This window comes from Lactuca sativa, chromosome 4 (assembly GCF_002870075.4).
Source record: "Lactuca sativa cultivar Salinas chromosome 4, Lsat_Salinas_v11, whole genome shotgun sequence".
NCBI lineage: Eukaryota > Viridiplantae > Streptophyta > Magnoliopsida > Asterales > Asteraceae > Lactuca > Lactuca sativa.
In genome coordinates this window covers 45,170,441-45,241,285 of record NC_056626.2, presented here as the reverse complement: position 1 = coordinate 45,241,285, position 70,845 = coordinate 45,170,441, and the positions used below count along the sequence as shown (strand labels likewise).

At 34.7% G+C, this 70,845-nt stretch overlaps 8 protein-coding genes and 1 non-coding gene across 16 annotated transcripts; 2 read left to right on the top strand and 7 right to left on the bottom strand.

The window, feature by feature from the left end:
• The first annotated feature begins 23,420 nt into the window (after positions 1–23,420).
• LOC111914688 (myosin-1) lies at positions 23,421–29,703 on the top strand. Its single transcript, XM_023910389.3, has 22 exons — positions 23,421–24,463; positions 24,569–24,670; positions 24,757–24,900; positions 24,981–25,131; positions 25,242–25,269; positions 25,364–25,529; positions 25,621–25,684; positions 25,791–25,889; positions 25,971–26,074; positions 26,170–26,308; positions 26,389–26,507; positions 26,580–26,732; positions 26,817–26,906; positions 26,988–27,065; positions 27,167–27,325; positions 27,413–27,619; positions 27,698–27,903; positions 27,988–28,123; positions 28,199–28,328; positions 28,410–28,556; positions 28,651–28,718; positions 28,808–29,703. The coding sequence occupies exons 1-22, from the start codon at positions 24,152–24,154 to the stop codon at positions 29,495–29,497; spliced, it is 3,492 nt and encodes a 1,163-aa protein (XP_023766157.1). The 5' UTR covers positions 23,421–24,151; the 3' UTR covers positions 29,498–29,703.
• A 917-nt stretch (positions 29,704–30,620) lies between these two features.
• Positions 30,621–32,171, top strand: LOC111914689 (uncharacterized). Its single transcript, XM_023910390.3, has one exon. The coding sequence runs from the start codon at positions 30,679–30,681 to the stop codon at positions 31,972–31,974; it is 1,296 nt and encodes a 431-aa protein (XP_023766158.1). The 5' UTR covers positions 30,621–30,678; the 3' UTR covers positions 31,975–32,171.
• Positions 32,172–36,325: 4,154 nt separating this feature from the next.
• On the bottom strand, positions 36,326–38,194 carry LOC111914687 (uncharacterized). The gene is made up of 3 exons (XM_023910388.3): positions 37,834–38,194; positions 37,093–37,232; positions 36,326–37,012 (listed from the first exon to the last, which is right to left on the bottom strand). The coding sequence occupies exons 1-3, from the start codon at positions 37,955–37,957 to the stop codon at positions 36,461–36,463; spliced, it is 816 nt and encodes a 271-aa protein (XP_023766156.1). The 5' UTR covers positions 37,958–38,194; the 3' UTR covers positions 36,326–36,460.
• A 54-nt stretch (positions 38,195–38,248) lies between these two features.
• TRNAG-UCC (transfer RNA glycine (anticodon UCC)) lies at positions 38,249–38,320 on the bottom strand. The gene has a single exon. It is a non-coding gene; the product is annotated as a tRNA-Gly (tRNA).
• A 441-nt stretch (positions 38,321–38,761) lies between these two features.
• LOC111914686 (cytochrome P450 CYP72A219) lies at positions 38,762–41,229 on the bottom strand. Its single transcript, XM_023910385.3, has 5 exons — positions 40,800–41,229; positions 40,461–40,681; positions 40,112–40,356; positions 39,656–40,019; positions 38,762–39,546 (listed from the first exon to the last, which is right to left on the bottom strand). Exons 1-5 carry the CDS (start codon positions 41,077–41,079, stop codon positions 39,112–39,114), a joined length of 1,545 nt encoding a protein of 514 aa, XP_023766153.1. The 5' UTR covers positions 41,080–41,229; the 3' UTR covers positions 38,762–39,111.
• Positions 41,230–42,364: 1,135 nt separating this feature from the next.
• On the bottom strand, positions 42,365–42,917 carry LOC111914685 (signaling peptide TAXIMIN 1). Its single transcript, XM_023910384.3, has 2 exons — positions 42,732–42,917; positions 42,365–42,612 (listed from the first exon to the last, which is right to left on the bottom strand). Exons 1-2 carry the CDS (start codon positions 42,839–42,841, stop codon positions 42,489–42,491), a joined length of 234 nt encoding a protein of 77 aa, XP_023766152.1. The 5' UTR covers positions 42,842–42,917; the 3' UTR covers positions 42,365–42,488.
• A 1,998-nt stretch (positions 42,918–44,915) lies between these two features.
• On the bottom strand, positions 44,916–47,586 carry LOC111914683 (transcription factor GTE4). Of its 3 annotated transcripts, none has more exons than XM_023910382.3 (5): positions 47,277–47,586; positions 45,798–47,121; positions 45,563–45,713; positions 45,271–45,345; positions 44,916–45,166 (listed from the first exon to the last, which is right to left on the bottom strand). In XM_023910382.3, exons 2-4 carry the CDS (start codon positions 47,091–47,093, stop codon positions 45,284–45,286), a joined length of 1,509 nt encoding a protein of 502 aa, XP_023766150.1. In that variant the 5' UTR covers positions 47,094–47,121; positions 47,277–47,586; the 3' UTR covers positions 44,916–45,166; positions 45,271–45,283. The 3 variants fall into 3 exon arrangements, with proteins under 3 accessions (XP_023766150.1, XP_023766149.1, XP_023766151.1); XM_023910381.3 differs by having other exon boundaries at positions 45,798–47,152; positions 47,277–47,584; XM_023910383.3 differs by having other exon boundaries at positions 45,798–47,070; positions 47,277–47,575.
• A 3,183-nt stretch (positions 47,587–50,769) lies between these two features.
• On the bottom strand, positions 50,770–52,837 carry LOC128133189 (transcription factor GTE4-like). 3 transcript variants are annotated; one of them, XM_052770210.1, is made up of 3 exons: positions 52,513–52,837; positions 51,034–52,357; positions 50,770–50,949 (listed from the first exon to the last, which is right to left on the bottom strand). In XM_052770210.1, the coding sequence occupies exons 2-3, from the start codon at positions 52,327–52,329 to the stop codon at positions 50,788–50,790; spliced, it is 1,458 nt and encodes a 485-aa protein (XP_052626170.1). In that variant the 5' UTR covers positions 52,330–52,357; positions 52,513–52,837; the 3' UTR covers positions 50,770–50,787. The 3 variants fall into 3 exon arrangements, with proteins under 3 accessions (XP_052626170.1, XP_052626169.1, XP_052626171.1); XM_052770209.1 differs by having other exon boundaries at positions 51,034–52,388; positions 52,513–52,836; XM_052770211.1 differs by having other exon boundaries at positions 51,034–52,306; positions 52,513–52,834.
• A 3,153-nt stretch (positions 52,838–55,990) lies between these two features.
• Positions 55,991–58,058, bottom strand: LOC128133188 (transcription factor GTE4-like). 4 transcript variants are annotated; one of them, XM_052770207.1, is made up of 3 exons: positions 57,734–58,058; positions 56,255–57,578; positions 55,991–56,170 (listed from the first exon to the last, which is right to left on the bottom strand). In XM_052770207.1, exons 2-3 carry the CDS (start codon positions 57,548–57,550, stop codon positions 56,009–56,011), a joined length of 1,458 nt encoding a protein of 485 aa, XP_052626167.1. In that variant the 5' UTR covers positions 57,551–57,578; positions 57,734–58,058; the 3' UTR covers positions 55,991–56,008. The 4 variants fall into 4 exon arrangements, with proteins under 4 accessions (XP_052626167.1, XP_052626166.1, XP_052626168.1 ...); XM_052770206.1 differs by having other exon boundaries at positions 56,255–57,609; positions 57,734–58,057; XM_052770208.1 differs by having other exon boundaries at positions 56,255–57,527; positions 57,734–58,055.
• Positions 58,059–70,845: the final 12,787 nt, after the last annotated feature.

Genomic DNA, 70,845 nt, shown 5'->3' with positions numbered 1-70,845 from the left:
CTTAACGGTGTTCCGTTAATGATTGTGTCAGATCGTGATAGCCGTTTCACCTCGCGATTTTGGAGAAGTCTGCAAGAAGAATTGGGTACCAAGTTGTGTTTGAGTACAACTTACCATCCACAGACTGATGGTCAGAGCGAACGAACGATACAAATGCTTGAAGATATGCTGAGAGCATGTACCTTGGAATTCCAAGGTAACTAGGATGAACATTTACCTTTGGTAGAATTTTCCTATAATAATAGTTTCCACTCGAGCATAAAGATGGCACCTTATCAAGCTTTGTACGGACAGAAGTGTCGTACGCCATCTTGTTGGCTTGAGGCTGGGGAAAAGTAGTTTATGGTCCCCGAGATAGTCCATCAAACCGCTGAAAAGTTGAAAATAATTAGAGAAATAATATTAGCAGCTCAGGATCGTCAAAAGAGCTATGTTGACAAAAAGCGAAGACCGATGACTTTTGAAGTTTGAGATTCGTTTTTGCTTAAAGTCTCGCCATGGAAGGGACTTATAAGATTTGGAAAAAAGGGAAAGTTGAGTCCAAGGTTTATAGGACCGTTTAAAGTTCTTCAGAGGATTGGGAACCAAGCTTACAAGCTCGAACTACCAGAAGAACTGGATGGTATTCATAAAACTTTTCATGCGTGTTATTTGAGGAAGTTCATGGGAGAAGTTCCCGATATAATTGCCATTTATGAATTGAGAATTGATGAAAACAAGAGGTTAATTAAAGAACCAGAGGCAATTGTTGACCGAAAGACTAAGAATATTCAACGCAAGATGGTCGAATTAGTGCCTATCCATTGGAAACATTCGAACGGGCCAAATCTCATATAGGAGACGGAGAGTGACATGTTGAGTCGCTATCCGCATTTGTTTTTTGATGTGTGATTCCGGGGACGGAATCATCCTAAGGGGGAGAGAATTGTAACGTTCGCGTTTCCAGACTAGGCCTTATTGTTGATGTAATAGTCTATGTTAACCCTTTTAACTCTTTTTGAAGTATTAATGATGAAATATTTGAGTATTATGTGAATTATGTGTTTATTTCCTTAATTATTATAATTTAATGAATTAAGAATAAAATGAGCGTCAAAATTAAAGTGTGAGATAAGTCCAATATCTTTACATAAAGTTGTAGTGGTCGAAACAAGGATTCTGAAGATATAAAGAACGCCGAAATCCGAGTTATAACAAAGAAGTTATGACATGTTCAAGTTTCGCGACAGAACCGGCACGACGATGAATGACGTAAAATGTGAATTTGAAATAGAGTGATATTTAGCCTTAGTGATCTAAACGAATGTTGTAGAGTTTGTTAAACCAAGAGCGTGCATAAAAAGATCGTCCAAATCTAACTTCGTATGAGGAAGTTATGATTTTCCGAATTTTCGACTTAGCAGTATGCAACCCGATTACTCAATCTGAGATCGAGCGGATTTTAGCCGAAACAATCTATACGATAATCGAAGATCTCGTCATTAGTAGTGCATTGATAAAAAGACAGTCGAAAATGGACATCAGACGAAGAAGTTACGAATTTATAACAAAGTTTTCTTGTCCCGACCTACTAAAAATAAATAATAAAAATAAAGTCAAAATCAGCCGACGAAGTCTAAACGAATGTTGTAGAGCTTAGTCTCACCTACGCGTGGATATAAAGAACATCAAACACGGAACTCGTATGCGAAAGTTACGCAAGTTTGAAGTCTGCTTAATCGAGTACGCCCAACGTAATTTTGGAGTACGCCCAGCGTACCCGGAACTGCCTCAACTACGCATGCAATGACGTCACTCGAGTACATACGCCTGCAATGACGTCGCGTACGCCCAGCGTACCTAGATTTATGCCCAGCGTAATCCAATTTTCAGCACCCTATAAATAGAATGTGAGGGCAGTCGGTTTCTTTTGCCAAAATCTCTTCCCTCTATCCCGTTTTACCTCGATTTTCGTGCAAGAAATATCCCGAAGTCCCGATATCATTCCCGAGTCCCGAAGCAAGTCCCGAAGCCCCGAAGATCCCGAGAAGTGCAATTCCCGAGCCGAAGCTCTGCCCGCGAGGAGCCCGGTTTTTGTGAAGATCTTCCAGATCTGCCGAAGAATACTACTTCTATAAGCCGTAGTGTTGTCCGATCATCTTCTGATCAAGTGAGTGTGTGATTACTTTCTTCTAACGCATAATTGTGAAGTATTTTATACGAAATACGTGTTATGTGTATATTTTGTTATTATATGTGTGAATGTATATTCACTTTCTTCTACCTCATAGATATAATTTATTCTCTATGAGATACATGTTATGTGTATGTGTCTCATCTGTTGCTTGGAATATGTATTGATGAGAATGCTATACAGGTTTTAAACTATGTATAAATATATATATTTTTATCTACTAATATGTTGGGTAGAACATGGGTAGATAGTTGATGTGTGATAAACAGATGAGAGGCCTCAATGTTGTTTTTGATTCAGTCATCTAGCAGAGTTTAGATGACGACCACAAACTTTTCGAGACAGTCCCGTGGACCGCTAGTAGGCTCGCCACCTGTAGGTGTTAATGAACTTGGGTGTTCATTCGATGTACTCCATCCCCTCATGGTTGCCTTATTTGACATATATTGTTGGGAAACCCCCGAATGCATGTGTTGTCGCCCCGATGAAATATTATAAGACTAGGTCCCTTGTGTTAGTTGTTTTAGGGACGTAAAGTGAGAATAACAGGAATGGGTAATTTGGTTATTGTTGGTTGATGAAAATAAATTTAATTACTTATTATGGGTTGAAAACCCTATATGCTCACCAGGCTCCCAAGCCTGACCCACTCAGTTTTCTTTGTATTACAGGTAGTGACGCCAAAGCATAAGTTGGATGACTTGTCAAGTTATTTTTGGATTATAGACCTATTGTTGTAAATAACTTTTGTAAGGTCTGTATTGAAATGTTTATGCTTTTGGTCTGTTTATCGGAACATGACATCCCGAGTATTGTAATATATTGAAAAATACATTTCTTTAAGAAATGCTTTGGTAAATCTTATTTTTATCATATTTTGATTTTGGAACAAATTCCGCAACTCTTTTAATCAAAGGATTACTTTGAAATCATTTTAAAAGCATAAATTAAACCGGTCTTTTCTGACCGTGATTTTTGGGATGTCACATATGAGATATGGGACCTTGCTCACACTCACCTCCCTACCAGGCACATACAACTATCACAAAGACAACAAGTATAATCTAACATGCACATACAACTCTTCCTCTGGCTGTTATCTTAAGATCCCCGAGCTGCCGATCCGCCGACTCTCCCAGCTACCAATACCAAAATATTACATAGACTGAATCAATAATCCTTCTTAGGGAAGAATGACCATTCTACCCCCTAGTCCAACTTGGTCCATCTCAAATGCCCAAGACTTAATATAAAAGGCCCAACACTAGGTAGGCTTCCTAAGCCCACTAGTGGCCCACTAATGGCCCGATTTGCCAAATTGGGCCCAATCCCTCTAAAGGGCCTTACCCTAAGCCAAAACATCTTCTTGGCCCACATTATCTGACTTCTGATGGCCCATCAAGGCCCAAAGAACCAAATTCCCTTGCATTGCCCAAACCGAGGCCCAAACCTATATCTAATAAGTACACTGGGCGTACTCCTATGTACGCTAAGCGTACTGGCCAAATGGTGTGTACGTTGGGTGTACCTGCATGTACACTCAGCGTACTCCCCATGTTAATTCACTTTCCCATTAAATGCTTAATACTCTACTCCAGAAGCTACAAACACAAATCTAAGTCCTTTTCAATGCCTTAATCCATAAAAGTCACTGACTTGGTGACTTTGCATGCCCCAAACGAGTCCAATCTCCAAAAGTGATATTCCATTCTCATATAAACACTCTTAAATCAAGCATGGACCCAATAAGACATTCAAGATGGCAACTTTCTGACTTAAGGAGCCATTTAGCACTAAGGGTGGCAACCCTTAGCCTAGAAATCAGATTTGGACTATAAAGCTTCATCCTTTGGACCAAAAGGACTTCAAAACCAAACTACACTAGATCTAAGCATTCTCATGAAAAGTTATGAACTTTATACCTCCAAAGAGTCCTAAATGATGATGTTATCCTTGATCTATGAGCTCAAACTTCCAAAGTCCATCATTGCCAACTTCTTCTTTCCTCTTCCAAGCTTAAAAACCACCAAAATGAGCTTTTCAAGATCAATATTATACAAGAATGAAGGGATGAGGCACTCTAGGGTTTCTATGAGGTTGGGGAGGCTGATAAGGGGCTAGGGTTTGAGCCATAATGTTCCTTATATAGTGGCATGCCTTAAAATTAGGGTTTGGGGTCTATGAGAGTACGTTGGGCGTACTCCTCCCACACCTGCGCTCATTTACCTCACTACGCTGAGTGTACTCCCAGCTAACGTTGTGCGTACCCCAACCAGACACGTGCATGTTTCTCTTTCATGCATGGGACTTTCTTGCCAAACATTTCCATTAGGGACCATTACTGCCAATGACTTCAAAGTGTTATAACTCCTTCGTTCTAAGTCCGTTTCCGAAGAACTTGATATTCATGAAAAGGTGGCGAGAAGCCCTATGCGTCTAACTACACACCCAAGCCTTAAAACCTTTAGAATAAAACCCGGAACCCATAAAAGACCGAATAACTTATACCCTAGGCCTCCGAATCCACAACCGAAGTACTTTTCAAAATGGGGTGTTACAATTCATGGTTCTTTTTGCCAAAAATCGATTATATATGTCAGTTTTACTACTTATTTGTAGTGTACTTTATTATTTGTAACGATATTCACAAAAAAGTTCAAATCCAATCAGTCGTTATTTTTGAATTGGAAGTTAAAGACACTTAATTTGTTCTTAATTCACTCTCATCTCAAAACTCATTTTGTTGTTTCCATCATAAATTTGGAATCAAAGGTTAAAGAGACCTCACTTTTGAATTCTAATATGTGGTGGTTTGTATCTAGACTCCCACTAGCTCTTAAAGACAATGGATCTTTGCCTCAATGAGCCTCCCAATGTCAAATATCGAGTAATTCCTATTTTTATTATACCGATTTCATTTTTAATTGTTCATTTTGGCCCAATTCCATAGTTTACGATTAAATTAATTTATATTAATTTCAATCAATTCATCCTTCTACCACATAGAATCCTGATACGATTTCTATCCCATTATGGTTCAGGTCAATTTCATTTTCTTAGCCATAAGTTGTGGTCTTTATTGATTACATCATTTTTAAACTCTTTTGGATTTTACATTTTTATCATTTGTTTAGTGATATGAGCTCTCAAGATAATTTAATTTTATTCTCTAATTGTTTTGAGTTTTACATTCCTTGTATATGCAGTTTTTACAGAGTATGTTTCATTACAGATATCCCCACAGCTGGCAGTGGGAAAGTCTCCAAGTTCAAGACCTGGATGTCAAGTGGTTTGTGGAAGAGTAGAAATTAATGGATTGTCAAGGTTCATAAACCTCACAAGTTTCTTTTCTTCAGTAAATATGAAGGTTATAATCATAAATTCCACTCACCTTCCTCCAAACTTTACCATATGTTTTCACAGGTGAGCTGTCAGAAATTAAATATCACAACATTTTATGCCAACAAAATCACCATTATGTATTGATTTCATTTCATGACTAGCATGATTTAAAGATACAGTAAAGGAAGTGATCATATCGGTGCTTGAAGCTGAGATACCTTCCTTGCCTCGCACCCACAACCCAAGCTGATAGAAATCCCAAGCTATTACCAGTAGTTTTAATTTTAATTTTACATAATCTAATAATTGTTTTTAGGTCATATATGTGATGAGATTACTGTGGATAAAATATATAAATCTCAACGTGGGGTTCTGATTTGATGTGATGTGACGGGTATATTTCTACTTGGATAACCAAAATAATTATTTTCCCCTTCCAGCCAGAAAGCATGTAACACTCGTTTTCCAGATTATATCAATATAAGGCATAAAGGAGTCAAATGCATGGTTTTTGGGAAAAATTATGTGCCACGACGTGGTCATAAGGTGGTCACGAAATGACGAGCCAAAATAAGAACGCGTACCCGTAAGAATACCACGACGTGACATGAGTGTGGCCATGACGTGGCACGGGTTGCGTGATCTTTTAGGATTTTCCTTCGTATTTAAACACCTAATCTTAGATTTAGGTGTTTCATTTTTAGCATCCATCACACTTAAACCTCTGAAACCCTTACCCTAATCCTCTTGGTGTTCTAGTGTGTTGATCTAGCAAGGAAACCTCATCACCATCATCATTTTGTGTATATTCTAGACCTTTGTAAGTGTCTAAGATTCAAGCTTTTTGGATGCATACTTCTATATCTAAGTTCGTTGTCCTTTTTTTCATGTGATAGATGTTTGTGTTGGGTTTTGAGCAATCTAACACTTCCTAAGTGTGCATGCAACCCTAAAAAACCTTGGATCCATGTTTGTCTAAATACATGCAAAATAATAATTTTCCAAGGTTCATAACCTATCTAACATGGCATGGGGTACTTTTAAACATAAAAGAATTAGATGAGATTACATACCTTTTGATGATGAGTTTGATTCCTAAGGAGTTTGAGGGCCAAGCATCAATAGTGTGAATGCCTCAAATGGAATCACAAATTACCACAAACACTTGGAAAACTTTGAGAGAGTGTACACACACTTGTAATTTTCGGCCACACACAAGCACACACACTAGTGGCTATTTCATGCAACATAAGCATGCTTATATAGTGTACATGATTAGGGTGAAACCCTAATAACCCATGACCTTTCCTTTTCCAAGGATCCATGGGTTAAAAGCTCCATGGATCATCCATGGACTTCCTTACAAGCCTAGCCCATTATCAAATGAGTGTTAGCCCACACTATATAAAACCAATAGCCCACAATCTAATTAGTCTTCCTTTAAATCTCTAAATTAATTCATAATTAATTTAAGACTAAGACTAATTAAATAACATGACTTCATATTAATATATTATAACTTATAATATATTAATAAACATATGTGTATAACTCTCATAAAATTATCCATAAATAGTTCGGGTGAAGTGCAACCCAAATGGACCATGCCGGGTCGGGTCAAGTATATACCAAATAAGTTATGGACTTAGACACCTTATCCAAAAGACTCCCACTTGGATAAGTCTAATAACTATATTTGCGTATGTTACTTCAGGAACCAACCAGCAATCGTAGCTCTCGAAAACTCTGTTGAACTATGAAGCGCCATTTTAGATAAGTGATCATATAATCCTCTGTTCTCATGATATCAGTCGGACAAATACATGGAACAACGTCGTACTTATTGTCCAGCAGTTTGTTTCCCGATTTTCGATTTGTTTGACAAAGAACTTAATCGAACACATCAATTTTAGTTCTGACCGGCCGGTACATAGGTCACAACAAAATCATCGAGGGGCCCAAATATCGCTTCTATTTCTAGAAGGAACAGATAAACTTCGACTCATATGCTTGTTCTACTACTTGTTGAATTGCACACAAAGGCACGTTTTATAACATCAAGTTACTGATGCGTTTACGTGCAATCAATGCACAACCAACTCATAGGTAACAACTCATATCTCTAGGTTTGAAGATTTATATGATATTATCGTCTCACGATCACTCGAGATAAATTCCATAAGTGATACAAGTGAGCGTGGGTTTATTCCAATACTCATAACTTATGAGCACTCATGAATGTTGTAGCAACCATTGCTATGACTAAACCCATTTAGCCATGTACAAACTCGATTCATGACAGTCTTGATTCATACCTACTTCCAACATATGAACGACTTTGGAGTGTTTAAATAACTTAGTCATTCGGAAAGAATAACCTAGCTATTTTGGAAGTCAAAACATGCAAAGTGAAACACAATAATAATCGAATCCAATATGGTCTCAGAACCCTTTTGAATATAAATAGAATCACCTTTTATTTATCACCATATTGATTACACATTATTCATTGTATAATGTTTCAATCAATCAACTTAAGACTTGAATAAAAACAACAGTCGTCCTATGCTCCTGGCATGTACACTTTGTTTTTCTAAAACAATAGTTATGCCATACTCCAAGTATGCACACTATGTTTGTCTATGATCCTTACATTGTGATGTAGATCAATTGAACATGATTCCAATGATACTTATTTCACAATCCCAAATCCTTATTGTAAATGTGAGAATCCCCGATTCCTATCATTTACCAAAAAATCTGTTAGATTTTAAACTTTTATGCAATGTTCCTCTTGTAATGATTATTCACAAAGTCACCAAAACCTTGTCACCAGTCATTACAGAGTATTCCAAAGGAGATCAACTCTATAGAAACGAAGTCTCATATTCAAAGTACATTGCTTTGAACATCCTTCTTGCATTAAGGTTTTGTAATCTTACATAGATTGAATAACTTCCACCTATGGAGACATTTCCATAGTCCCATTTTGACTATCACTTCCGAACAAGAGTTACTTCTTTTCAGAACATGTCAATACGGTCCTTTCCGACAACTTACATCATACTTCCAACTTTCCCTGAGCAACCAATCTTTGGCGAAACTCAGATTTGTCCTCGACAATTGCTTAATCACTTTAGTCATATCCAGTTCTAGACTTTTCCCTTCTCAATGCCTTAAGCATTTGGAAAATTTAGAAAAGATGAATATTATAACACATGCAATCGATCCTATATCCGAAACATATGGGACACGATTCATGATGTTTGATATAAAGACATGATACTAGACAAGTCTTTTGCTACAATATTTTTTATTTGCCATATTTTTCAAAATTTAACTATGAAGAGGGATGTCGTAATCATAATCAAATTTTGAAAACGCAATATATATAGAATTTTTTCAATTTGAACCATTCCAACATAAAATTCATATATATATTCTAGACTAAAGATGATTAAAATCTCAATCTAAGCTTTAGAATTGAAATGAAGTATAATTTCCTCTCCCTTAATTATAGCAAAACAACTTTTCAACCCCTGCAACTTCACGAATTGAAACTTTGTTTTCTATAATTAACATTGCTAACTTGCAACACTAAACGTAATAATCATGCTCCCACTAACATGATGATTATCAGCATAACACTTATGCTCCCACTAGCTCTGACATATTTCCAGAAATTTGCTGGACTTCTGAAATTTAGATTCATACACCCTTTCTTAGATAGCTCACATGTGTGTCTAAACAATTTTCAGGACTATGAAAAGGGATGTCGTAATCATAGTCTCAATTGCTTAGGCATTTGCCATTTCTCATAAGTCCATGTTAGTGTGTCGGTTAACCACACGCGCTCCACTAACGACTTTTGAAAATGCAAATAACACAATTGATATCTACGTAAAATCTACTTAGTGAAAGCGTTTCCTCACCATCATTTTCATGAATCGGAGAGGAAACCTTATGACACTTAGATTTTATAGTGTATGAGTTCCTATCCATGTGAATTTGTCAAAACCATAATCACAAGATAAAATTAGTGACAAATTCAGCCTTACATGGATTAAACTTGTTCAGTCTTAGTTTCTTGTCACCTTGGTAGCACAAGGCCCACCAATGCTTCCAAGTTGAACTCTGATAACTCACATGCAAATTCAACTTATTTGAAGTATGTACATAAATAAGAATTATGTCAACACGATAGGTTGCAAACCCTAAGTCGTGTGCTAGTGATAAATTACAGGTTTTACTCTTGATTAAATCTTGAAACTCTTTCAGGATCTTTAAGGCTCCCACTGTCCCCTTGACATATAAGTTTCCCCAGTCAAGAACCATTCCTTTACAAAACAAATATTCAAGGGACAATGCGGATTCTTATCAAGAGTAACACTTCACACAATTGGTCTTAGTTGGTCTTTGTCTCATCCAAGACATCACAACTTACCAATCTCAATTGTACAAGAGTAGAAAACATTTTACTCTTACATTTGACTAGTGTTAATAAATCTTCCTTTATGTCACTCAAAGTTACAATCTTGGAGTATGACTCTAAGAATTGTTTTGGAACGAAGTATGACTCATCTTCTCGATCTTAACCAATCCAACAATTCATGACCTCTCTTCTTAGCCATAACAATGCACTAAGACGTCCTTTGAGTATGAATTTGTGATATGGTTTCATAATCATTAAGATGATCATGAAATACGATACTAAAGTACTCTCCCATCCTTTCAGATTTGAGAAACTTTTATCTTTCTGCCTAATTTGATTCTTCTCATTTGTTTTGTCATACATTGTAACCTTTCCAATGTTATAGAATTATACTTAACCTTATAAGTATAATCATATTTACTAATCTTTAGTAAATCATGACAAATCAATCTTTGTGGTGGACCTTGACCAGCGCACACCCAGTGTACCTAATTCCTTAGTCCTTCAATTGACTCACATATACATGTGATCAAAGATTAGTCTTAATTTTCAAAGATGAAAATTCTCATTCATCATACAATACAACTTGTATGATTCCAAGTTTCTGTCCAATTGAAACTTGGGTGATGAAAAACTTTCTTCATTTGGTAAATTCAGACACTACCACAAATGAAAGAATCAAATCCACTTTCCAATATTGCTATTACTGGAAACATATAAGCAACAATTTTCCACGGATGTCATTGTAAGGATATTTTTAAAATAAATAAAATTAAAACCCTTTTTTTTTCTTTTTTTTAAAACTTTGCGGAAAAACTTATCCTTACAATCCACATGAAAACCTTGTTGTTATCTATTCATAAGCAATATATTATAACTCTTAAGCAACAGCTCAAAATTCTGATTACCGAACCATGCGATCGAAACCCACCTTCGCAATCAGAATCAACATATACTTACTTTAAGCTTCCTATCTTTTTTTTGATTCTTAAAACATCAGCATGTGACCCATTCACATTATGTAATAAGAATCTCCAAATAGGAACTTAATAGAGTTAGTCAGTGGACTTTAACTGAAGTAGAGTCAAACCTCTTGACTTGATCAACCTTATGACCTTTCAGGTGAATAGGGCAGCTTCGCAACCAATGCCCCTTCCTTTGGCAACAAAACACATGGACCCTTTGGTAATGGCACATGAGACTATCTCAAACTTAGCCTTTCTCTTTACCATTTGGTCCACCGAGTTGACTATGGCCGATCCCTTTCCATTGGGAAGAGAAATCCTTTTCTAGATATCCAATGCTACCATGTCAATGTCCATGTAGACTTGGTAAGTTGTTCTTTTAATCAAACTTGCTTTACTGGTGTTCCAAATCATTGTTGATTCCACAACACCAAGCAAATAGATAACATCATTAAGGGGCATGTCATAGTCTGCCTCATAGTAGTCCCAAAGAGACTCACTATGTTACTAAGAAAGTGATTTGAACATCCAACTTTCACGAGACTTTGACACCCAACTCTCCCGGCTTGTCAATATGTGACTTTATCTCCAAGATGTGAGCACACATAGACTATGCTTGCCAATAGGGATTGAGTGACTTTAAACTTTTCAAGAACTTGTGGGTGAGGGAGAATAATTGGAGGAGGTGGAGGAAGTGAAGCATGATGTTGAGGGACACCATCTTCAAGAGATTTGGGAAGATCATAGTTGTCTGAACCAGACATCTATAATGGGAGAAAATCAAGTTAGTTGATTCAAAATCCTTAATATAACACCCAATATGAAATATTAAGGCTAGGACCCAACACAATATTTTATAATTTGGAAGAGGGATGCCGTAATACAAACTATAAAATATTTGAAGGTAGGCGAATGACGATTCACCAATTTCCACCATGAAAACGAAATAATTTATTAGGTTTTAATTGGATTTGAAATTCCTAGATCTTTTGAGATTCATTGAACTTTTCAATGGCATGTTTCAATCTCGAGTGTGCCCTCTCAAATTTTGTGACTGGGATGCCGAGGATCACAAAACAAGGTGTGAATAACCATACCAATTCACTTGGTACCCTTAATATTATCACCCAATCAATGTGCCGGTTAACCACACACGCTCCATTGATCTATGACAAACATTAAGTCACCCTTCGTGATCCTTACTAGTCCAAGTTAGTGTGCCGGTTAACCACACACGCTCCACCAACGACTTGGTAAGGTACAAAGTGTGAATTCCATGGGCTAGCACCAAATTCACATTTTTCCTAAAGTAACTAAGATTGGGAATTAAATAAAACATTTAGTTACTTTATAATAATCATTATACTTTTAATGAGAATTTAAAGTCATTGTCCTACCCGTTCGGCTAACGACCCTCCACCAGTCAAGCAAGCGGTGGGTGAGAGTGGACACCCATTAAGTTGCCATTTTATAGGCAACAACCTTATACCCACCTTATAGACCGGCTTCGTGAATGAGGCCTACTAACGGTAAAACGACTTGTTCTTATACATATATATAATAATTAACCATTAATCTTATAATAGTATAAGGGTAGAATTTTAACTTTTAAAACTTCTAGGGTGTGGAATTAAAGTTTGTGTGAGACTTTACAAATTCCAAAACTTGAGGGCAAGTTTTGAACAATTCAAAAACTTTTGGATGTTCATAACTTATGAATTAAAGTTTCATAAAAATGAAGACACTTCATTTTCATGTAACTTATGTGTTTAAATGTGTGTTAAATAAAAGCGACCTTTGGATATCCATAACTTGAGGACAAATTGTGGACTCCATTAAAACACATAAATGATCAAGAATTAATTCTAAACAATTCAACAAATAATTCCTATCATCTTCTAAATTCATAAGAACATGAACATGATCATCAAAACTTCAAGAATTATATGAACACATAAAATCATGGAATTTTGATATATGCTATTGTAAATGGATTAGAACAACCATTACACCAACTAAAACAAGTTTTAAAACACCAAAACAGTTTAGGGTAATGTTTCTAGTCCATTTCCAGCAGCAAAAGTCGAAATTCTGCATTCTGATCATTCTACTCGCTGAGTGCACGAACCTACTCGCCGAGTAGGATGAATTTTGCCTTGAACTCGGCGAGTCCCCCCATGGAATCGGCGAGTCCATCAGCCAGACAGCAACAATTTCAACTTTTTTTTCACTATTTTGCATCAAGTATCAAACAAGCAAGCCTAGGCTCTGATACCACTGTTGGGTTTTGAGCAATCTAACACTTCCTAAGTGTGCATGCAACCCTAATAAACCTTGGATCTATGTTTGTCTAAATACATGCAAAATAATAATTTTCCAAGGTTCATAACCTATCTAACATGGCATGGGGTACTTTTAAACATAAAAGAATTAGATGATATTACATACCTTTTGATGATGAGTTTGATTCCTAAGGAGTTTGAGGGCCAAGCACCAATAGTGTGAATGCCTCAAATGGAATCACAAATCACCAACACTTGGAAAACTTTGAGAGAGTGTACACACACTTGTAATTTTCGGCCACACACAAGCACACACACTAGTGGCTATTTCATGCAACATAAGCATGCTTATATAGTGTACATGATTAGGGTGAAACCCTAATAACCCATGACCTTTCCTTTTCCAAGGATCCATGGGTTAAAAGCTCCATGGATCATCCATGGACTTCCTTACAAGCCTAGCCCATTAACAAATGAGTGTTAGCCCACACTATATAAAACCAATAGCCCACAATCTAATTAATCTTCCTTTTAATCTCTAAATTAATTCATAATTAATTTAAGACTAAGACTAATTAAATAACATGACTTCATATTAATATATTATAACTTATAATATATTAATAAACATATGTGTATAACTCTCATAAAATTATCCATAAATAGTTCGGGTGAAGTGCAACCCAAATGGACCATGCCGGGTCGGGTCAAGTATATACCAAATAAGTTATGGACTTAGACACCTTATCCAACAGTTTGGAGGAATGGATCTCATAAAGTTGGCAACTTTGTGGATCCTTGAGATCCTTTTGGTGTTATACGTTGTAGATCTAGAGTTTATTGGTCCCATGAATAAGTTTGAGCTCATTTCTTCATGATTTTGACCTAGTTTGGGAATAGACATGCATTGGACATGCATGTCCATAAAACACTGATTTTTATGGTGGTTTTGGAGTAGGAAACCATTTTGGAAATTGTGGTATTGAGATTTTAAGGATTAAGTGTTTAATGGTTGACTATATGCCTTAAGTTGCCATTAAGGACCTAGGTTTAAGGATCTTAGCTTATTGGGATGTATTAGTGGATAAAGTTGGAAACTTTATCCATCAAGACCTTGAGGAGAATCAGATTTGAGCTTTGGAGATCTTAATGATGAAGAAAAATAACTTAATCCATTAAGTTATTTAGGCCCAATACCCACAACGTGGCCTTCTGGATGCCACGACGTGGCAACAGGGGATCAACTCGACTATTTTGGCATTTTGTGACCGCGACGTGACCACAAGGAGGCCACGTCGTGGAGACTTGTTGATGATGATTATTGACCTTGACTTGACTTTGACCGTCGACTTTTGGCATGGTTTGACTTTTGGTCAAATTTATATTTTTAGATTGTGACTTAGGGTTTACATTGTGTGGTTTATTAAGAGGTGTTTAGCATTCATTCGTTGATTGTAAGAATTGTTAGCTATGGACTGCGTCGACGATGTGAGTCTTCTCACTATATTATGTAGGATGCTACGTGTCTTTTTGACTCTTGCATTTGTATGTTTAAGGTGGTCCCATTTGTATATTGAGTTGTGCCCATTTGGGTATTGGGTTGGGCCCCTTGATATGCTGGGTTGGACCCATTGATATATTGAGCTGGGCCCATTGTATGTTGGACTGGGCCCCTTGCTTTTTCCCTCCAGAAACCACGCTAATTTCATCATTTCATGTGCAAATGTAATAGGTTACCATAATCCACAAGTAAAAAGTCAAAACACTACTAGAAAAACAGCCTTTCACGACGCTCATTGCGCGTCGTAAAAGGCTCAGACGACGCGCAAATGCGCGTCAAGGAAGGCCCTGTCACAAAGAGAGACGACGCACATTTACGACGCTCATTTACGATGCTCATTTACGACGCGCAATTACGACGCGTGTTTACGACACGCAATGCGTATCAAGGAAGGTCCTATGATAAAGGAAGACGACATGCATTCGCGTGTCATAACCTTACGACGCGCGTGTTAATGACATGCAATGCGTATCAAGAAAGCCTCTGTCAAGAAAGGCCATGTCATAAATGAAGATGACACACATTTTTGTGTATCATAATTTTAAATGTTAAAAAAAAATATTATTTATAGATTTACTAATTTTCAAATTAAATTTGTATTTAATGTCTCATAATAGAAAATAAAAATCATATATAAAAAATACAATCTATTGCATAAAATTTAACGTCATACAAATAATCGTTCCATGGAAAGATAAAACAAATCAATAGTTGTAACAAAAATTTACAAACTAATTAGATACAAGAAATATAAAAAATATACCCTCAAATGCTTTTCAAAGTCTAATCTCCATGTCAGCTCTTCAACTCACTTCTCCAGTTTGTCCTTAGGTTCTCTAAGGGCTCCAACATCTCTTGTAGTTTCAAAGGCACAAAGAAGAACATAACATGCAACATCTCTTGCAGTTTCAAAGGCACAAAGAAGAACAGAACTCCTCTTACCATTCTCTAATCAAATTTCGGTTTTATGTTATGGGATTGGGAGTCGTGTTAGTGTTAGTGTTGTTGTTGCTGTTAGGAGCACCATCAGATGTGTTGCTATTGCTGTTGGCTCCTTGTACCCATGCTTGGATTGGAGTGCTTGTTATAGAACTTGCACTGCCATTTTGAGCAGCTGAAAAATGAAACAAAGTAAATGAATATCTCACCACTTTCCCATAGTATAAATAACTAATTATAGGGCTAAACACAACAAAGTACAAGGATTTAATAGAATGAGATGAAATAGGATGATATAATACACGTGTAAAAGAAAATATGTTGTTGTTTCTTGCATTCAACAATAAATAATAAGTGTAGTAAATTATCGACCATGGAGATTGTTTTGCCAGCATGACCAAAATGCCCTCGAGCTGTTTCCTAACATCTTCTTTATAGTGAGAGCTTAACCGAGCAAATAGTTGAGGAGTTACTTCCTGTAGAAAGGAAAAAAAGTTACTAGTTAGAACAGAACTGATTAGGTTACTGTGATAGAAAACTGGCGAGAGGGGTCCTACCCACCTGCCATGGCAACAAAGGAACTGTTGAAAGTGCAGGTTCAAGTAGCAAAGTCGTAAATGTTTCATTAAGCATTAATTTCGCCTTCTGTAGTTCATGTTGCACTTTATCCAAAGTTCCTTCAATATTGTAAAGCATTGCTCGTAAAAGCATCTGCTCACTCCTGACCCCTCACTTTTGGTTCCCTATCAGATGCAACATCAAGAACAGAGAACACGATCTCTCCAAACATAATCAATAATCAGATTGAAGTATATATTATGAGTAAGTAATAAAGTACATGTAACACAATAAAGTATTGTTAAGGAACTTATGTCTTTAATGATAGAAAGATGTATATTTAAATGAGAAGACAGCTCACCAACATTCCAGGAGGTTTATTTTGATAATAATTGTCAAATCTTGAACAGTAACAAACAAATGATATATGTTTACATATTAAGAATATAATGAGCAAAAAATAAAGTGAATACCACATTTTAGGAAACCATTGCTCCCCCATAGCAACTATACAAGGAATATGGGACAAAAATGGTTGGACTTCATGTATGACTTCAAGTATAAACCATCATCTTAATGAAATCTAAGATAGATCGTATCTTAGCTTTATATTTTCTTCAATCAATGACACTTGGCAGTTACAAATTTCAGAAAAAGTTTTATCCAAAATTCCAATTAAAAAAAGTTTCACTAATAAGAAAGGAGACCTATCTTACTTTCTCAGCAGCTTCAATGGTTCTGAGATGTGAAGACTCTGGTTTGTTTTGGACATCATCTTCTTCAGAGATGGAAGTGAATTAACCTTCAAAGTACCTACTATAAGAACTTACTATAATTAACTACTATGTGATCAAAGGGGTAGATATGGAAATACCAAAATATAAACATGTTGATTTAAAGTAAGTACCTTGACAACAATTCTATGGCAGTTGAACCATATCCACGCTGCAAGTAACAAATAATACAAGAATCATTTACTATTGTGAGTGATAGATATTGGAAATAAATACCATGATATGCACATAAAACACACACACACCTTCACATGTTTTGGATTTTGATGTAAAACTAGTTATGGATCAAGATTGAGATGGAAATTGTTACTATTTTGGGCATTTCGAGCAACAAATTACTTCTTTTCAAAGGAGATATTTGACAGGTTGACTTTATCAAAAAAGTCACTTTTTGACTTAGTAACCGATATGTTTTTTCATGTACAAATTAAAGCTTTGTTTATTCACTTTATTGACAACCTTTTTCTTTTACTTAACAACCCGTTATTACTTTACTACAAGTCTAACTTTATTCTGTATCTACATTGAATCTGAATCCTTCAGTTGGCTATTTTTTATCATTAAAGTCAAACTTCCCTTAGTTGTTAGCACATGGATTCATCAATACTTTAAAATTACCCATAAACTTTAAGCAGTTTAAATAGCATGTCTCCTAACACATCCCATATTTAAAGTTACCCATCATTCTAAAAGGTACCTCCAGAACGGTGAAAACCAGGGGATAAATTAGCACTTGTCCCAATGCCCACTCCAGAATTCGCAGCTTCTTCATTTGCAGTTGTTATAAGTTCCTCGGTCAAAGCAATCACCTACAACAAAAAAAGTCAAACCTTAAACACTTTGGAGCTTTTGTTTCCACATCAGTAAGATAAAAAATGGTGTTGTTTCAAACTCATAATCTTAGTGAACATCAGAAATTAGGAGACAAAGGTAGAAGTAGATTGGCCATCACAACACATAGCAGACACCTACATAGAAATCAAGATACAAGTGATGGAGTAATGAAACAAAAATAATGTATCTCTATCTTCCCCTTCCTTTGTAGCTTGGTCAAGATCATCATCTCCACCCTACAGAGTAATGAAACAAAAATAATGTAAGAGAGAAACATGTAGTCTAAATAATTCAAATAAGAACATGCATCTTTTCAACAAGCTATATATGATAAAAACAAATGGGCCTCTACTTAACAAATTGTAGTGATGATTTAGACTAAATCATATGGTAGGAAAAACTTACCAAAATTTGTTCCAATGACAACTCAGTAGGCTTACTGAATAGTTTATCATTGTATGTTTTGAAGGTTGTGGAAGCATTGGGTTGTTTGGATACGTGTATTGTAAAGAAATGTTCTTGTTGACTCCTGTGGTTATAAATGATCCATCTGAAGTGTAAATTATACCCGTATCAAGATCCACATAGTTGAAATTTTTAGGTGATCCACAATCAATGATTATATACCCTATATAAAAAGAATCCAAATATGGGTTTTAACTTTTAAACAATTTGGCATATAGTGATATAGACATATAGTCTATTGTTTTATTATCGAAGTTTTATTTACATAAAATACAAGGCTATAACAGAATAGAGACAAAAGATAACTAAGTTCATGGGGCTAACCTATTTGAACATGTGCATGAACAAGAACCAAAACTGCAAGAATACAACAAATGAAGAAATGAAGAAAGAAGATCATTATAACTCAGAAACCATTAACCAACCTCTAGTGTTTTTGTTGAGAGATTAATGACTCTGAATTTGTTAATAAGGGAGATGGAATGGAGCGTACCTGAGATGCTTAGAGTGTAGAATTGGGGATCAAGGAAAGAGGAGGAAATCACGATTAATATCTGTATCGCTTTTCCAGTTAGGGTTTTACATAGGAGAATACAAGAAGAATCAAAATCGAAATCAGAGGCATGAATAAAGGAGAAAGAAGAGCAATTTTTACAATACATGGGAGTGCACCTTACCAAATAATCCTTCGATTGACTGCAATTTGGAGTCAAATCGATATCGATTCAGCTAGATAATACCAATTTCGATTTCAATTTCATCTACTCCAAGTCTTTGTGGCCTATAAAACACGGTGTGTGGCTGATGATGGACAACCTGCGAGCTGCTGGTACGAGCTGTTGGTTTGTACCCAACGCTTTACCAGCAATACCTTCTCCCGATACGAGCTGCTGGGTTGAGGTCGCCTCAAAGAACCCTAAAATCTCTGGATCGAACACATACGAAGCGGATTCAATCACATAAATGGGCCCGGATCTTCCTTCACATGGGCCCCATGTTTGCCTTGTCTAATTACTGGAAACCATAGTTGAACAAGAAAGTCTGTGTCCATTATGCATTTTTCATTCAATAGTCAAAGTCTTGAACCAATCGATCATCAAAGAATTCTTAATAGTCATCAAGAGGGTTCAAATCTGTTTCCTTTGGGGAAACGATTGGATCAAATCTGTTTCCTCTGGGGAAACGACTGGAAACCATATACGGATTAGGGTTTACAGAGAAAATGAGAAGGAGAGATTGAAGGCTGTCGGCTGGTGGCGTGCTTGCCTTGATCGACGTCGACGACCGGGAATGGCAAGTAACGATGGTCGAAGTGTGAGGGAAGAAGTAGGTGGCAGTCAATGTCGGCAGGGGGAAGGAAGGATCGTCGATAATTAGGGCAAGAGGGAAAGGAACAAAAAGGAAGGCAGGGATTTTAGTCTTTTAGGATTTCATTTTCCCCCTCAGCTACTAAAGGATGGAAGGCGCGTTTCTATTAAAATTTATAAAGCGACATCCTCAGACGACACACGTTTTATTATAGGCGCCCTCCGTGTTTTTTTTAGACACTAATTTAAGGGTACGCAAAAATGCGCGCCCTAAATCCTTAAAATTTATAGAGAGATGACATTGTTTTTAGATCACACTCGTTTGCGTATCGTGAATCAATGCGTATCATAAATTGCGCGTCGTAAAATGCTGTTTTTCTAGTAGTGAAAGAAGAATTACCTTAAAATTCTCTAGGTTCATCATCCTCACGAAACCAACATCAACCTTAGAAATGAAATTGAGTTGTGTGAATTATGAAACAAAAAAAATACGAATATGCAATTACGGAAGGAAAATCATAAATGACTTTTTTGACCCCATGATTTTGAGGGTCCCACGATGTAGAAAAAGATCCAAGACCATGAACATCTATAGTGATGTTGGTATGTGAGACCCAAAAAAGCCATGTCAACTAAAGGCGATTATGAATTATGATGATGAGGGTTAGGTTTTGTTTTGTCACATGATCTCCATAGCAAACTTGTAAATATTATGGCATGGTTAGTTTTGATTCATCCCTTTGTTACTAGGGCAAAGTCCGATCAACTACCTTGACGTTACCGCCGACCCAAAGACCTTAACCAACTTCTAGTTCTTCCATCATTGTAAATTTTGTCTTATCACTACACATATATACATATACCTAAATACTGCTACCACAAACAAATATATATGTACTTTCTCAAGGTATATATATATATATATATATATATATATATATATATATATATATATATATATATATATATATATATATATATATATAAAACGACGTAGTATAGTGAGTTTAGGTACCTAAGCTTTATATACCCTTATTCGTTGAGAATCTAAAAAATTAAAATGTCACGGTTAAAAGTATTTATTAATAAAAATATTTTGTGAATCAAAATTCAAATTATCATTTTAACGGGTGATTACCCAATGGCAAAAATAATAATATTTTGAACTTACAAAAGATAAAGGGAGGTGATAAATCCACTTATAGTTTTTATCTATCCACTTAACAAAATTAAACTTTTCCTTTTATGCCCTTTGAAACCACCACATTCTTTTATTTTGATTTGTCGTTGTTTCTATTATCATTTTAGTATATAGCTTATTTAGAAAACCAAATATACCGAGTGAGCCTTAATTAGTTTTATTTTATTATTTTAGTTGAATTTTGATTATATATATATATATATATATATATATATATATATATATATATATATATATATATATATATATAAAGAATAATTAAATTTGAAGAAAATATAAATAAAAGATAATATAAATATAATATCAACATCATATACCACATCGACTTATTACGGAAATCTAAACATTTATCACGGTCAAAAATAAAATAGCGGTGACGGACCATGATTTGAAATAACGGTTCTCGCAAAGCATAATTTGAACATTTTTAATGATATGCATTCGCTTGAATGTTTTCGTTGTGTAACATTTTATTTGAGTATCGTGAATATGCTTTTATCGTCACTATTTCATTATAGAAACTAATGGTGAACTAAAACTTAACTGCAAACTGAAAAAATTGCATGAATCAAAAGTCCAAAACCAACAAATTAAAACTGAAATTAAAATCCATCGATGCGGTTTTTAGTTTTGCAAAAACTGTAAATATATATGAGTATTTGATTTCAAAACTCGTTGTGTATTATATAGTGTATTAAAAAAACGTTTGTTGCTTATATAAATAATTAAAACCCAAACCAATAAATAAGTTACATATGTTTCATGTTGGCAAAAAATGTTTATCGATCTTCAAATTTCAAACTACAAGGAAAAGTTGTTTTCCATGGATCATTTTTGTAAAAAGGCCAAAAAAAAAAAAAAAAAAACCGCAAAACAAAAAAACAAGTCACACAGTTTCTAAACTTCATAAACTGAAGTTCCAGGTTTTGGTTCGAGTTCGACTAAAAACCAAAGCGAACTGCAACTTACTCCCTCAAGGGTTGTTGTTTCAAATTGCGGTTCGTGACCGTTAGCATTTTTATTTATTTATTTATTTGTAGTATAATATTTATTATATCAAATAAAAATCCTTAACCGATTTCGGTAATGTTATGTTTATAAGGTGTTGGTATCGTATATTTTTATGATTTTTATTTAATTTTTGCTTTAAATATTTAGATATTTTTGTTATTTAAATATAATTTATTTAATAATATATAAATAAAATCATAATTAAAATAAAACAAAAAGGTAATAGTATAAACCAAAATTAAAACGAGGATAAAATCGTAATTAATGTTGAAATGAAGTTAAGGGACAGGAGGATTTTATTCACGGATTTTAGAAGGGCATAAAAGGGAAAATACAAATTTGTTAAGTGGATGGATTAAAATATACAGTGGAAATATCGTTTCCCAAAGATAAATGATGTATTTTTAAGACAAACAAAGAAATAAATATATTTTGTACTTTTTAGACGAAAAAATATAATCACAAAATATGGTAAAAAAAATTCCCGCACACTCTTTTAATTGCAATTAATGTCATTTAAAAATCTTGGTAAACCTTTTTTTTAAGGAGATTTAGGATTTTTTTTAAAGACTAGCCTATTTTAAAACTAAATAAGATCGAATCTGAATCAACTATATTTTATAATGTTTCATACGAAATGATTTTTAGACCACTTTGATGGTGGAACATTCAGGATCATTTAATATAAAACTACCTTATTTTAAATACTTAAAGTCCCAATAAAAAATGTACTAGTATTAAATTACAAATCATCAGCATTAAGACGCCGGTCGTTAAAAAAATTTAATAACATCGTTACACAATTGTTTAAAACTTATTTTTTTGATTTGAACACTTATGTTGAACTGTAGTATATCTATCTAATCTATTTTAAGGAGATTTATTCTAAAGTTTTAATAATAGCACATTATAGAAGTGCATCCGTTATTCTTATGTACTAGGATTTCAAGTCACTATCTTTTCCTAAAATAAAAATAAGATTCTCTCAAAAATATATGTGGTATTAAATTACAAAAATTTATGATCATAAAACGGCATCAATGAACGTTACAAAAATCGTACTCCACAATATTATGTTACATTGAATGATGCCACATGCCTCATTTAAAAGTTTCCTAAAATATAATCCACAATAAATAATTAAAAAATAATAATAATAAAAATATAAATCGAATAAAAGACTTCCCACCGCCCGCATTCCACAAATATTAAAATTTCAAATTTGGTTGGTGCGCAAAAATGGCGAAAACATTTGGAGGTTGTAAAGTCCCCACCGGTTAGAACCTTTTAATCCACACCATAAATCTCCAGTCACAGAGTAACTTTTTTTAAAATACCTGTACTTTTCTCATTATAAATTGCTCGATTCTCTGGAGTTAGTGAATTTTGCTCTGGAAGAAGAATAATAATTCCAGAAGAAAAGTTTTGTTGTACAGAAGGATGGTTCAGTAAGAGGCTGTACGTTGTCTTGAAACAGTTGTACGTTTTGTGTAGCTAGTGAGTTTTGGTGTGGTGAAAGGAGAAGCTTATATATATAAGTATTTTATGGAGAAAGAATGTGTGTTGGAGAGAGAGATTAAAAAATGAAAAAGTGAAAAAGCAGAGCGGCAACCATCGTCTCTCTCCATGTGCCTTGGACCATTTCCTCTTTCACGTACTAGGGTTTAAGCTCTCCATCTTCTCCCATTCATCTTTGGGGAAATTGGGTTGTTGTTTTCTTGAGTGTTCTTGTTGGATTGAGATCTGTACTGTAGAGATAAGGCAACGGATCTTTTGGGGGTTTCAAGAAGTAATTGTGCAAGTTGAAAGAGGTAATTTCTTGTGTAACATTCAGTTTCACTACTTGGGTACTCGAAGATCTGTGACTGGTTTAAGTGCCGTTGGTGAAAATCGAGTTCAAGCTGTGTTAAAAGGGTGAATTTCAGGATTTGTGTTTAGATCGTGACAGGTTAGGTTACTTATACATCTGCAACAAGTTTGGTAAGAGGGTATGTTTTTCTTTTGAAGTGGAGTATTATTGTGCAACTTTTCGTTGTTGATTTCGATTTGATGCTGAAGTTGTCGGGAGATTGATCAAGAAGGAAGAACGAAGAGCACTATAGCAATATTATTTAGGGTCCCCTCCCTCCATTAATAAGTCAGCCAGTAGGACCTTGTGTTAATGATTATTACTTTTCGGGCAGATGGGCTATCACCTTTTTGTGATCCTTTTAGTTATCTAAGAACTGAACTTGTTCCATACTTCCATTTTTAGTTACTTGCATTCAAGGATCGGCTTCTGCTAATAATGTCGACCGATAAAGCTCCTCGTTTCAAGTCAATTAAATCGTTGCCAGTGGATTATAGGTTTATGGGTTCAGCCGAAAAGTCTACAAGCAGTACTAGCAGTATGATCTCTGTTAGTATACCCGAGAATGGTAACACTGATCAGATTGTTGATGATGATTCACCATATGGTCACAGATCAACTTTCTTCATGAATGATAGACCTTCCATGGATGATGAAGATGTTAATCCGTCGATTTCTCCTCAAGGATCTGTTCTTTCTTCATGGGGTGAAACCAAATGGGGCGATACTGCCTCGTATATTGCTAAGAAGGTAAATTTGGACTCCAAATCACAACTCCCTTACTTGTTTCTTGTCTGAATGCTCGATGAATTCACTCAGATATCCTAATTGGCTAATTTCTTCACTGTGATTCAGAAGCTTCAATCATGGTATCAATCCTCTGATGGGAATTGGGAGCTCGCCAAGATTCTATCTATTTCAGGGAATGAGTCACTCATCTCATTTTCTGAAGGAAAAGTAAGCTACCTCCTGTAGGTGTTGATTCCTTCCTTCTACATGTAGCTTCTACTAATCACAACTTCTGAATTTACTTCTTAATTTAGGTTTTAAAGGTGAATTCTGACAGCCTATTACCTGCAAACCCAGAAATCCTTGATGGTGTAGACGATCTCATGCAACTAAGTTATCTAAACGAACCATCAGTCTTGTATAATCTTCAATACAGATATGATAGAGACATGATCTATGTAAGTATTTTAGCGATTTTTCATAGCCATTAAAGCTTGCATTATTTAATTCATGTTGTGTTTGTTTCTTTGAATTATAGTCCAAGGCAGGACCAGTTTTAGTTGCCATCAACCCTTTCAAGAAAATTCCATTGTATGGGAGTGATTACATTGAAGGGTATAAGAGTAAATCCAGAGACAGCCCTCATGTATATGCCATTGCTGACACAGCTATCAGGGAAATGATTAGAGGTTTCTTTAACCTTCTTCCTTTTATACTTAAATTAGTTTTTGTCACCTTTTGTAATTCAATTTCAATCAGTAATTCTTGTTTTTTCTTTTTGGTGTTTTCCTCTTTGTAGATGAAGTAAACCAATCTATTGTAATAAGGTTAGTTAAACTCTCTTGATTGCACATTAGAAAAGTGTTTATACAATTAATATAATATTGCATTTATACAATTTTTTAATTTCCTTTTGTGTAGTGGAGAAAGTGGAGCTGGAAAAACTGAAACAGCAAAGATAGCAATGCAGTATTTGGCTGCTCTTGGAGGTGGAAGTGGAATAGAATATGAGATACTCAAAACTAATCCAATTTTGGAGGCTTTTGGTAATGCAAAAACATCAAGAAACAACAACTCAAGTCGTTTTGTAAGTTGATTTTTCTTTATATATTTAGGAAAATGAAGTTCTATTTTGCTACTTTATGAATCATTTTAATAATATCCCAAATGAATTTCAGGGAAAATTGATTGAAATTCACTTCAGTGAAACTGGAAAAATATCGGGTGCCAAGATCCAAACATGTAAGATGTCACATTTCTTTTATATTATAATATTGGATTTTTTTTACTATATCAAAGTCTGACAATTTTGTTACATTTGTGTCTTGTGATTCCCAAATTTTTTTAGTTCTGCTTGAAAAGTCAAGAGTTGTTCAATGCACAGAGGGAGAAAGATCATATCATTCATTTTATCAGCTTTGTGCTGGAGCTCCACCTTCTCTTAGAGGTATGTATTAATTTTCTTGAATTTTACATATACTTTTAAAAAATATTTATTATCACTTATCTTTTTATTTTTCTGTTACAGAAAAATTAAACTTGAAGAGTGTTCATGAATACAAATACTTACAGCAGAGCACTTGCTATTCAATTAATGGGGTTGATGATGCTGAAGAATTTCGTATTGTAGTGGTACTGTATTTGAATGAAACCTTGTACTTCATTTTTTAAAATCATTTAAATTTTAAAAATAATCCAGAGATTTTTTTTTTATAAAATATTTTCAGGAAGCCCTGGATGCAGTTCATGTTAGCAAAGAGAATCAAGAAAATGCATTTTCCATGCTTGCAGCAGTGTTGTGGTTAGGAGATGTAACATTTTCAATTGTTGATAATGAAAACCATGTGGAACCTGTGATTGATGAAGGTAAAGTTAAAAAATAGTTATTTTTATTTTTATATTTTATGCTTTTCATCTTATAAGTTTTATATTGTTGTGCATTGCAGCTCTGTTGAATGTGGCTAAATTAATTGGTTGTGAGGCTGATGATTTAAAGCTTGCTTTATCTACACGGAAAATGAAAGTTGGTAATGATAATATTGTTCAAAAGCTAACCCTAGCCCAGGTAAAAATATTATTTTAACAAAAAAAAAAAAACAATATTGTGATTTATAAAAAAATTCTGTCCTTATTTCAGGCGATTGACACACGGGATGCTTTGGCAAAATCAATATATTCTTGTTTGTTTGATTGGTTGGTGGAACAAATCAACAAATCACTTGCTGTAGGCAAGCGTCGCACTGGAAGATCTATTAGCATTCTTGATATCTATGGATTTGAATCATTCGATGTATAAAAACTTTTTTAGCGTGTGTAATTTTTATATCAAATACTTTATGGTTAACTTAACTCATGTATTTTTGCGTTTTTTCAGGTAAATAGCTTTGAACAGTTTTGCATAAATTATGCAAACGAGCGATTACAACAACATTTCAATCGCCATTTATTCAAGTTGGAACAGGAGGTATTTGGTGTTTTATTATTATTTTTTTGGTACGATTGAACTTTTTGTAACGTGAACTAAAATTTGATGTCGATGTTTTAGGAATACATTCAAGATGGGATTGATTGGGCAAAAGTGGAATTTGAAGACAATCAAGATTGTCTCAACCTATTTGAAAAGGTTCCTTGCCTATTATTATTATTATCATCACCTAAAACTTGAATACATTATTTTTTAATGGAATACGTATTTTATAAAATGTTGTTTGTATTTTATTACAGAAACCATTGGGTCTATTGACTTTATTAGATGAAGAGTCAACTTTCCCAAATGGGACAGACATGACATTTGCAGCCAAACTAAAACAACATTTGAAATCCAATTCATGTTTTAGAGGAGAACGAGGCAAAGCATTCACAGTTCATCATTATGCAGGAGAGGTACACAATCCATCTTTATTTTATTTTTAACCAAAATGGTAATTGGTGTTAACAAAATTTGTTTTTTTTTTAAAAAAATTTCTTCAGGTTATGTATGATACAACAGGATTTCTAGAAAAAAACCGTGACCTATTACATCTGGATTCCATTCAACTTTTGTCTTCTTGCACATGTGAGCTTCCACAAGCATTCGCCTCAAATATGCTTTCTTTATCGGAAAAGCCTGTTCTTGGACCTTTACACAAATCAGGTGGAGCAGATTCCCAAAAGCTTAGTGTTGTCACAAAATTTAAGGTATTGAAGATTATTTTTGGAATTTTAACTAGTTATTATATAATATATACTAAGTTAGATGTGTTTGATCTTGTTCAGGGACAACTTTTTCAATTAATGCAACGATTAGAAAGCACAACACCACATTTCATACGTTGCATTAAACCAAACAACTCACAATCCCCTGGGATTTATCATCAAGGACTTGTGTTGCAACAGCTCAGATGTTGTGGTGTTTTGGAAGTTGTTAGGATTTCACGCTCTGGATTCCCAACAAGAATGACACATCAGAAATTTGCAAGAAGGTATATACATACTATTTCCTTTCTTTTATAATAGTTTTTCATTATCTAGTTAATATTTACTTGCTTTTTTTTTGTTATTATTAGATACGGGTTTCTTTTGCTAGAGCATGTTGCATCGCAAGATCCACTAAGTGTATCGGTTGCCATTCTTCACCAGTTTGATATTCTTCCTGAAATGTATCAAATTGGTTACACAAAGTTGTTCTTTAGAACTGGACAGGTTTGATTATTTGTTAATTTATTAAATCTTAGTAATTATACAAAAACTGATGCTATATATAAATTTATATGTCAGATTGGAAAGCTTGAAGATACAAGGAATCGAACTCTTAATGGCATATTGCGTGTTCAAAGCTGCTTTAGAGGTCACAAAGCTCGTCAGTATTTGAAGGAACTTAAACGAGGGATTTTCACCCTTCAGTCGTGTATGCCTTTTATTTATTTATTTATTTTTATGTAGAAGAAATATTGAGATATCATTTAATTACAAGAATATTTTTCTACAGATGTTCGTGGTGAAAAAACCCGAAAGGAGTTTGTGGTATTGCTACAAAGACATAGGGCAGCTGTTGTTATACAGAAACAGATTAAATCAAAAATAACCAGAAAAAGATTTGAAGACATTCATGGCGCTACTGTTGTGTTACAAGCTGGTATATTATTTTTTCTATATCATAATGATATTATAATTATAATTATGGTGTTGATTTATGTTATTAAAACTTATATATATATATATTTTTTCAGTTATACGAGGGTGGTTGGTTAGAAGATGCTCAGGGGACATTGCACTACTTCAATTTGGTTCTGGAAAGGTACACACTTAATGAGATTCTGTTTAATAACATATAAAAATATAAAATCATTTCACAACTCATCAAGTGAGATTAATTTTTGCAAACAGGGTAATGAGTCAGATGAAGTGGTGGTGAAGTCATCATATCTTGCTGAGTTACAGAGAAGAATCCTTAAAGCAGAAGCCGGATTAAGAGAAAAAGAAGAAGAAAACGATATTCTACACCAACGTCTGCAACAATACGAAAGCAGGTGGTCAGAATACGAGCTCAAAATGAAATCAATGGAAGAAGTATGGCAGAAACAAATGCGTTCATTACAATCAAGCCTCTCAATAGCCAAAAAGAGCCTTTCACTTGATGATAATAATACCACTTCTGAAAGGAATTCTGATGCTTCCATCAATATAACAAATGATGACACATGGGATGGAAATGGGAGTGCAAATGGGAATGCTAGAAGAAATGGACATGACAATATGAGACCGATGAGTGCTGGTTTGAGTGTGATAAGCAGATTGGCTGAAGAGTTTGAACAAAGGAGTCAAGTGTTTGGTGATGATGCAAAGTTTTTGGTTGAGGTTAAATCGGGTCAAACAGATGCTGCCAATTTGAACCCGGATCATGAACTTAGGAGGCTGAAACAAATGTTTGAAGGGTGGAAGAAGGATTATAGTGTGAGGTTGAGGGAGACAAAGGTCATTTTGAATAAGCTTGGACATGAAGATGGGGATGGACATGGTGATAAGGGGAAAAAGAAATGGTGGGGAAGGCTTAATAGTACTTCACGGGTTAACTGAGTTTGTGTGTGTATAGTGAGGTTTTGTGGTTCGATTGTATGATTATTGGTGGGTGGTTTGTTGTTCGCTTTATTCATATATCATATAATTTTGTTGTGTTGTTTGTGTTTTGGGGTTTGATGATTGCGAACATGCATGCAGACTTTATTGCGGGTGGGAATGACCGACTTGAGTGAATGAATTATGTTGATCATTCTTGGTATTGATTCGATATGTAGACCGAGGTTTATCTCAGACATGTCATGCAACAATTTGCAAAAACAAAGATATTATTGAAAAAAAGCAAGTGTTAGCAGATCATTCATTAGATTTGTGTTGCTGATAATTTCTCAAAAGCTACAACTGATTCTTTAAACTCTTATACATGCTTTGAAATAGTTGATTGAAGGTTCAAAACTAGCGGGTGTGATATCATTTGGGTAAATATCAGATGAAATATATGCTATATTGGATATACCTTCAAAGACTGAAGTTGAATATGTAAGTGCACACACTTAGTATTCCTAACTGAAATCATATCATCATATTTTTACCTGCTAAAGCCCAACTTTCAGGAAGAATTGCTTGTATTTGAGACTTCTGATGCTGTTTTGAAACATAAGAAGGAATTGATGATCAACTCCACTTTTTATGTATTGCTTAACAAATTATAGACACACATTAACGATGATCCGCCTTATTATCTAAGAGGATTAGATTCATTGAATTTTATCATTTTCTTGGTTTACCATTATCATATATGAGATTATGAGTCCTTTAAAAAGAGCGAAAAAAAAAAAAAAAGATACAGCGAACGAAAATAACCACTCATAAAACTTTACGTCATGGTACCATCAATTCTTGTCTAGAAACTAGAAAGGGAGTAGACATCGTACCAAAGGCAAAAAGTTTACGTACACCAACTCTTGAGTTTTGATTACAATTTCACACTTTGTCGTCGTCTACTCGTCTTTGATATGATTCTACACAAATCACAAATGAAAACTCCAAATCCGAGTGGGGTGCGATTTGACAACCCAAGTGTCCTACGAACAAAGGCTCCGTGACACGTACTAATTAATTCTTACCAAATTGACACTAGCTATGTATATACGTGTATATAAATATATGGTCTCATCTACTCTTCATCCATCATCATATGCATATCTTTTCCATTCTTATCTTCTCAAGCAACCGCAAACATGCCCTCTTCAACTCCAGTCTCTCTTGATCACCACGATGATCAGCATCTTCAAGATCTCATTGAGTCAGCTCGTCCTTTCCTCCGTGACAAACCCGAGTCAGTGGACACCAAACTGCCAGCCCTCTTGGCCATCTTACGCTCCGCTGGCGCTGGTGAGTGCTGGCACCGGCTAGGAACCTTTCTTGATCACCTCTACCATGTCTACCGGATCCTCAAGCTCTGGAATGCACCAGATTCCGTTTGTCTTTTTGGCCTTTTTCATTCCGTTTACTCCAACTCCTATCATGACCTTGCAATCTTCGACCCCGTCACCGACCGGGAAACTGTTCGGAACCATGTTGGTCCCGTCGCTGAGCGTTTCATTCACTTGTTTTGCGTTGTACCTCGCCACCCTCTCATTCATGATGATCTTGTGTTTCGCTACACTGATTCGGAGCTCCGGGAGCATCTCCAAGCTTCTGAACAGTCTTTGAGAGACGTCAAGGACAACGGTTGTTGGAACAGAGAAGAACGGTGGAGGAAGAAGCTGCAGACGATCGTTCCAGCCACCGGAATCAAGGTGAAGCATATCAGAACTGGCGAACCAGTGGTTGTTCCAAGAAGGGTGGTCGCCGTTTTCCTTCTGATGACCATAGCTGATTTCGGTGATCAATACTATGGTTATCAGGATGCATTGTACGACAACACCGATGGTCGGCTGGAGTTCATTGGTAACAGCAATTTCTACACCTTATGGCCCGGAAATGGGAAGCCAGGACTGTGGATGAACCTGATATCGAAAATGGCAGCTATTTACACTTTGTTGGTAAGAGAAGAAGAGATGTACGCAGAGGAAAGGAGAAGAGCAGATGGGCATGTTAATGGGATTGTAGCTGATAACAGAGACGAAGATATAGAGCTGGTAATACCACCTGTTTTCGAGAGATGCACCAAGATTCTTGATCCAAGTGAGCAGATAGTGGCACGAGACTTGTATTGGGAGGCTGTTAACGACGAAGGGTCGAAGAAGGAGAAGGGTGAAGAGATGTTGTTGAAGTGTATCGAGAAGAACCCGTTTGTAGGTGAGCCTCATGTGTTGCTGAGTCAGTTTTATTTGAGCAGAGGGAGGTTCGAGGAAGGGGAGAGAGAGGCTGAAAAGGGTTTGAGTCTATTGCTGGAATGGGGGTGTCCATGGGACAAGAGGATCTCATGGGAAGGGTGGGTTTCTTGGGGTAGGGTGTTGTTGAGTAAGGCAAAGGAGAGGTCATGGCCACATACTTCTTGGGGAATCATCAGTTTGGGTCTTGTCAAGTAGTTTTCATTGTGGAGATTTGAATCGTGACGAGTTATTATTATTAGAAAAATAAAATCAATTGGAATGTTGATTAGTGCTGTAGTAAAATGTGGCATTAAAACAAAGTTTAGGATCTTATTCATAAATAAGGATTTAGTCCAGGGGTCATTGTTGTAAATATGGGAGAAATGTTAATTATAGTTTTATGCTTCCCCAAATTGGCACAACAAGTGCATTCAAATTGCATTGATCTAAAGTTCATCCAAAGTTCTTTTATTTTGTGTAATATTTTATTAATCCGAAATTCAATATTTTAACAACAAAATACAGTAGAAAATATATCTTATTTCTTACTATTGATCAATTTTCAAATAAAAGATATATGAATCACAATCAAAGCAATTAATTAATTAAGAATTAACTTGGGATAATGTAATTAAGGAGATTGAGAAAATTGACAATGATTTTAATGATTTTGTTAGGGAGATGCTTGCACATGAAATACACAAGCTTATCCATAACATTCACAAGGTTATTCACGAGATACACTAACTACTAATTACTAAATAACATACACATGATTCTAGATGAGATGCACAAACTTTTGCATACCATGAACCAAAGTAAATAAGTCCTCACCCCAGCCTCCTAGTTACCCCTTGAGAGTCAGAAAACCCTAAAATCGTGTGTGAGCCTTTGGAGCGAGCTTGGAAGCTTTGGAAGGAGATTCTAGCAAATGAGGCTTGTAGATCAAGTGTATAGCATCAAGGGACTCGTATAGATCCAAAATCTACTTCAGTTTGGGCACATTTTTGAGGTAACAAGTTGTTACCTTGATCCCTTCCTTTCTAGATTAACTTATGGATGGATTTGGGGCCATTTTAGTATGTTTAAGATCCATTTCGAGTTATGGGTCTAGATCTGAGGTTGCAACTTCAGATCTAGACTTGCCTTGGTCCAGGAAATCATAAAGCATCATCCCTTGGTTTGGTTGTGAAGCATTCTTTCCTTAAACCCTAGCCCTAGCTTGTTTTGGGCCAATAACACCTTGTACTCACGTAAAGTTGGTAGTTTTACGTGAGAGTCATGCCCTAGGAGGATGAATCTACAGTATGAAGCCTCTGCATGAAGTGACTGTATGGATGAAGGACTGAAGAGACTCGGCGAGTCGCATGGGTTGACTCGACAAGTCATATGATGATGGGCATGGACTCGACGAGTTGGATGAACAACTCGGCGAGTCTGATGAAGATTGTCGTGAATTTAGCGAGTCTGTTCTTGGACTCGACAAGTTATAGTGCAGAACCCCCCAACCTCTTCTGGTTAAGACTCGGATCAGTGAGTTGAGTGGTGACTCAGTGAGTTGGACAGGATAGGACTCGGAGATTGATGGACTCGACGGGTCATGGGGTGACTCGGCGAGTCGAGTCGTGATATGAGATTCTTCTGAGTTTAAGAACTCTACGAGTCAATGGGTTGACTCGGCGAGTAGGGTCAATCAGGAAGGTTGACTTTGGCCAGGACTTTGACTTTGACCTGTTTGACCTTCAAGGGTATTATGGTAATTTGGATATTTATGTCAACGGATCATTGATGGCTATGGGTGTTGGAGTCTGGGGCAGTGCTTCGGGATTATGCTTTCGTGGTTCGGTTCGGCAGTTTCAAGGTGAGTTATCCTTACTATACCCAAGGGTCTAAGGCACCAAGGCCGGCCCTTTGATTGTTATTTGAGATAGTTACTGCTGTGATATGTTAGTTGATATTTTGGTAGAAAGGATGATTATGTGTTAGTATTGATTGTTTAGGTCGGAATCTTGGTAGATTGGATGTGGCTATGCTTAGTGACCTATAGTTGGTCTGACTGTCTAAATGCTGGTAGGAGATTACCTGTTATATGTGCACATGTTTGAGCAGTAGTAGAGGGTATTCCATCTCGGTAGGATGATAGGGCCTAGTATGTTGTTTCTGCAGACTGTTATGTGATTATCTGATAGGTGCACATGTTTGTTAGTGTGTGGGCATTCCAATCCGATGGTTGTGAGCCAGGAGTATTCCATCCCGGTAGGATGATTGGACTCATAGTAGGTAGGGCATTCCAACCCGATGGTTGTGGGCCAGGAGTATTCCATCCCGGTAGGATGATTGGACTCATAGTAGGTTGACATTCCAACCCGATGGTTGAGGGCTTGGGGTATTCCATCATGAGGGATGATCGGACCCATAGTAGTTGTTGTATGTGTAGGTGCCCGGTGCATTCCAACCCGATGGTTGTGGGCCGAGAGTATTCCATCCTGCTAGGATGATTGGACTCATAGTATGTGGCATTCCAACCCGAAGGTTGAGGGCCATGGGTATTCCAACTGGATGGTTGATTGGGCCCATAATATGTTGTTCATTGTTGTACGTGTATGGTTATGTGTGTATGTGTATTTTGGGGGAACTCACTAAGCTTTCGGGCTTACAGTTTCAGTTTATTGTTTCAGGTACATCAGGAGATTGTGGCAAAGCAAAGGCGTGATCGTACCGCTCCTCATATTTCATGATTTGGTTTTGGGGATACTCTGATGTTTAAACTATTTTGAAAACAAGTTGTAATAACTTACTGGTTTTTGAATGGATTAGAATGTTTTAAATTTGACATAAATTTTATGGGTGTTACATAAATATATAAAGAAAAACTGAAAAGCAAAAAAGTAAGGGCAAAATCGACATTCTAAAACATTTTAAATCAAATTGGATCAAACTCGCAACAAAATGAAAACTTTGGACCTTTGGTCTAGTCAAAACGTTTTTAGACCAAAGTGACAATTTTGAGCAAACCACAAGGACCACTTATGCACTTTAGTCTTTATTAGATGGTGGATCACATGCGGGTCAGGGTAGCATTTGCCAAAGCAGGAGTACATAGGGTTGTACGGGGTGTGTTTGGATGGCGAGAGGTTTGGTAGAGATCAAGGTGAAGTTGGTAAACTTCATGGTGTTTGGTTTGATGACTCGAAAGGTTTGGTTGGATACTGTTTGGGTATTCAAGGTGTCTGTTCATTAAAAAAAGTTCATATTTTACATTTTTTGTTTAATTTTGAATACTTAGTTTGAATGCCAAGGTGAGATTGTAGTAAAATGTGGCATTAAAACAAAGTTTAAGGTCTTATTCATAAATAAGGATTTAGTCAAGGGATTGTTGTTATCAATATGGGAGAAATGAGTTTAAATCACATGGAAATAATCGTACAATATTTTTTTCTTCGTCTTGTTCTACCAAATCCATAATCTCATAAGAACGTTTTTAAAACATCATACAATCCTACGATCAGGATCGCGATTTTGACAACCATGATTTTGAGCTCTAAATGATTCATTTTTTATTGAAAAGCTAGGACTTGGGGGTTCTTATAGATCCAATTCGTTGAAATTCCATCCAATAAAACGGAAGAATTATAAATCTCCAAAATAATAGATAGAAATACTGCAAAGTTATTAAAAAGGGACAATGATTTAAATGAGTAACATTGTTTTCTTTATATATACTAGGTACGTCAAGAGTGTTGTGCTAAGCAATAACCCGTGAATGATAAATTGTGTATTTTCTTAACAATGTCTGAATCTTTGAAGAAATGTACGGAATGCTAAATATGTCTGGATCTTTAAAGAAATGTAAGGAATTATAAATGTTTTTCTATTATTAATAAACAAAAAGCCACGTATGTTGCTATTATTGGTAAGAAAATTAAATTACATTGCTATTATGAGTAGAGAAATGAAATTACATTGCTATTATATGTAAGAAACTAAAGTACATTTCCTATATTAGTAAAGAGAGTGAAATCCATTGCTAATTCCTGTAATTCCGACTATGTAATACTTATAAAGATGATAAGTTCAAGAGGAATAAAAGATAGCAAAATTCAATGATTTTGACAAATAAATCACTGTACGTATCTGGAAGGGTTTGGGGAAAATTGATAGACATGCCATGCCCTCCTTCATTCATTATAATATTGAATAAATTTGAACGGAAAATTGATCCAAACCTAGTTTGTCGAATTCATATTTTTTCTCTTTAAAATTACAGATTCAGTGGTCATTTTTCAAATTATTAAACTAGTTGGTCTATTTTGTTAATAGTAAACAAAGAATTGGTCAATGTAGTCAATATCCCATATAATTAAGTTTAAAAACATACATAAGTTGTACTAGATTATGCATGAGATGCAGATGCTTGTACATGAAAATACACAAGCTTATGCATAACTAATAAATAACATACACATGATTCTAGATGAGATGCACAAACTTTTGCATAACATGAACCAAAGTATATATGAGATGCACTCAATTATGTATACAACATTACATATCAAATGCACAACAGTTAAATACCAAATGCACTAGTTTGTGCGCATCTCATGCATAGATGAAAATTATCAAACAATATCCGCTCTCATGTTACAAAATCTCTAAAAACAAAGATGAAACAATAAAACATTTTATAAAATATTGGTATTTATTAGTCATCTTCTCGCATATCAGTCTTCCTTTTAGCCTGCACAGCTAATCTTGCATCTCTTTCCCTCTCAAACTCACGATAATCTGCACGTTGCAAGAAAGAGACTTTATCCAAATACTTATTTCCACTCTTTTTATAAGTTTCAAGCTCTTCATCCAACCGGTTTTCTTCCTTAAATTCACCCCAATCTTTTTTGGTCTTATCAAGAACACTTAGTTTTGGTTTCTTTCTAATTTGTTCAAGAATCGAATCTACTGCAGAAGGTGCACTACTCCCTTTTTCTTTTTCTGATGCTTCTTTTGTGTTTGCATCAACAAACTTCTTTACTTCAATGGCTTCCCCTGCAAAGTCTCTCATTTCTCTCACCTCGATTTTGCCTCTTCCTGAAACATTGGCCATGTTGGCGGCATCCCTGGCGGCAGAAAGGGCGGCAGCTGCAAGTTTCATGGTGTCTTGACTAACACCGTCTTGTTTATCATCTGGCTTTGACTTTGGTGTGGGCTGTAGAGGTGAAGTCTTTTTTGGACCAAGTCCAAGAACTGTCATCCAACTCTAATGAAAAACGAATGATTGAATATGTAATATGTTGAGTTGAAAATGTTTATTTATGTAAAATTTATGAGAAGACTTACGGAAGAAGATGTTTTTGAAGAAGGTTTAGATGAAGTTCCTTTTGAATTTGAGGGAGACTTCTTTATAATGGAATTCAGCTTCTCTTTAGAAATTCCTTTGTTCATCTGCTGCCACACAGCATCAACTCTAGTGTTTTTCTCTGGGATTTTGGAACAAACTTTAACCAAATGAATGGATTTGAATAGAAGTAGAAGTGTGTGAAAAAAAGGCATCATGCAGAACAGATGGTTTAAATTTTAAAAGTCATATAGAAGGGAAAACATTTTCGATAATTTGATGATATGGCTTAAGATAAAAGCCTTCGTTCTGAAAAGATTGAGTTACAATTACTCTGATTTATTGTCTCAAGGCGAACTGTAGATAATCAAGAATCTAACTAGTGAACTTGAAAGCCAGTTTGTCTTCATTCCCTTTATCATATGTTAACTAACATTTACCATGTACAAGCTTGTAGCATTTCCAAGAAGTGCAAACTTGCATATTAGAAGAAAAGTGGGAGAAAAACAAGCATCATATCTAAAACCTACTTAGTAAAACCATTCTCATCTTTTAAACCTTAAGGATTGCGATCAATTCAAATAATCTTCCATAAGTGCCTCATTACTCTATTGCATATGATAACCTAAGACTGAGAGCTGTTGAAGGCCCTAAGTTGGTTTATATTATAAAGATGATCAATTTCAAGAGGAATAAAAGATAGCCAAAGTCGATGACTCTGATAAATACATCACTGTACATACCTGAAAGGGTTTGGGGATTGGCTTGCATCACTAGAGGCAGCGTGGATTGAGGAACATCAGTGGTCGGCTGCGGCTGTTGATCTCCAGCAAAATCGACAGACTTCCCCTCCCCTCCTTCATTCATTGTATTGAAAAAATTTGAACGGAAAATTGATCGAGAAGTAGGTGGGATTCTTCAGGTTCAGTCTCTTGAATATGTTCGCTTCCCCGACCAAAACCCCAATCGAAATCCTTGGGCAGAGATGTTTGAAAATATGCCTGCGCTAACAATAAAAAATCCAATCGTGGATGCAGAGAATTGGGGGGTTTGAGAGTAGCGAGCAGTGACGACGATCGGTTGAGCGGTAAAATACACAAGAATGACGACAAGACCCTTTTAACCTAAAATCCAAAAAGAAAATAAATAATTCAAAAATGCGTTTGCCGGGAGTCGAACCCGGGTCTATTGCTTGGAAGGCAATTATCCTAACCGTTGGACTACAAACGCAACTTGTTTCAAATAATTTTTAAATGCTATAACTATTGCTATGTATATCTTTTTTTACTTTATCCCAAGTCCTATTGTGTCATGGTCCACAATTCAAACTCTTGTATTTATAACCTTTTTAAGGTTTTCAAGTTTGTCCTTGACTTGCTGCGTTTAACTATTGATTATTTAGTCATAATTTTGGACAAAACTTTAACCGGCAATCTTTTAAGAGTATCAAATTGTTTAATATGACTTTGACTAAAAGTCATATTTTCACTTGATAAATTGATTTAAATGTATGTTTTACCAACTTGTATGATAGCTGCAAAGATGTTATACCTCATGTGGATGGATCAAATTATTAAGTGGAAATATCACTTCCCAAACTTTAACCATCTATGTCTTAAGAGTATTCATAATCCATTATACTTTATAAAGTTCAATCAATTGTTACATCATACATTAAATACCTATTCAAAATTAATTTTACCACCGACAACCCGTTAAACATGTATTTAATCATAATCGTCATTTTATTCTTTCTATTGAATCTTATAGAAGAGTTGAATGATTATTCAATTGTTTCATTCAACTTTACTCGATATCATCACCCACGTTCCATTAAAAACTCATTCAATCCTAGTCACTATCTTATTAAACTCTTATACAACTTGCATTGTATATGCCCTAAACATATACTCCCAACCATCTTATTAAACCCCTATATGTTCACTTTAATGACATCCATTATATATCATTGATCAAACCGATATATAAAGAATCATATTACAAAGAAAATACATATTCGCTTAATAATGATCAACCCTGTTTATAATCAAGTGAGCTCCAAACTGGGGTTGTACAGTAAGGACCGAATGAGGAGCATGTGAATAAGACAGTGAAAGCACAAAAGTGAAATGTTGCAGAATCATCGCTAATGCTATTTTGGCTTCCATCGAAGCAAAGTTTTGGCCGATGCATATACGAGGTCCCCAACCAAATGGGAAATACGACATTCGTCCCTTAGTTGCCTTTGAGACACCTTCAGAGAACCTCTCAGGCATGAACTCATTTGCATCGTCACCCCATATCTCATGGTCATGATGCAACATAGCCACAGGTATTGTGATTGCAGTTCCAGCCGGTAAACTCATATCTCCTAGCTTAGTTTCTTCATTAGCCAATCGGTATAATGCCGATACTGCAGGATATAGCCTTAGAACTTCATGCAAAATCATAGTAACCTACGATCAAACAACAACAAAACCATTAATGTAAACAGAACCATAAGCTTAAAAGCTATATACAACAACCAGAAATATATTGTGTAGGTGAAATTAGCTAGTTCCATACGATCTTCAGGTGACTTAGTCCATCAATATCTGGTTTTTCACGTCCAAAGACACGAAAAACTTCGTCTCTTGCTTGTTCTTGCCATGATGGATGTTGGCTTAGTAAGATCATGGACCATACGAGCAAATTGGAGGTGGTTTCTTGGCCTGCAAAGTAAAAGAGCTTGCATTCTTCTATGACATCTTCGATGCTCATTCCTTGAATCTCATTTTGATTGGACTCCAACAATATGCCTAGTAAGTCATCATGGCTAACTTCACCATCTTCCATTGCCACCAGTCTTTTCTCAATAATACCTCTTATGGAAGCCTTCACATGTCGATCAATCTCTTTCACTCTTTTGTTCTTTTTAGTGGGCAAAAACCTAAGGGAATTAAGAAGATTATGACATATCAATGATCGTGTGATATTTCATACGTCTCAAGGATTTAAAATGTATATGTATGTATGCTTTACCTAGATCCAGGGATGTATACGGAATGTATGATTTCCAATAGTAAAGTAATAAGTTCTTTCTGAAGTTCAAATATCCTTCTTCCTTCTTCATAACTACTACCAAATGCCGTGCGTGAGATTATGTCGCTCGTTAGTGTCTGAAGATATGGAAACACATCGAGCTCGCATGAATGCTCACATGCTAACAACTTCTGCCACTTCTCCATCATCTCGCTACAGCTCAAATGAATAGCTGGAGCCATGTACTACATAACAAATTATAAACATTATTTCGATGAACGAAATCCATCGTTTCATGTAAAAGATGAAGATTTGAATGTTATATGTATGTCAAAGAGGATTAATAAACCTTTAATTTGTGCGCATGGAATGCGGGATTGATGATTTTTCGATGTTTGACCCATTTATCTCCATCGTAATCAATTAATCCTTGAGATAATAACTTAATATAGGGATTTTTTTTCCTAAGCTTTTGGAAATCGTTGATTCTAGAGAGTATATCTTTGGCTAGACCGGGATCAAGGACATACACTATTGGGTTTGGCCCCAACCACGCAAAGAAAATATTACCTGTGAAATAAATTAGAATTGTATTTCAATAACGATTATATAAGTTTAATTACCCTGTTATCCAACTTTTGCTTATTTTGTGATTGGAAATTAATTTTAGGAAGCAACCAATTGATACCATAGGTTTTGGTTGACCTAGAAACAAAGGGCAAGAGTCTTGGAATGATATCATCATGGATACTGATGGGGTTTTGGTTGGCTTCTTTGACCAGTTGTTTCATATCTTTTGTATCCCCATAAAAGAACTTGTAGGAGGTTCCCTTGATCCCTTGAAGCCTTAGGTGCCTCTCAAGCCTCCTTGGTTTCACCCACACCCACTTCAACAACCTCCATGCCACAATAACCACCATGGCCACTCCAAAAGAGCTTGTAAGCCACAAGTGCATACTTGTCTCCATTAAGGACTAATGAGAGAGAGAGAGAGAGAGAGAGAGAGAGAGAGGGAGAGATTGGAAGTGTTCATAAGATATGGAGTGGTAGGGAGCAATATTTATAAATACTATTTTCGTGGAGCTGAAATCTCATTGTTGTGAATTAAACTTTCTTATAATAACAAACCAACTTTGTAAACCATGTTAAATTGATAATGGACTTTAAAATTTGCGATGAAGTGCGATTTCACCTCCTTGGGAACATAAATGTTGGTCAACGGTGTTTGTTTCGTTTTGGATGTCTTTAAAAACGTAGACAATCATATAGAAAACAAAAATCTTGCCGAATGTATTGTATCATTCAATATTTACATGTGAAAGAAAACAAGAGGAGAAGACACCATTGTTCTGTACTAGATAATGGACATTCTTGGCATCGCTTCTAGAAGATATATGAGATAGAGACGACATCCCCAAAACGTCATTAATTCGCAACCTTCATCTTATTCAAAACATTTCAACTCAAGTTACATGTATACACACTAATTGACATACAAATATACAATATTTTAAGCTCAATTATAATCGCTGTCAAGTTGGTATAAAATGGATTTGGGTTCAATACCCATTTAAATGTTGAATGAGAAAATGATTATTGATTATCAAAAAGGATTATATATGTTTTTCTAAATATGTTCAATTGAATTTTATAGATTCAAAAAGTTGTATAAAAAATAGAGTTTGATGTCAATCAATTAAACTATATAGAATTGAATACATTGTGGATGTGGATACAATACCCATCCCCAAATGTTATAAGTTGAAGTAAAGAAAAATGGGTATTGAATGAGAAAATGGGTATTGATTATCAAAAAGAATAAGTTGAAGTAAAGAAAAATGTTATAATAAAGACAAAAAGAGTACAATGTTATAATAAGAAAGAAAAATTAAAAATTGCATTGTTATTTGTTACATTTTGCCAATATATTCAACACTTTGATCAAATGTTTTAAATAATGTTCTAAAAGCATATAACATTGCTATTAAGGGGGTGTTTGGCAAAAAAAAAAAAAACTTATTGCTTATTAGTTTATAAGTTAAGAGTACCTTATGAAAAAACAATTTATTAGAGGTTGCTACCAGAATAATAAGTTATTTTATATGGAACCTAATAATTAATTGTTTTAAAAAGCTTAGCCACACACCCCCTAATTAATCAAATAAGTGCTGACCGACATATACATAGATAAACATACAGGATCATAAATCGATTGATGTAACACTAGATACACAAGCAAATGATGCTACAGAGTAAAGTAATAAAGTAATCAAATCACCATATCATAAATATTCAAAAGAACATTGAGAAGATGCTAAAAAGTGTAATTCACTATGCACGAATAATCACACACAAAGTTAGGTTTCATAACTACAACTCAACAAGGAATCTTCGAAGTAAACCATTCCATGACATGAATCGGAGCCTTAATCAGCTCGATTGCTATTTCAACTAACACCGTAAGGCACAAACAGCAGGGGCATATGCATGTCAACGACAATCTGTTTCAGTTCATCAGTATAATCAGAAATTGAGATTCAATTCGAATTTAAAATTTTCAAGTAGCGGATCAAACGATTAGACAAGTGATTTCGAGAATGAGTAAGTAATTATAACGTACCCGACGATCCAGACGACGACGCCGATGATTGATAGAAGAAGGGAAAGGAAAGCAAAGGGGAGACCGAGTAGGAAACCCAAAGGTCTGCAGTCGCCATCACCGCAACACATTTTTGCTTGCACTGTCTCTGTCTCTGTATGACTATCTGGTCTCTGCTGGTGAAGGGATAAGCGAAAGGGTGTTTATATTTGCTACGCAACGCAATCTATTGTATTGTAGTTTTGCTTCTCTTTTAGTAAATTACAATATTAGTCCCTCACTCAAATATTTCTTCGCAATTTTTTTAATAAGTTAATTCCGTCATATAGTATTCAAGAAATAATAAAAAATTTAATCAAATGAAAAAATCTACAAAATTAGTAAACGTGTCGAGACAAAGTCATTTTTGGCTGCCAAAAACCTTAATGGGCTGCGAAATAAATTGTGTACTGGTAAATGGTAATCATATATAAGACATATTTTTATCATGTTTCTTCACTTTTATATCATTTTAAGGTAAAAAATCTAAAAAAAAATCAAACTTTTAGACTATTTAAGCCTTTATTCTCAGGATTTTAGCACAAAAAAAGTTTAAAAAATGTATTTTTATTAATTTTCCCGGATCATATATAAGAAATTAAGAATGTCATATATTACTTATGTGAAATTCTTTGATATTGTTTTTTTTTTTTTTTTTTTTTTTTTTTTTTTTGAAGATTAAACTTACAATATAAAGCTATTTTTTCTTGTAAAAATGATCTTTGAAGATTTTACTACAAAAAAGTTCAAAAAAATGATTTTTCTTTCGGAATGTAAAACATATATTTTCACTTATGAGCCCCATGATTTTTTTTCTTAAAAACAACTTCTAGTGGTGATCTCGGTTATGACTAGTCATTTCATAAATTGCACTCTCATTTAATTCGTTTGTTGTTTCAAAAAAAAAATTCACATATTTCATCTATAACAATGATAGACTATCTTGATAATTCAGTTAACTTTTTATTATTTCTAAAAAGATAATAAATGAGATAAGATGTGTTTTTCTCCACAAAGAAGCAAACACGTCATTTGCATTTTTATCATTCTATGTATTTTTTTTAATTTTTTTATTTAGACAGTCGATAAATATTTGAGACTAGAATCTAGTCATGTTATAGAAATTTTGCTGTCAGTTGAATCTTTATAGTTACGACCTAAGTTTATGAAGGCCGTATTCATGCTCTTATAGATATACGACTCATATTATTCCTGTTTTAATTAATTTAGTAATGTAAACAATCAATTTGGAAATAGAACATCAATAACATATTGAAGGAGATGTTTAGGATTGCTTATTTAAAACAATTTATTAAAAATTATTATGTTATGAGGTGTTAAAATATAATTTCTTTTTAAGTGTTTGGATACCAAACCATAATAAATTTAAAAGTTATTTTTTTTTTGAAAATTTGAACTTGTACATGTAAAATGATTGAAAAAAGACATTTTTATATTTCATTGACTTGTCTTTTTACACATAATGAATTATTTTTATTTTTTAACATAATATTTTTGGATAAAAAACTATATCAATAAGAAAATAACTTTAAAAAGTATGTTTTATGCTAAGACGATTATTTATATAAAATACTATCATAAAATACACAAACTGAAAATAAGCAAGCAATAGAAAAATTACTTGGGTGTACCGCATAAAAACACCATTGTAGTTATAAGAATATTAATCACAAAAAAAAAAAAAAAAAAAAAAAAAAAAAAAAAACACACACACACACACGGTATCCATTATTTCTTATTCGTGTTCTCTTTGGTATTCATATTCCCACAATAACAACAGCTAGAGGAATAATGCTTTACACCACGCTCTTCCCTTTGTTGTAGCTTATTTTAGAAAGTATTTCATACGTCTTTTCTCTTTCGGAAATCGACACTTTTCTAACTTTACACATTTGCACGTTAATAATTGTTATAAAATATTAGTCCCTTACAAGTTTTCTAAAAATTGGGTTTTAAGAAGCACTTGTTCAGTCATTAATTGAAGACTTTTATCAAACTAATTAACAACACTCTATACTAGTCTAAAGCTGCTCATTGTAACAAAAACTAGATGTTATTTTGACATTTTAACAAAGTTTGCAATAAAACTAAATAACTTTACAACCTTCAGGGGATGTTGAGTGAGCTTTTTATGCAATACACAGAAGCTCTTAAAACAGACAGTTAAATTAACCAACCTGAAACAAACTGTCACTAATTCTAAGACACTACAAACTTACTTCAGTCTTGATTACATACTTCACGTGCCAAAATAAGTTTACAACTTAACAGTTACAGATACAACAACAAACACCTAAATTCGAATTGCACGTTGTGCATCAAGAGTTGTACATTTGGTCCATATGTTACATCTTCATCTTCTACAAATAAGTACTACTTGGTGCAGTTTCAGAAATCTGCAAAAGAAAAGGGTTTAAATATATTAGCAGAATGAACATTTTAAAACAGGAGTGAGATGAAAATAATCACAATATACATGATTAAGATAATTAAATAATACCTTCTTGTTGCAATCATGCCTTTGAAGAATGACCTGCATCAGATCCTGCTCCAGATGAACTATCACTATCAGAATCTGTAATCAATTAAAAAAATTAAGATAAATCATTAGATAAAAAAAAAAGACAATTTTGAATATATGAATCAATTTTAACATGAGGAGATGAGAGGAAAAAAAGGAGAGATAGGTAATGGGTTAGTGTCTTAATACATTAAGCCAGGTTTTTTGGCTTTATATTAAGTCAAAAATAAACAAAACCATTAATTCTCATATGTTAATAGTTAATTAATACCACTAGAAGAGGATCCAGATACACTGCTGGAGCTGCTAGAGCTACTGGACTTGTTGTCTCCTTGAGCAACTTCCTCCTCCACTTTCTTCTCCATCTGAACATCTGTCTCATCAGCTTCTTTAAAGGCATCAACAACAATTGGTTGTGGAATCTGAAATTAGGAAGAAAAATCATGTTTTTTTTCTTTTGGCATATTTCATTACATAAAGGAAAAAAGATGGTGTGAAAGACTCACGTTTTCCTGTACATTTGGTTCAACTTCCATTGTTTCTTGATTGGGAAAATCAGCTTTCCTTTTGTTCTTGCTTAAACCTTTCTTGTAGTTTGTAACGAACCGATCAAGCTCCCATAGAGTTTCAGTATCAAAAGTATCAATATCCACTTCAATTTCATCATCTTTTTGAGACAATGACGGGTTTCGTTTCTTGATAATCTGAACAACATTATCTAGCTTTTCAGAAGGCAGATTCTGAAGGTCCATACTAAGCTTTTGCTTCTCATCATATGTCATTTCCCTTTTGTTGAGTTCCTTAGCCTTTGGTTTCTTTGAAGAAGGAGTTCTACCCATGGTAGAAGGATTCATAGGCTTTGGTTTAGGATCAATGGTTGGAGCAGGTGGAGGTGGAGGTGGAGGTGGCAAAACAATTTCATTATTTACTGCAAGCTTAGACTCACGGATAAAATCTGCTTCTATGAGTTTCCATTTTTCTTGAAAAAAATTTAACAGAAGCTCTGCCATGGCATGAACATCTTGCCCTTTTGGGTTATATGTCATAGCATTGTGAAATGTGAGTCTTACATCTTCTGCAAACTCCATTGGAGAATTATACCAGTTTTTATCCAGACGTGATTTTACAGTTTCCAAATCCATTGGATGCTTAATGATGTCAAAGTAATCATGTAAGCCAAGGGCAAGTGGATCAACAGGTTTATTAAACACCCAGCCATGTTTGTGCTTCATTAATTTCTCAAGCAAAGTACTACAGCTCTTGAACAATTTGTTTGAAAACTTAGCATCAACTCCTCCTTGTTTCTTGCCACTAGGTTTTAATTTCTTGTGGCTCTCAGTTGCAGGGATTCTATCTCTAGCAAGAAGAAAATCTGATTTCCTGTAGAACTGGTTTGCTTTTGGAGTTCTTTTCTCCTTCTCTACATTCTCACTTGTAGTTGTACCCTGAGTGTTCTCCAAAACAGAGATACTTAACTGATTCAAAGGCCTCGACCCTACCTCCTCAATCTTCTTCACCAATCGCTTAACCAGTTCAAGCTCACTAACAAGCTTCCTCTTAATTTCTCTCATCTCTTGCTTCGATTTAGATGTCAGCTGGATAGTAACTCGATTCTCCTGCCTTCGAAATCCAAACTTACTTCCCCCGTTTCCAGGAGGAACCCGAGAACCCATAACTAATACCTGGCTAGGGTTTGCGTCTTCTGAAGCTAGGTTTGAACTGTGAGCCGGTGTTGAATTCTTCTTCTTCTTGTTGTTCAAACCTTTGAAGGACTTTCTACTGAAAATTTTCTCCGAATTCATACATGAAATCCAAAAACCCTGACTCAATCTGCTTTGATTGTACAAACATGTACAAAATACTAGATTTTCATACAATTTTTAAGATTAAAACCAATATTCACACAGCTTCTATAATTTTACACAAACAAAACATAATTAAGTCTGATAGAGTGATAGTAACACACTAGGGTTCCGAGAAAGTACCTTTTCAAATAGATCGAACCCTTATTAACTCATTGGATTCTTCGCTTATTCTTTCTCTCTCTACTCTCTCTCGTTCTCTCTCTCTCTGGCTTAGATTTCGACCATAGACAGGTCCTGAAGGATGATATCGCCACCGATAATGGAGTGAAGGCGTCGAGGGTGGCCCGTCGGAGTGGTGCGGATCGTAGGGCCGAGGTTTTGTGAAGATGACGTGGACTGGATAAACGAACGGATGATCTTGCGAGATTATGAAAGCTGACCGCCATCGTGCGTAATGTCACAAGAATTTAACCACGCGCGATGGTGGCGCGTGTCAATTTCTGAGTATCGAAGCTTTAATAGATGGGCGATTTGGACCCTTTTGAATGATGTGTTGCCCAAAATACTCCCCGAACATTCAATCTGTGAATCAACGAGCACCCAACTTTCTCCGTATACATCTACCATTAAATTTTTAAAAAATCAGAGTATTATTCATATAAAACCCGTATACTATATAAGTTTGATAAAACAAAAAATAAAATATGAAAGTTTAAACAAAAATTTATTTAAACTTGAAATTTTAGATTTAAAATTTAAATTTAAAAGGAAACATATCAAATACTATATGCGTACTAATATTATAATTTATTGGTTATTTTCAATTAAGACAATTATTAATTGAAGTGTAAATATGATTGTTAATTAAGAAAAGACAAAAAAAAAATGACAAATGAAAAAACACATTTAAACAAAAATACCAAAAATTGATATGTGTCCAAGTTAATGAGAGAGTGACATGTGCCAAAATTATTTTCATTTATTATGGAGGATTGTTTTAACTTTTAAGACTGAAATAACACAAACGCTCAACGCGGTTTACAAATATGTTTTTTTGTGGTTTCTTATAGTTAACTTGGTTAGTTTTTTTATAGTCGATTAACTTGGTTAGTAAAATTGTTAGTATTAGTTAATTAGTAAAATTGTCAATATCCAGATTAGAAATCAGGACCTTCAATTTAAAAGACAAAGTCTCTATCAGGTAGACTAATCCGTATAGGATAAAATTTTATTTTTATTTAAAATAATTTATTAAGTGTAAATTAAAAGAATATTTTACCCATTTGTCTTCTTTTCTTGTTTATTTTTTAAATTTTGCTTGTTTATTATTATTTCTTTTTACCTTAAACTTAAACTTCTTTCATTCTTTGAAAAAAATAGCTCCATAAAGGCTGTTAGAGAGGAGAGACAACAATAATGTTGGGAAGATTCCGTGACCCGTCTTTTTTAGCGTAGAGAGATAATCTTTTGTTGGTCCTAAGTAATGATTCAATCAAGCTATAAAGGAAGAAAACAATCCAATACTTTGAAACTAAAATTTTACTGCTTCAAGAATTAATTTCGTATGTACAAGAGATAATCACGTAACAAAATCTAATTATGAAAACACTCTTGGATTGACTTACCTTCACACAAAAGGTTAACCATATATATATATATATATATATATATATATATATATATATATATATATATATATATATATATATATATATATAACCTTAGGTACCCAAACTCACCATAATATGTTGTTTTGTATCATATAATACATTCTAATTGTCTAATGTTCTTATAATTTAACTTCTAACTTGATTTACTTCCATGATTTTTTATAAATTACACATTTATCTTTCTCTTACATAATTTTCATTTTCATCTACAATATATATAGCCTAATAAGTGTTCGGCAAAAAGATGTGATGTAAGAGAAAGATTATACGGAAATTTCGAATATCTTGAAAGTAAATCAACTTAAGATTGAAGTTTATGAATATTATAATGAATTTATCAAACGAAACGACGTATTATGGTGTGTTCGGGTACCTAAGCTTATATACTCTTAAGGGTATATTCACTTTTCCCTATATATATATATATATATATATATATATATATATATATATATATATATATATAATGAGTTCAATGGAAAACAAATAACTATGGCAACATCTACCGGAACCAATAATCAAATGACACGTGTCCATTTCTTTCTTCACAAGTAATGTATTGTGGAAATGATGTGTTGTCATGTTTTCATTGGTTCAAATATATATATATATATATATATATATATATATATATATATATATATAACAAAACATTAGCTTAACATACAAGTTAGGTACAATTGTCAAAACAATCTCTAAGATCAAGGAGTCCTCAGTTAACATGGGTAACTATATCTTTAGTTGATACTTATCAAGAATAAAGGATTTGTCATGTAGCTCAAGAAGTTCTTTACGTTGTTCGATGTCTTCGAGTAGCGTACTGAGGCCATCAACGTAACATACGTTGAGACCATCAGTGGCAGTGCAAAAATGTACATCATCAAATCTAAGAGTTCTACTCAACAATCTCCTCATATTTGATGATATCGAAACTAATCTATTATACATAAAATAAATTACATGTCACACCCCAAAACGAGAACGATGGAAACGTTCCGAAGTGGAGGACGTCATTTAAAGTATCACAACAATGCAAAGTAGTAAACAAGCGACAACATCATCCATTGCATTAATAGTATAATTGTAATTACAGTGTGTTCTTTCATAGTAATAAACAACATAATGAATAATCAAAATAAAAGACGAGTCTTGACTGCTCCGTCTTCACAAAACCTGGTCGTCATACTTGTCTATTTGTGACCTGAGAATACAAGTTATTTTGAAAGCGAGTATCAACCAAAAAGCTAGTGAATTCATAAGTACTAACGTGTCTTTGATTTATAAAACTTGTAATGAAAGACTTGAAATTGTTTTGAAAGAAAGTTTGTATAAGTATGAAAATGTTTGTAAGTAATTGTAAACGTTTGAAAACCCTAGAAAATCCCATATTTCCTAATAGTATAAAAAGTAATCTTCTACCAAGACCTAACTGTTTTGAAAGTAGTCTTCTACCAAGACTCGACTGTTTTGAAAGTAGTCTTCTACCAAGACCTGACTGTACGACTATTATTATTCAAATCTAATCTACCTCATCGATTATGTGAATATGACACATAGTAAAGGTATAAATAATATATTAACTGGAGTTTTATATCCTTTTGTAGTTGTCGTATATACAGTATAAGTACTGTAGTATTTGTAATAAGTGACTACTTTTTGTACTATTTTGCCTTAATTGAGGGTTAAGGCATAATGTGATGACTAGATCCCATGCTAAACGCTCCCCTGTCAAGAGATTTTGGGAACCACACGCGACCCCTGCAATGATTGCAAGCCGCGTTAGATCCTGAAATTGTTTCATGCTATAGCACCTTGTTATGTCTGTTCTGTTATCGTGTATTGTAATCGTATTTATGTAAGCTTATTCATGTAAGCATATCTATGTAAACGTATTCATGTAAGTGTATTCATGTAAGCGTATCTATATAAGCGTATCTATGTAAACGTATTCATGTAAGTGTATTCATGGCTTTATATTAAGTCAAAAATAAACAAAACCATTAATTCTCATATGTTAATAGTTAATTAATACCACTAGAAGAGGATCCAGATACACTGCTGGAGCTGCTAGAGCTACTGGACTTGTTGTCTCCTTGAGCAACTTCCTCCTCCACTTTCTTCTCCATCTGAACATCTGTCTCATCAGCTTCTTTAAAGGCATCAACAACAATTGGTTGTGGAATCTGAAATTAGGAAGAAAAATCATGTTTTTTTTCTTTTGGCATATTTCATTACATAAAGGAAAAAAGATGGTGTGAAAGACTCACGTTTTCCTGTACATTTGGTTCAACTTCCATTGTTTCTTGATTGGGAAAATCAGCTTTCCTTTTGTTCTTGCTTAAACCTTTCTTGTAGTTTGTAACGAACCGATCAAGCTCCCATAGAGTTTCAGTATCAAAAGTATCAATATCCACTTCAATTTCATCATCTTTTTGAGACAATGACGGGTTTCGTTTCTTGATAATCTGAACAACATTATCTAGCTTTTCAGAAGGCAGATTCTGAAGGTCCATACTAAGCTTTTGCTTCTCATCATATGTCATTTCCCTTTTGTTGAGTTCCTTAGCCTTTGGTTTCTTTGAAGAAGGAGTTCTACCCATGGTAGAAGGATTCATAGGCTTTGGTTTAGGATCAATGGTTGGAGCAGGTGGAGGTGGAGGTGGAGGTGGCAAAACAATTTCATTATTTACTGCAAGCTTAGACTCACGGATAAAATCTGCTTCTATGAGTTTCCATTTTTCTTGAAAAAAATTTAACAGAAGCTCTGCCATGGCATGAACATCTTGCCCTTTTGGGTTATATGTCATAGCATTGTGAAATGTGAGTCTTACATCTTCTGCAAACTCCATTGGAGAATTATACCAGTTTTTATCCAGACGTGATTTTACAGTTTCCAAATCCATTGGATGCTTAATGATGTCAAAGTAATCATGTAAGCCAAGGGCAAGTGGATCAACAGGTTTATTAAACACCCAGCCATGTTTGTGCTTCATTAATTTCTCAAGCAAAGTACTACAGCTCTTGAACAATTTGTTTGAAAACTTAGCATCAACTCCTCCTTGTTTCTTGCCACTAGGTTTTAATTTCTTGTGGCTCTCAGTTGCAGGGATTCTATCTCTAGCAAGAAGAAAATCTGATTTCCTGTAGAACTGGTTTGCTTTTGGAGTTCTTTTCTCCTTCTCTACATTCTCACTTGTAGTTGTACCCTGAGTGTTCTCCAAAACAGAGATACTTAACTGATTCAAAGGCCTCGACCCTACCTCCTCAATCTTCTTCACCAATCGCTTAACCAGTTCAAGCTCACTAACAAGCTTCCTCTTAATTTCTCTCATCTCTTGCTTCGATTTAGATGTCAGCTGGATAGTAACTCGATTCTCCTGCCTTCGAAATCCAAACTTACTTCCCCCGTTTCCAGGAGGAACCCGAGAACCCATAACTAATACCTGGCTAGGGTTTGCGTCTTCTGAAGCTAGGTTTGAACTGTGAGCCGGTGTTGAATTCTTCTTCTTCTTGTTGTTCAAACCTTTGAAGGACTTTCTACTGAAAATTTTCTCCGAATTCATACATGAAATCCAAAAACCCTGACTCAATCTGCTTTGATTGTACAAACATGTACAAAATACTAGATTTTCATACAATTTTTAAGATTAAAACCAATATTCACACAGCTTCTATAATTTTACACAAACAAAACATAATTAAGTCTGATAGAGTGATAGTAACACACTAGGGTTCCGAGAAAGTACCTTTTCAAATAGATCGAACCCTTATTAACTCATTGGATTCTTCGCTTATTCTTTCTCTCTCTACTCTCTCTCGTTCTCTCTCTCTCTGGCTTAGATTTCGACCATAGACAGGTCCTGAAGGATGATATCGCCACCGATAATGGAGTGAAGGCGTCGAGGGTGGCCCGTCGGAGTGGTGCGGATCGTAGGGCCGAGGTTTTGTGAAGATGACGTGGACTGGATAAACGAACGGATGATCTTGCGAGATTATGAAAGCTGACCGCCATCGTGCGTAATGTCACAAGAATTTAACCACGCGCGATGGTGGCGCGTGTCAATTTCTGAGTATCGAAGCTTTAATAGATGGGCGATTTGGACCCTTTTGAATGATGTGTTGCCCAAAATACTCCCCGAACATTCAATCTGTGAATCAACGAGCACCCAACTTTCTCCGTATACATCTACCATTAAATTTTTAAAAAATCAGAGTATTATTCATATAAAACCCGTATACTATATAAGTTTGATAAAACAAAAAATAAAATATGAAAGTTTAAACAAAAATTTATTTAAACTTGAAATTTTAGATTTAAAATTTAAATTTAAAAGGAAACATATCAAATACTATATGCGTACTAATATTATAATTTATTGGTTATTTTCAATTAAGACAATTATTAATTGAAGTGTAAATATGATTGTTAATTAAGAAAAGACAAAAAAAAAATGACAAATGAAAAAACACATTTAAACAAAAATACCAAAAATTGATATGTGTCCAAGTTAATGAGAGAGTGACATGTGCCAAAATTATTTTCATTTATTATGGAGGATTGTTTTAACTTTTAAGACTGAAATAACACAAACGCTCAACGCGGTTTACAAATATGTTTTTTTGTGGTTTCTTATAGTTAACTTGGTTAGTTTTTTTATAGTCGATTAACTTGGTTAGTAAAATTGTTAGTATTAGTTAATTAGTAAAATTGTCAATATCCAGATTAGAAATCAGGACCTTCAATTTAAAAGACAAAGTCTCTATCAGGTAGACTAATCCGTATAGGATAAAATTTTATTTTTATTTAAAATAATTTATTAAGTGTAAATTAAAAGAATATTTTACCCATTTGTCTTCTTTTCTTGTTTATTTTTTAAATTTTGCTTGTTTATTATTATTTCTTTTTACCTTAAACTTAAACTTCTTTCATTCTTTGAAAAAAATAGCTCCATAAAGGCTGTTAGAGAGGAGAGACAACAATAATGTTGGGAAGATTCCGTGACCCGTCTTTTTTAGCGTAGAGAGATAATCTTTTGTTGGTCCTAAGTAATGATTCAATCAAGCTATAAAGGAAGAAAACAATCCAATACTTTGAAACTAAAATTTTACTGCTTCAAGAATTAATTTCGTATGTACAAGAGATAATCACGTAACAAAATCTAATTATGAAAACACTCTTGGATTGACTTACCTTCACACAAAAGGTTAACCATATATATATATATATATATATATATATATATATATATATATATATATATATATATAACCTTAGGTACCCAAACTCACCATAATATGTTGTTTTGTATCATATAATACATTCTAATTGTCTAATGTTCTTATAATTTAACTTCTAACTTGATTTACTTCCATGATTTTTTATAAATTACACATTTATCTTTCTCTTACATAATTTTCATTTTCATCTACAATATATATAGCCTAATAAGTGTTCGGCAAAAAGATGTGATGTAAGAGAAAGATTATACGGAAATTTCGAATATCTTGAAAGTAAATCAACTTAAGATTGAAGTTTATGAATATTATAATGAATTTATCAAACGAAACGACGTATTATGGTGTGTTCGGGTACCTAAGCTTATATACTCTTAAGGGTATATTCACTTTTCCCTATATATATATATATATATATATATATATATATATATATATATATATATATAAATGAGTTCAATGGAAAACAAATAACTATGGCAACATCTACCGGAACCAATAATCAAATGACACGTGTCCATTTCTTTCTTCACAAGTAATGTATTGTGGAAATGATGTGTTGTCATGTTTTCATTGGTTCAAATATATATATATATATATATATATATATATATATATATATATATATATAACAAAACATTAGCTTAACATACAAGTTAGGTACAATTGTCAAAACAATCTCTAAGATCAAGGAGTCCTCAGTTAACATGGGTAACTATATCTTTAGTTGATACTTATCAAGAATAAAGGATTTGTCATGTAGCTCAAGAAGTTCTTTACGTTGTTCGATGTCTTCGAGTAGCGTACTGAGGCCATCAACGTAACATACGTTGAGACCATCAGTGGCAGTGCAAAAATGTACATCATCAAATCTAAGAGTTCTACTCAACAATCTCCTCATATTTGATGATATCGAAACTAATCTATTATACATAAAATAAATTACATGTCACACCCCAAAACGAGAACGATGGAAACGTTCCGAAGTGGAGGACGTCATTTAAAGTATCACAACAATGCAAAGTAGTAAACAAGCGACAACATCATCCATTGCATTAATAGTATAATTGTAATTACAGTGTGTTCTTTCATAGTAATAAACAACATAATGAATAATCAAAATAAAAGACGAGTCTTGACTGCTCCGTCTTCACAAAACCTGGTCGTCATACTTGTCTATTTGTGACCTGAGAATACAAGTTATTTTGAAAGCGAGTATCAACCAAAAAGCTAGTGAATTCATAAGTACTAACGTGTCTTTGATTTATAAAACTTGTAATGAAAGACTTGAAATTGTTTTGAAAGAAAGTTTGTATAAGTATGAAAATGTTTGTAAGTAATTGTAAACGTTTGAAAACCCTAGAAAATCCCATATTTCCTAATAGTATAAAAAGTAATCTTCTACCAAGACCTAACTGTTTTGAAAGTAGTCTTCTACCAAGACTCGACTGTTTTGAAAGTAGTCTTCTACCAAGACCTGACTGTACGACTATTATTATTCAAATCTAATCTACCTCATCGATTATGTGAATATGACACATAGTAAAGGTATAAATAATATATTAACTGGAGTTTTATATCCTTTTGTAGTTGTCGTATATACAGTATAAGTACTGTAGTATTTGTAATAAGTGACTACTTTTTGTACTATTTTGCCTTAATTGAGGGTTAAGGCATAATGTGATGACTAGATCCCATGCTAAACGCTCCCCTGTCAAGAGATTTTGGGAACCACACGCGACCCCTGCAATGATTGCAAGCCGCGTTAGATCCTGAAATTGTTTCATGCTATAGCACCTTGTTATGTCTGTTCTGTTATCGTGTATTGTAATCGTATTTATGTAAGCTTATTCATGTAAGCATATCTATGTAAACGTATTCATGTAAGTGTATTCATGTAAGCGTATCTATATAAGCGTATCTATGTAAACGTATTCATGTAAGTGTATTCATGGCTTTATATTAAGTCAAAAATAAACAAAACCATTAATTCTCATATGTTAATAGTTAATTAATACCACTAGAAGAGGATCCAGATACACTGCTGGAGCTGCTAGAGCTACTGGACTTGTTGTCTCCTTGAGCAACTTCCTCCTCCACTTTCTTCTCCATCTGAACATCTGTCTCATCAGCTTCTTTAAAGGCATCAACAACAATTGGTTGTGGAATCTGAAATTAGGAAGAAAAATCATGTTTTTTTTCTTTTGGCATATTTCATTACATAAAGGAAAAAAGATGGTGTGAAAGACTCACGTTTTCCTGTACATTTGGTTCAACTTCCATTGTTTCTTGATTGGGAAAATCAGCTTTCCTTTTGTTCTTGCTTAAACCTTTCTTGTAGTTTGTAACGAACCGATCAAGCTCCCATAGAGTTTCAGTATCAAAAGTATCAATATCCACTTCAATTTCATCATCTTTTTGAGACAATGACGGGTTTCGTTTCTTGATAATCTGAACAACATTATCTAGCTTTTCAGAAGGCAGATTCTGAAGGTCCATACTAAGCTTTTGCTTCTCATCATATGTCATTTCCCTTTTGTTGAGTTCCTTAGCCTTTGGTTTCTTTGAAGAAGGAGTTCTACCCATGGTAGAAGGATTCATAGGCTTTGGTTTAGGATCAATGGTTGGAGCAGGTGGAGGTGGAGGTGGAGGTGGCAAAACAATTTCATTATTTACTGCAAGCTTAGACTCACGGATAAAATCTGCTTCTATGAGTTTCCATTTTTCTTGAAAAAAATTTAACAGAAGCTCTGCCATGGCATGAACATCTTGCCCTTTTGGGTTATATGTCATAGCATTGTGAAATGTGAGTCTTACATCTTCTGCAAACTCCATTGGAGAATTATACCAGTTTTTATCCAGACGTGATTTTACAGTTTCCAAATCCATTGGATGCTTAATGATGTCAAAGTAATCATGTAAGCCAAGGGCAAGTGGATCAACAGGTTTATTAAACACCCAGCCATGTTTGTGCTTCATTAATTTCTCAAGCAAAGTACTACAGCTCTTGAACAATTTGTTTGAAAACTTAGCATCAACTCCTCCTTGTTTCTTGCCACTAGGTTTTAATTTCTTGTGGCTCTCAGTTGCAGGGATTCTATCTCTAGCAAGAAGAAAATCTGATTTCCTGTAGAACTGGTTTGCTTTTGGAGTTCTTTTCTCCTTCTCTACATTCTCACTTGTAGTTGTACCCTGAGTGTTCTCCAAAACAGAGATACTTAACTGATTCAAAGGCCTCGACCCTACCTCCTCAATCTTCTTCACCAATCGCTTAACCAGTTCAAGCTCACTAACAAGCTTCCTCTTAATTTCTCTCATCTCTTGCTTCGATTTAGATGTCAGCTGGATAGTAACTCGATTCTCCTGCCTTCGAAATCCAAACTTACTTCCCCCGTTTCCAGGAGGAACCCGAGAACCCATAACTAATACCTGGCTAGGGTTTGCGTCTTCTGAAGCTAGGTTTGAACTGTGAGCCGGTGTTGAATTCTTCTTCTTCTTGTTGTTCAAACCTTTGAAGGACTTTCTACTGAAAATTTTCTCCGAATTCATACATGAAATCCAAAAACCCTGACTCAATCTGCTTTGATTGTACAAACATGTACAAAATACTAGATTTTCATACAATTTTTAAGATTAAAACCAATATTCACACAGCTTCTATAATTTTACACAAACAAAACATAATTAAGTCTGATAGAGTGATAGTAACACACTAGGGTTCCGAGAAAGTACCTTTTCAAATAGATCGAACCCTTATTAACTCATTGGATTCTTCGCTTATTCTTTCTCTCTCTACTCTCTCTCGTTCTCTCTCTCTCTGGCTTAGATTTCGACCATAGACAGGTCCTGAAGGATGATATCGCCACCGATAATGGAGTGAAGGCGTCGAGGGTGGCCCGTCGGAGTGGTGCGGATCGTAGGGCCGAGGTTTTGTGAAGATGACGTGGACTGGATAAACGAACGGATGATCTTGCGAGATTATGAAAGCTGACCGCCATCGTGCGTAATGTCACAAGAATTTAACCACGCGCGATGGTGGCGCGTGTCAATTTCTGAGTATCGAAGCTTTAATAGATGGGCGATTTGGACCCTTTTGAATGATGTGTTGCCCAAAATACTCCCCGAACATTCAATCTGTGAATCAACGAGCACCCAACTTTCTCCGTATACATCTACCATTAAATTTTTAAAAAATCAGAGTATTATTCATATAAAACCCGTATACTATATAAGTTTGATAAAACAAAAAATAAAATATGAAAGTTTAAACAAAAATTTATTTAAACTTGAAATTTTAGATTTAAAATTTAAATTTAAAAGGAAACATATCAAATACTATATGCGTACTAATATTATAATTTATTGGTTATTTTCAATTAAGACAATTATTAATTGAAGTGTAAATATGATTGTTAATTAAGAAAAGACAAAAAAAAAAATGACAAATGAAAAAACACATTTAAACAAAAATACCAAAAATTGATATGTGTCCAAGTTAATGAGAGAGTGACATGTGCCAAAATTATTTTCATTTATTATGGAGGATTGTTTTAACTTTTAAGACTGAAATAACACAAACGCTCAACGCGGTTTACAAATATGTTTTTTTGTGGTTTCTTATAGTTAACTTGGTTAGTTTTTTTATAGTCGATTAACTTGGTTAGTAAAATTGTTAGTATTAGTTAATTAGTAAAATTGTCAATATCCAGATTAGAAATCAGGACCTTCAATTTAAAAGACAAAGTCTCTATCAGGTAGACTAATCCGTATAGGATAAAATTTTATTTTTATTTAAAATAATTTATTAAGTGTAAATTAAAAGAATATTTTACCCATTTGTCTTCTTTTCTTGTTTATTTTTTAAATTTTGCTTGTTTATTATTATTTCTTTTTACCTTAAACTTAAACTTCTTTCATTCTTTGAAAAAAATAGCTCCATAAAGGCTGTTAGAGAGGAGAGACAACAATAATGTTGGGAAGATTCCGTGACCCGTCTTTTTTAGCGTAGAGAGATAATCTTTTGTTGGTCCTAAGTAATGATTCAATCAAGCTATAAAGGAAGAAAACAATCCAATACTTTGAAACTAAAATTTTACTGCTTCAAGAATTAATTTCGTATGTACAAGAGATAATCACGTAACAAAATCTAATTATGAAAACACTCTTGGATTGACTTACCTTCACACAAAAGGTTAACCATATATATATATATATATATATATATATATATATATATATATATATATATATATATATATATATAACCTTAGGTACCCAAACTCACCATAATATGTTGTTTTGTATCATATAATACATTCTAATTGTCTAATGTTCTTATAATTTAACTTCTAACTTGATTTACTTCCATGATTTTTTATAAATTACACATTTATCTTTCTCTTACATAATTTTCATTTTCATCTACAATATATATAGCCTAATAAGTGTTCGGCAAAAAGATGTGATGTAAGAGAAAGATTATACGGAAATTTCGAATATCTTGAAAGTAAATCAACTTAAGATTGAAGTTTATGAATATTATAATGAATTTATCAAACGAAACGACGTATTATGGTGTGTTCGGGTACCTAAGCTTATATACTCTTAAGGGTATATTCACTTTTCCCTATATATATATATATATATATATATATATATATATATAAATGAGTTCAATGGAAAACAAATAACTATGGCAACATCTACCGGAACCAATAATCAAATGACACGTGTCCATTTCTTTCTTCACAAGTAATGTATTGTGGAAATGATGTGTTGTCATGTTTTCATTGGTTCAAATATATATATATATATATATATATATATATATATATATATATATATATATAACAAAACATTAGCTTAACATACAAGTTAGGTACAATTGTCAAAACAATCTCTAAGATCAAGGAGTCCTCAGTTAACATGGGTAACTATATCTTTAGTTGATACTTATCAAGAATAAAGGATTTGTCATGTAGCTCAAGAAGTTCTTTACGTTGTTCGATGTCTTCGAGTAGCGTACTGAGGCCATCAACGTAACATACGTTGAGACCATCAGTGGCAGTGCAAAAATGTACATCATCAAATCTAAGAGTTCTACTCAACAATCTCCTCATATTTGATGATATCGAAACTAATCTATTATACATAAAATAAATTACATGTCACACCCCAAAACGAGAACGATGGAAACGTTCCGAAGTGGAGGACGTCATTTAAAGTATCACAACAATGCAAAGTAGTAAACAAGCGACAACATCATCCATTGCATTAATAGTATAATTGTAATTACAGTGTGTTCTTTCATAGTAATAAACAACATAATGAATAATCAAAATAAAAGACGAGTCTTGACTGCTCCGTCTTCACAAAACCTGGTCGTCATACTTGTCTATTTGTGACCTGAGAATACAAGTTATTTTGAAAGCGAGTATCAACCAAAAAGCTAGTGAATTCATAAGTACTAACGTGTCTTTGATTTATAAAACTTGTAATGAAAGACTTGAAATTGTTTTGAAAGAAAGTTTGTATAAGTATGAAAATGTTTGTAAGTAATTGTAAACGTTTGAAAACCCTAGAAAATCCCATATTTCCTAATAGTATAAAAAGTAATCTTCTACCAAGACCTAACTGTTTTGAAAGTAGTCTTCTACCAAGACTCGACTGTTTTGAAAGTAGTCTTCTACCAAGACCTGACTGTACGACTATTATTATTCAAATCTAATCTACCTCATCGATTATGTGAATATGACACATAGTAAAGGTATAAATAATATATTAACTGGAGTTTTATATCCTTTTGTAGTTGTCGTATATACAGTATAAGTACTGTAGTATTTGTAATAAGTGACTACTTTTTGTACTATTTTGCCTTAATTGAGGGTTAAGGCATAATGTGATGACTAGATCCCATGCTAAACGCTCCCCTGTCAAGAGATTTTGGGAACCACACGCGACCCCTGCAATGATTGCAAGCCGCGTTAGATCCTGAAATTGTTTCATGCTATAGCACCTTGTTATGTCTGTTCTGTTATCGTGTATTGTAATCGTATTTATGTAAGCTTATTCATGTAAGCATATCTATGTAAACGTATTCATGTAAGTGTATTCATGTAAGCGTATCTATATAAGCGTATCTATGTAAACGTATTAATGTAAGTGTATCTATGTAAGTGTAATCATGTAACATGTAATGTATTAGTATAGACTCATGAATGAACTGACTCTTGTGTGATTCCTTGTACTTAGGATAGTAAGTAGTATCTCCTAACTATACCTATTATAGCTACTAGTAATGTACGTGTATAACCGAAAGTATGCCTTTGCTACCCAAAGGTACTGAACTGACTGAGGGAACTTTTATGTCTATATATGTATCCATGATATATAACTAATATTTAGACGACATTCGGACGAATAACCGATACCCTAAAGCCACATCCAAACGAGGAAAAGGAAATAAAGTGAGTTAGCCTTCCTAAGTCCTTTAAACATTACTTGTATAACTATACATATATGGTCATGCATTTGATAATACAAAAGCATAAAAGAAGTTTTGTAAAACCTTTGAAAAGTTTAATACTAAGAAACGATGGCTTGATGTCAGTTTATAAAACGATTTGAAAGTATTTTGTTTGATAAGACAGTTTAAGTATAAGGAAAACCCTTTGTTTGAAACACATTTGTAACAGAGTTTGAAAGGAAACATACAGTATGTAAATCAGTTTGATAAAGAGTTTTAACATGTAAAAACGTTTAAGAAAGTCATTTGAAGAAATATGTTTAGTAAAACAGTTAACGTATAGTAAATCCATTTGCATGCTAGTTATTAATCACATGTGATTGATATAACAACTAGCATGATTCAAATTGTATTCCCCCCCCCCATAAAGCATTTAAAAACATTTAGAAATGTTTAAAAGGTTAATTAAGGGGTATGAACTCACCTGTAGTGAGTGGATCGGATGGAAGTGTTGGACAAGTGTTCGGTGTCAAGTGAAGACTTAAACACACACAATGATCCTAATAACATATGAAGACATATGTAAATATATAATTAGTGATTATAACACTAATTAGACATGTATAAACATCCTAATGTGAGGAAAACACTTTGGTCAAAGTGTTAGGAGGCCATTGGGTTGCAACAAAGGAGTACAAGGCCTTATTGGGGAGTTTATGGTCAATGGACCATACTTTTTGGTGTTTACGGCCCAGGGGAGTTTACTCCTGGCCGTAAACTCTCAATTGGGTCACCAAATGAGGCTTAAAGCTATTATGACTTAAGTGGTTAAGTGCTCCAAGGCTTAAACAAGAGGCTAGGTGGGTTTAAGGTCCAAAAATGACCCTTACATGTGTTTACAGCTTGGGGACCACTTTCCCATGAGTTTACGGCCGTAAACTCATGGTATGAAGTACCAATTCGTTGATTGAAGTCCCTAGTTCAATGTGGTATAATTGTAGACTAAGATCCAAGGCTTGGTAAGGTGGTTAGGTCAACTTTGCACCACTTAAGGGAGTTTACGGCCTTGAGGAGATCCTTGGCCGTAAACTCTCATTCAACCCTCAAAACTTGGTGTTTAAGGTCCTTAATACACCATGGAGGTGATCTAGGTTAGTGTCCAAGTCCAAAAGGGGGACTAGGGTGCCATTTGCACCACTTAAAGGGGTTTACGACCTAAGAAGATCTTGGGCCGTAAACTATTATTCTTGATGAATTCTTGATGTTTAACACATGATCTAAGCATATAACAAGCTAAAGGATGAATACTTACAATGTAGAGGCTTGTAAGGGAGTTCACGGCCCAAGAACACACAAGTGTTCTTGGTGTTCTTGAGGATCTTGAAGATCTAGACATTTTGGAATGATTTCACGAATGGAAGTGTGTAAGATCACTAGATTAAGCTAGATATCAACTTTTTAGGGTAAGAAACACTTACATATTGAAGTTCTTGAAGAAATGGTGGATGGTACTTGAGAGAGAATTGAGATTTGGATATTGAAGTTGTGAAAAATGGTAAAATATGACTAAGTGTCATGTTTATACCCCCTTTTAGGGTTTACACCCGTAAACAACTTTTTTTAGGCCGCAAACTCCAAACTCTCAGAGTTTTGGAACTTTATTGTTGCACAATAAACCCTAGGGCATCCTCTCTCCTGATATCTCCTGAAGTACTAATCTTAAAACCATCAAACTTAATCCAAAAAGCTTGAAAGTTAGCAGAAACTGTTCTAACTTCTATTGAATTGAATGGTTGTGCATAATAGAAAATTTCGGGTTGTCACAATACAGAATATCTAACTTTTACAAAATTTACAAAAAACTATTTATAAATCTTTCACATGTCATGCAACCTCATTTATGAGCTCATGTTATTTGTCCTTCTCTCCCCCCCCCCAAGATGAGAACTATCAGAGATATACCCCCCCTAAGCATATGATTTTCGCCCCCTCGTTGATATTGAAAGTATGTTCACTAAAATAGAAGTTGATTGATAATATGTTTCATTTACGTGTAAATTAACATATAGAGGCAAATTAACATGTATCCGTATACCATAACATAACATAAATCTTGAAAGAAATATTTACCTATTATTCGAATTCATCAACTTAAAACCACCATGACAAATCTAGCGAGCCAACGGGGCATGAGCGAAATGGTGATGATCATCTGGGCCTCCTGGAGCAACCATTTGGAGACTCACACCACGTGACCTTCCCTTGTAATATTCAAGATCTGACAACTTCCACCCTGACTTTCGTAACAAAAGTTGCCTTGAATCGTTGGTTTGCACAGCTTGATTAGTGTAAGAGGTGACACACAAGACTACGAAGATGAGTAGCAACACTTTTGATCCAAGTGTATTTGACATTAGGGTTCATGGGGTTTTTTTTGATTCATTCTTTTTATGAAGACTTTTGTTGAGGTTGCATGGATATATTGACAGTGGTGAGAGAATATATATATACATATATATATATATATATATATATATATATATAAAGAAAGAAAGAGAAAGAGAGAGAGAGAGAGAGAGAGAGAAAGAAAGAGAGAGGTGTGTGTGTGTGTGTTTTAAGTTCAATAAGAGCACTAACTTTTTTAGGATCAATATGATACTTTTTGAACCCTCATTTTAGAGCTTATCGTCTATCAAAAAATATCTAAAAATATGTAAATTTCTTTATTTTCAATCTCTTTCCATATTGATATTCGGAAAAAAAAGATTCTACGAAAATGTGCACCAAATGCATATTTTTTGTAAACGAAAACTCATTTTTTTATAATTTCAACGAATCACCTTATATATTAACATCTTAGACAATCAAGACATTTAAAAAATATCTATGAAAAGTTTTAAAAAAAATGTACATATATGCACAAACACAAATGTGCATGATTTCAACCTTTGTTTTAGAGCTTATCTTTTATCGAAAAATAACTAAAAATATGTAAATTCATTATTTATTAACCTCTTTCTATATTGATATTCGAAAAAAATAATTACGTAAAATGTGGACCATATGTACTTATACATAAAATGAAAATATGCATATATGCACATCTGTATATATACACATTAATGTTGTTACATCTCGATTTCTAAGAATTTGCATTTTCACCATTGGTATGAGAATTATTTACAAATTGGTCCTAAATGGCATTTTTGTAATTTCTGGAGTTGCATGCGTACGCTGGGTGTACCCAAGCATACGCGGGGCGTACGTGGAATGGACCTGAAAACCCTAATATTTAGGTTTGTACACTACTTATTCATCCTTAACTCTCAAGGCTCCTTTCATCCATCAGCCTCCAGCCTCGTTTCGACCCCTACACAACCCTAATCCATTCAAGAGCACATTTGAGCCTTGATTGTACATTTTGGTGTTCTTGAAGGAGGAAGAAGGAAGAAGAAACCATCTTAGAAGAGTGGAGCACTTTGGATCCAGAATCTTATCACCAGTTCGCATCATTTAAAGGTAAAAAGCTCTGAACTTGATGAAGTGTTGATTAGATCTTGTGTAGCTATGGATTTGTGTTCTTTTGGTCCCACAAGCTTGGTATTATGGTTATGGGTTACTTTAATTCATATAAGTTTCCCTTTCAGACGTTTTTGAGTGTTTAGAAGCATAAAAACTTGATCATGGTCATTAGTTTCCTTCCATGCAAAAACTAGGATGTCTTAATGGGTTAAGAAGTTAGGGTTTTTGGTATTGATAACTTAATGGCCATGCAAGACCATAAAGTTGGAACCTTATGGTTAAGGACATCATTTAAGGAGTAGATTTGAATTTTTGGGCAAAAGGCCGCTTAAGGTTAAGCTCTTAATCAAAGGTGTGGCTGGATGGTGCGTACGTTGGCGTACGCAATGCGCACATGGTCAACATCCCGACCTTGGTCAAGCCTTGCATACGCTGAGTGTACAAGCTGAGTACGCAAGGAGTACTCAGTTGAGTCAACTCAGGTGATTTTGTTGACTTTCATCTTTGACTAGATTTTGACCTAGTTTGACCTGGGGGTATTCTGGGTATTTTGAATTTTAATTGAGTTACTAATTTTCATGAATATGTAACCGGTTGAGTTGATATTTTGAGCAATGTCTTATTCAACTATATTTTAGACTGAGAGGTGAGTTTTCTTCACTGTACTTGCGGGTCGAAGGCACCAAGTCCGACCCAATGGATTAATATCATGTTGGATATTGAGTTATGATATGTTGAGTATACGATAGAACTGTTTGATTATCTGATAGTTACTGATATGTGTTAGACTGGTAGATCTTAGGGACTACATGTGATTACTGGTTGTATAATTATCTTTTTGCTGAATATATATATATATATATATATATATATATATATATATATTATTTGTTATATATCGACATATTACGTTGGGGTTGAGACTACTGCTTTGTGCTGTCAGTCAACAAACCGGGGAAATCCAACCGGGAGGTTGTGGGCCACGGGTAATCCAATCGAGAGGTTATGAACCCAATACATGATATGTAGGGTAATCCAACCGGGAGGTTGTGGACCCGTCATGCTAATTTATGTATATTATATGTTGTGTGGTGGTACTTTGGGAGAACTCACTAAACGTTGACTTACAGTTTCAATTTATTGTTTCAGGCACTTCAGATAACTGTGGCAAGGCGAATGCGTGATCGTGCACATCCTTTGGTTTTTATGTTGTTTGGATTTTAGGATACTCTGATTACTAAAACACATTTTTGAAACAATGATTTTGTAAACATTTATGGTTATGGTTTTTTTTTCTGAAAAGTTAAAATTTATTGCGATTCTTGGGATGCTATAAGTTGGTATCAGAGCCTTGGTTTGAGAGAATTGGATGAACATTTGTGTGAATCCAGACACAAAATAGGGAACTGTAAAAGTTTTTTAAAATGGTTTTCAATTTTTTTTCAAAAGTAACCAATGAGGGTTGTGATGCGTACGATCAGTCAGAGCAAGAAAGTATACCCCAAATTACCCTCAATGTTATTTGTTATTATGTTTATGATAGAAAAACATGCTAGTGATAAGCTAGGGATCTTCAGAAATTGCATGATAGAATTGCCTGATATGTGATGCCTGGTAGCCTAGGATTTTCTTTTATGGAATTGACATCATTACTATAGTTTCTTAGTATATGCATCATAGTTTTACATAACTAAGATTCTATAACTTAAGAATGTTTGGTGTGGCCTTATTTCATGTTCTTGTTTGATGAAGGGCTTAGGGTAGAATCAAGTATTCGACTGTCTATAGGATCCAGTGTTATGTATGATTAGCATACACGAGTGCTGCAAGGTTGGTGGAAGTTTCATGGATGAGTATATGTGTGAGCAGTCAGCCATATGAGGCACGATTAGCCACTCTCTAGGGGGTGAGGATAAGATGTATGCGTATCCTAGTTGTTGTATTTCTTTTGGGCGATTGTGATGATCCTTGAGATAAATATGGGTAAGTATAAAATGTAGTATCGGCCCGTACTACTGAAAGCACATGACCCGTATGCGTAGTAAGGAAGTCACAAACCTCGAGGGATAGTCTAACCATGTGGATGTAGCAATGTGTTTTGGGGCATTCTGATGCATTTTGGTTCGGTTAGGCCTGGCAATTGGGTTGGGTTCGGGTTGGCGGGTCACGGGTTGACGCGTTGGCGGGTTGAAATTCAGAAACTCAACCCAACCCATATAATATATGGGTTGGCAGGTTGTCGGGTCACGGGTTGACGGGTAAGAAACATCAACCCAACCCAACCCATATAACCCGTATAAATATATGGGTTGGTGGGTTCACATGTCAGTGGGTCGAACCCAACACGTATAACCCATTTAATAAGCAACACATTTTAAGATGAAATTGAAAAATCCAAATAAAATGAAGTCTAAAAGTCATAAACATTAAACATAAATTCATAAACATCCAAAATAAACATTAAACATAAAGTCATAAACATTCAAATAAAACTCTAAAAATCAAAACATTCACGAAAAGTGCAATTGTTCAAACATACTGTAGAGTGTAGATTGTTACTTACCGTAGAGAGAAAGGAAGGTGGGTCGAAAACGTCAAAGATGACAAGAGTGAGTGCGAACAGCGATGAGCGGATGAGGAGTGGGTGAGGATTGGCCCGATGAGTGATTAAATCGTGAGTTCGTGATGTTGCTTCCTTCGAAGATCGGTCCTTAACTCCTTAATCTTTATCCTTCGTTTGATCGTTCATGAATGTGGAGACTGGAGCGGGTGAGGAACGATTTTTTTATTAAGGCACGCAAATACGTAATGGCTGGCTGCACAAGGACTCAACAGTAACACTCAAGGAGTCAAGGTCAAAGATGGATGACGGGATCATGAGACACAAGCCCAACAGTAGCCCACAACACAATGCCACATTGCCCAAACATATGGCTGATGATATACAAAATTACGAACGAATACCAAATTAAAATTTAAGGATATCATAAATAGAAACTAATAGTATAATATGATGTAAGATTGTTAAAAATTAAAATAAATAGATAATTAAATATATTAGGCAGGTTGGCGGGTTGACCCGCGAACCCAAACAGGTAACCCAACCCAACCCATTAAATAAACGGGTTGGTGGGTTGACGGGTTGGTGAGTCAGAAATCTCAACCCTAACCCGCTTATTTTCGTGTCGGGTTCGTGTCGGGTTACGGGTTGGGTCGAGAGTTGCCACCCCTAGGTTCGGTTCAATATGGAGCTCACAGGAGCATCTGGTTCAATATCTAGAGCTGATGACTAGGATAGGTCAGGGTTGATGGTTGATCAGATGCAAGAGATGATTACCCTTGAGGTGTCTCTGATATTGCAGGAAGAATTGTCTGGTATCGTGGATTAGATTGTTGGCAGGATAATTGCCAAGTTCGAGGAGTGAACTACAGCCTTGCAAACTATAAGGGGGACTGCTGAGATGACTACTGGGGAAGATAGCATGGTTTGATACCATGCTTCGTGGCAGTGTTTCCATATCTGACAGTCTTTTGGTTATGATTGTTCAAGCATGAGAGTGGGTCTAGTGATTGTTTAGCCCTTTGTGGTCATGTTAGTTTGGGTTGAATGGTGCATACCTAAGTGATTTAATTGGTCTTGAGGTCTCGAGGGCCTTACTCGAGGTAGTACCAGTAGAGTTGTGGGACTCAAGATGGAAGCAATTGTTCTGATCGGCTCGAGGATTGTGGCTAGAAGCTGAGTGGTGATAGACAAATTGGAATGTTACTATATACGGCGCATATTATGTTCTTCCAGCTTGTCATGCTCAGAGGAAGGACATAGCGGACTTGTGGCCTTCACAGTTGGGGTGTAGACCCAACACATGGATAGATAGTTGCGGTTTTTGTCAGTATGTATGGCAGTGTGGGAATACAAAAGAGGATCCTCGTGGTATGATTTCCTTGAGATGAGATTAAGGATCTTCTTTCTTTGAATATAGTTAGGGCAAGTGCTAGTTGATTGCTTCAGTTGATCAGGGAAGTGAATTAAGAATGACAACTTCTGTGGTCTTTGATGTATCCCAATTATGAGAGTGATGCCTACTATATATAAGAATGGTCCTCGTGATGAATTGATGGTTGGGGGATTTGTGGAAGAGGTGCTTATGATTGGAAGTTCCCGAGGTCCCGGTCTGAGAGTCAGACTCTTTTGAGTGGCTTGGTCTTTATCTAGAAGGTCATCAAGCAATCTGATATATATATATATATATATATATATATATATATATATATATATATATATATATATATATATATATATATATATATCCTAAGGGTCAGGGATACTATTGGTCTAGGTTAGCCGGTTTGAGTATTTGCTCAGTTTGTAATTCCAATTGGTGGTGGTTCGAACCCTAAGTGGGGGAGAACTGGGTATCCTTCTTGGAGGATCATCGCACTACAAATAAAATTACATTTGGTGACACAAATTTTTAGTGGCAAAAATTTTTGGTGCCACAATGGTTATGTTTTTAGTAGCACATATTTATTTCCGCCACTATAATACCCTTAAATTGATTTTTTTTAGTTTTGATGATCCCGCTCCAAGTTCCCTCCAAGTCTAGATACGCTTTTCACCCCCAAACTAATATCACCTGAGAGGCAACCCTAATTCCCTGTCTCCAGACGCCAATCTTCTCTGCAACCCTAATCTCTCCCTAATCGGCGACCTAACCACCACACACCATCTTCTCCACCACACACAATCGATAGTTCGATACCGCCATCATCACCGTCTGTTCCAATCGATCAATGTTTTCCCTCTAGAACCCCGTCTCCTTCATCCCACAACTTCACTACATCGATTCAATGTTCCCTCATCCTCCATAAGTTCGAATAAAAATTTATGAGCATCTATTTGTGAAGGAAGAAACTCATCCCACTTAGATTAAGGCACTTCTATTTTTATTCGATTTCCCCATGATTCCCCTATTAGTTCGAATCGAAACTTTTGTTTTGGCTGTATAGTGTTGTTTATTTTTATCAGTTGAACGAGATTGAAGCCAACATCACCAGTTGTGCATCCACCAACCTGTAGAATAGACTAGAAAAGGTAAATCTTCCTTTATTTATTTTAATTGCATATATGTTTATGATGTTTTTTTTTGGGAATGTTTACAGTTTTCCTAAGACCTCAAGTTACCTCTATTTTTAGTTCCCATCTGTTTTAATGGTTCCCAATTAGTTGCTCTTTGTAGGCCTGACAATCGTGTCGCGTTCGGGTTGGCGTGTCGCGGGTTGGCGGGTCAAAATATGCCAACCCAAACACGACCCATTTAAATATACAGGTCACGAGCTGGCGGGTTTGGAACATAAACCCATATATGACCCACCAACCCATTTATTTATACGAGTTCACAAGTTGGCGGGTTCGTGGGTCCAAATTTTAGATATTTAAGTCTTAAACATCTAAATGAAAATTAAAAACATTCATAGAAACATGGTACAAACTTAGCCTTCTAGGTTACGACTTATGACCTTAGACTATCCACCACGAGTAATAATGTCAAAACAATCAAATGGTCTATGAATAAATGATATATATTATATAATACTTATTAAATATTAATACTTTATACATAAATACATAAATACATTTAAAAATATAATAATTTTTTATTAAGAATATAAACGGGTTGGCGGGTCAACCCGTTTATTTTTTGAGAAACCCATATATGACCCGTTTAATGAACGGGTTGGCGGGTTAGTGGATTGGTGGGTTGAAAAACTCAACCCAAACCCATTTATTTCGTGTCGTGTCGCGGGTCGTGTCGAGAATTGCCAGCCCTAGTCTCTTTGTAATGGGTTTTAGGTAAAA

Bases quoted from the DNA above. Each gene is read 5' to 3' on its own strand.
- LOC111914688 (XM_023910389.3), top strand. From the start codon at position 24,152: ATGTCGACCGATAAAGCTCCTCGTTTCAAGTCAATTAAATCGTTGCCA. The intron at 25,530-25,620 runs GTAAGTTGATTT...AATGAATTTCAG, and splicing joins ACAACAACTCAAGTCGTTTT to GGAAAATTGATTGAAATTCA. The intron at 28,329-28,409 runs GTATGCCTTTTA...ATTTTTCTACAG, and splicing joins GATTTTCACCCTTCAGTCGT to ATGTTCGTGGTGAAAAAACC.
- LOC111914689 (XM_023910390.3), top strand. From the start codon at position 30,679: ATGCCCTCTTCAACTCCAGTCTCTCTTGATCACCACGATGATCAGCAT.
- LOC111914687 (XM_023910388.3), bottom strand. From the start codon at position 37,957: ATGAATGAAGGAGGGGAGGGGAAGTCTGTCGATTTTGCTGGAGATCAA. The intron at 37,233-37,833 runs GTATGTACAGTG...CCAAAATCCCAG, and splicing joins CAATCCCCAAACCCTTTCAG to AGAAAAACACTAGAGTTGAT. The intron at 37,013-37,092 runs GTAAGTCTTCTC...GTTTTTCATTAG, and splicing joins CTTCAAAAACATCTTCTTCC to AGTTGGATGACAGTTCTTGG.
- LOC111914686 (XM_023910385.3), bottom strand. From the start codon at position 41,079: ATGGAGACAAGTATGCACTTGTGGCTTACAAGCTCTTTTGGAGTGGCC. The intron at 40,682-40,799 runs GTATCAATTGGT...TTTATTTCACAG, and splicing joins TAGGTCAACCAAAACCTATG to GTAATATTTTCTTTGCGTGG. The intron at 40,357-40,460 runs GTTTATTAATCC...TTTGTTATGTAG, and splicing joins TCCATGCGCACAAATTAAAG to TACATGGCTCCAGCTATTCA.
- LOC111914685 (XM_023910384.3), bottom strand. From the start codon at position 42,841: ATGTGTTGCGGTGATGGCGACTGCAGACCTTTGGGTTTCCTACTCGGT. The intron at 42,613-42,731 runs GTACGTTATAAT...GAACTGAAACAG, and splicing joins GTCGTCGTCTGGATCGTCGG to ATTGTCGTTGACATGCATAT.
- LOC111914683 (XM_023910382.3), bottom strand. From the start codon at position 47,093: ATGAATTCGGAGAAAATTTTCAGTAGAAAGTCCTTCAAAGGTTTGAAC. The intron at 45,714-45,797 runs GTGAGTCTTTCA...TCCTAATTTCAG, and splicing joins AACCAAATGTACAGGAAAAC to ATTCCACAACCAATTGTTGT. The intron at 45,346-45,562 runs GTATTAATTAAC...AATTGATTACAG, and splicing joins ATCTGGATCCTCTTCTAGTG to ATTCTGATAGTGATAGTTCA.
- LOC128133189 (XM_052770210.1), bottom strand. From the start codon at position 52,329: ATGAATTCGGAGAAAATTTTCAGTAGAAAGTCCTTCAAAGGTTTGAAC. The intron at 50,950-51,033 runs GTGAGTCTTTCA...TCCTAATTTCAG, and splicing joins AACCAAATGTACAGGAAAAC to ATTCCACAACCAATTGTTGT.
- LOC128133188 (XM_052770207.1), bottom strand. From the start codon at position 57,550: ATGAATTCGGAGAAAATTTTCAGTAGAAAGTCCTTCAAAGGTTTGAAC. The intron at 56,171-56,254 runs GTGAGTCTTTCA...TCCTAATTTCAG, and splicing joins AACCAAATGTACAGGAAAAC to ATTCCACAACCAATTGTTGT.